The following is a 72,089-nucleotide window of genomic DNA, read 5'->3' on the forward strand; positions in this document are numbered from 1 at the left end:
TTTAGAGATAACTTTAGCATGCAGCCTATAAATATATTATTAAGGAAAATAAATGGAGACATTTGCCAATTTATTTGTTATAGCACAAAGAGTCATGGGAGAAAATCCTACCTGATTTTTGCAGAATACATCTGAAACTTATTCAGTCTTTCCAAATTAAATGTTAAAGTGGACAATGACTAAAATCAAATGACAAAATCTGACATACTGAATTTCTCTATATATTTCTAAATAGTATATATATATATGTGTGTGTGTGTGTGTGTGTGTGTGTCTATATTTAATATTGTTATAATAGCAATAGCAGGGCTCAACGCTAAGGATTTTTTCTACTGGCCCAGTCGGGCCAGTGGTTCAAATTTTTACTTGCCCTGCCAAAATTTTCACTTGCCCCACAACAAAAAAATGAATAAAGTACAAGAAAAGAATATGGGCCTATAAAAAAGCCTAATTATTGTTTTTGTTGTTTTTGATACATGTAACCTTAATAAATAGGATTATGACACTAAAAGCTACTAGATTAACTCACTTAAATTTTACATATTGTAAGACAAATAAACAGTAAGTAATAAAATAGTAACAAATAATCAAATTATGAGTAATAGCAAAAATAAATACAACAGAACAAACTAAATGAAAAAAAGTGCTTTTCAAGTTTTTCATGCAGGTTTAAACAGGAGATTTTCAGGTACAGAAATTGTAATCTAATGTATAACTAACTATATAATTAAACTTTATTAAAGTTAATCAGTCAAGAGCAGTTACAGATGCATAAATAATGTTTTGAAATGTTGAAAATATAAAACGTTAAATGCTGTTATTTGAAATCATTTTAAAAGTGAAAAGACACTTTAAACGTGAAATTAAACCCGCCAGTAGGTGGCAGCAAGTCCCTGTTAATGAACGAGTCATTGAGATTCAACGATTCATTCAAACGGCTGATTCATTCAGGAAGCGTTGCTCAGTTGGCCATCGGGCAGTCCTTATTGTCGAGCCGTGAATAGGCTATGACTTCTTTAAAGGTCTTTAAAGCCTTCTGCCCCAATTCTAAGGTATCTTACCCAAAGGTTCAAAACTTTAACGTTTCACTTCAAAATAAAACAATATTTGTTACTCTGCAAATCTTAATTACATTCTGTCAATTTCCACATATGGACAACAAATTCTAGTCTATATCCAAATGACAAATAAAATAATATAGAAATTTAACATCAAAACAGTTGATGTAGCGGAAATGTAAGCAAAACCATTCAAAAAATCTGTTATGATAATCAGTGACATATGGTTAAAACAAACAAGTTTGGGGGAACATCTTACCTGAAGCTTTGATGGAAAATTCCCAGTCTTTGCTGCCATCTAGATGCAGGATTGCTGTGACTTCAAACTTTTCAACAAACGTCCTGCTATTCACCTAGATGTTGATGTCAGCAGAAAACCTGTGATTTTTATCAGTGAGTTAATTCTATTTGTGCCTTATACAATGCACTTATTTTGTACATAGATGTTTTTACATTGTACTTATAATTAAAAAAATACCTGCATGTAATTACAGCTGTAATTAATTTCTGTAATTATGACTGTTGACCTCCCTTAACCCACCCTTAAAGGGTTAGTTCATTACTCACCTTTATGTCATTCCAAACTTCGTTCATCTTCGGAACACAAATGAAGATCTTTTTAATGAAATCTAAGAGCTTTCTGTCCCTCCATTGACAGTCTACGCAACTACCACTTTCAGGCCCCAGAAAGAAAGACATCATAAAAATCCATGGGACTCCAGTGGTTTAACCTCAGTTTTATGAAGGGACGCGAGTGGTTTATTTGGTTTATATAACAAAACATACTTTACCACTTTATTTACTAAAATATTAATCTCCAACGCAAGTTCATGCAACGTCTTCTCTCACACCAACACGCATGCCTCGTGGTGCTCTCGTGAACACGCGCGAATCTTTTTTCTTTCACATAGGCAAATCCACTCATGCGTCATTATGTCTGTAAAGGCATGATGCGTGATGCTACTTAACTTAATATTGTGTCACATGATACAGAAATGTGAGGCGCCTTCACCTACAACACGGTAGTTTGCAATGCAAACCATCAATACAAATGTCAGATTATGACACTAGAGGGAGCCGTTTCCTTTTTCTTTTTATATGACAGAAGGGATAAATGAAACTAGTGCTGTTTTCTAGTTCCAGTAAAACCATGACATTTAATAATCTCATTTATCTTATAAATGTAAGATAGTACGATAGTTTTACCTTAAGCCTTTACCATCAGTTATCATAATCTTTGGCCTAGACTACTTTACAGATTGATTTCTACAATTATTTTATCTACTATTTACATATCAACATTCAACATTATATAGGCTGATGTATTAAATTTGTATTAATGTCACTGTATATCCAATTAGTTAACATTATTTCCATAATAATAATGAATTTGAGATTGTAAAATAGTCATTTGTTTGCCTTCAAACTTCCTAAACACCAAGAGACAAGAAGACAGTGATAATGAAACAATTTTATTGAATCTTCCAGTAGAGACTTGATATTCATGGAATAAAACTGCTTTCTGAGAGTACAAGTAAGCAAGAACAGCACAAAAAAGGACAGAGACAAAGAAGCCACTTATGAAAGTGCAGATATGAAGGAACGACATTATATATTTTCTTCAAAAAAATACAAAAATGTTAACATTTTAACAGTGGATGGGATTTCACTTTAAATAAAAAAACTAAAAGCAAGTTAATCAAAAAAAGATCTACTTTTTACAAAACAATATCTCTAGTGCCATTTAGAATTTAGTCAACAAAAAAGGTAACTATTTTACTCTAAAAATGCTGGAAATGCACAGGCATTATGTATATTTTTTTCTCTTGCTTTTCTAAAGGTGTTTTATGAAAACAGATTCATGGCATTTCAGGAAAAAACAAACAAACAAAAAAACAGTGAAAAGAGGACGTTCTTCCGTGCAGCACAGTGGTGCAGTGCACAACATATGGACAAAGTAAACAATGCCTGCCTCTGCTCTCGTAGACATAGACTTACAATCCTGGGGATCAAACCACACTTGCAAAAAAACAGACTGCACAGCACTTTCTCTACTAATAAGTACATTTACACACCCATTTTTTAAAATCAGTCGAACACAACTGTGATAAAATTAGCGCAACATACGCATGAGTTTGCTCATGCATCCCTACCCACTACTAACATGCCCTAACTCCCCATACGTTTATCCCATTCAAAAGTTTTGCGTATTCAAATATATGTATTTTTCATTCTACATTAGACATTTTTGTCCATTTTTGCTACATTTTTTCTTCTTTCCAGCTGTGAGAAATTTTGCATTAATAACCTCATTATCTTCTTACAGCTTCATGCCATTAAGTTCATTTAAAGCATTATATTTCTGCATGTTATCTTACTTTTTTGTCTACCAGACGTGTTCACGCTATCCTACTCTGTACAACACTGTACTAGTCTCTAAACTACGATGCAGATCTTTTTTCACCAATGGAATACTGATTTGTAAACTGGAAAAAGGAGAAGAAATGCAAAAGAAAAAGAAAGAAAACCAAAGCCAAAAGTTGGCTTAAAACCCAACTTCTCTCACAAACAAGACCAAAGGAGGATACTTGCCCCAAGTATGATGGCCTCATCATTTAACATGCTTGGTCACACAAAGTTGTCAAGTATCTTCCAGATTCTCACGGGCTGAGAACTGAGGACTCTTCAGCCAAATTTTATGCCCCCAAACAAACTGCCTTCAAGTAGAATACAAACCCCACCCTCCTGCCTTCTCCAACCTCTCTCTTCAATCAGTCAGCTTCTGCATGGGAACCCAGATTGACAGGGTTACATCAGCAGTTGCCTTATGATCAGTTCTGTCTAGGACACAGAGGAAATGGGGTTGTGAGGAGAGCCCATCTGGGTAAGGACTTTATCCAGCCACTGCAGGGGCCCGTGAAGATGAATCTCAATCCAGCATGGGGTGCTTGTCACATCCTGTCGATGGTACTCTGCACCCCAACCCTGAAACACAAGTACAAATATGTCTATAGTTCTTCTTAAAATTGTTTGTTACATGAAGGGAAAGTTCACTCAAAAACAAAAATTCTCATTGAATTCTGGTTTTTACGCACACACATGGTTCCAAACCGGTACGTATTTCTTTCAGTGTCTTCATGTTTTTTGTTTATAAAAGAAAAGTCAGTTGGGCTCAAACATGTATGTGTATATGTATATATACACTCCTGGGCCAAGCCAAACATGGCAAAATATTTAGTGGTCTTTTTTTCAGGGTTTCTGCAGCTTTTATTTAATTTAAGACCTTTTTAAGACAGAAAATTTAAAGAATAAAGGGAACGTACGTCAATATGTTCTCTGAATGTAAATGTATAGGAAGCACACAATGAGTTTGAGCAACACTTCAAAGTTTAAAAATACAATTTCCAACAGATCTCCAGTACTTTTTTTAATTCATTTGACAAAAAAATAGCTTAAAGTTTGAATAGCTCTGCTCCCAAACACTAGAATATGGAAATAACTTTTACTGTACCTTCTGATCTCACAGCAAAAAAGAGATGTTCTTTTTCAGTGGTTTTGTCTTGTTCAAATATCTAAAAGATTCTTAAATCAAGAAACATTTACTTGAGAAGCAAAATGACATAAGAAATTTTGTGATCCTGTGAAAGTGATTTTATGATTAAAACAACAAACATCTGCCAATGGGTTTAGAAAAATCAACTTAATTCAAATGAAAAAGTAATTTTCATGTTTTAAGCATAAAGTCACTTATTTGTTTTCAATTTCTCCGAAAACAAGACTTAATTTCTTCATTTTGCATCTCAAGTAAATGTATCTTGATTTAAGGATGTTTAGATATTTGTATTGTTATTGTATTGTATTGTAAAACCTGAGGAAGATACTTTTTTTTTTTTTTTTTTTTTTTTTGCAGTACATGCAATTTAATTTTGCAATGTAATTTAGGCACCTATGAAATAATAAAAATTTTATTTATTTAGTTTATTCTGTTTTAATTTTTCTGGACTCCGTTTTAATGGTTAAGCTAAATTTTATTAACAAAAAAACATTTAATGTCTAATTAAAGAAAATGATGCATTAAACGAAAATTCAAAATAAATAGAGATGTTCCTTTCGGGTTTGTTCCTGACCGAACCGACGTGATCATTAACCGTTAATCAACAAGATTATTTTAAATTAGAATTAAATTAAATTAGAATGGATAAGTGTCTGTGACCCATTAAAATTATCAAAACATTTTCCAGCGGTTTAGTTTTACATGCATAAATAGCAGCATAAACAACAGAGCATAAGGATTCATGTCACATCATGCACATGAAGGGAAAGTTCACTCAAAAACAAAAATTGTCATTGAATCCTGCTTTTTACGCACACAAATGGTTCCAAACTGGTATGTATTTCTTTCAGTGTCTGTGTTTTTTGTTTAAACAAGAAACAAAGTTTTTTGTTTGAATGGAGAAAAACAAAATAAAGTTTAATAAATAAACATTGCGGCCTGTTAATTATCAAAATAAAATAGTCAACCAAACATATAAAAAGTTACACTGCTCAATTTAAATAGTCCGTAGAATCTGTAGCATTCAACGTGACCACCGCTCCACTGTGGTGTTATGTCAAGCACATTTTTGTGCATGTGAAGGATGACGTTTTACGTCAATATTGGAACGCGAGGGAATAACACAGCTTAGTTTACATAATAAATAATCCATGCCATAATGGTTTCACAAGGATACTTGCCTATATGGGCATTCTGACATAATTTTGCGTGAATTTGTTCGTTCAAGTGCAAGAAGACATGAAAGAGAAGACTCACTGATCAGCTCGTGCCCAGCAGCTATTTAAGCGTAAATATTTTATTTGTTTATCATTCTATTAATTCGATACATTTACTTCATAGACATCCTTCTCTGATACATCCATTCTGCTCTCTGTTTGCTCTGTTTTGGGTATTTCTTTGTCACAAGCACTGTACTGTACATGCTGCGTGGAATCGATAGTTAGTATTGGAGCATTTTAATGAGTATGAGTATGTGTACACAAACACTGTTACCAATACTAGTATCGATGCATCCCTACTTCAAACAGTTCATGAGTAGTTGAAAAATGTCTCCCAGTTAGTTTGAGTTTAATGTGAGACCAGGCCAAAGCATGAGCCTGATGGATTTGTTCTCAAGCCACTTCTTGCTTGTCTTTGCAGTTTGGGCAAGAGCATTGTCTTGTTGAAAAATAACATCTGATCATTCCTCTTTAGATAACAACTTTTCAATTGTGTGAAGCAAGCCATTCTGCAATATTCTCTGTACTCCAAAGCATTAAATGATGTTTCACAGTGAAGTTGCTCACCAATACCGGCAGCTAAAAAGGCTCCCTACACAATGGCAGCTCTTCCTCAAAGCTTCACTGTGGTAGAGATGCATTTATTATTATATTTCTCAGCAGATGTTCAAAGACACTGCTTTGGAGCATCACCATGCAACTCGTGTTTCATTGTGATTCATCACTCCACACACAACTTCCCATATTCTGCCAAAATCTTCATTTTGTCTTTCATGTTTTTCTGAGACAGCAGTGACTTTTGTGGTTAAGACAATTAAAAGCTTAGTGTTTAGCCATTTTGGGCTTGGCACATATTTTTTTGCCTGCACTTTTTAATTTTAAAATGATAAATTTATACTTTTAGTTTTGTAGTTTTGCATTTTAATATATTTTAAAATGTAATTAATACCTGTGATGGTAAAGCTTAATTTTTCAACATCATTACTTCAGTCTTCAATGTCACATGATCCTTCAGAAATCATTCTGATATGCTGATTTGGTGTGTAAAGAAACATTTCTTACTATATCAATGTAAATGTATTATCATTCAAAAAGTTTGGGGTAAGAGATAAAAAAAAAGAAAAAAAAAGGTAATTTTAATAAAAATGTAAAAATAATAATAATACTTTTTTTTTTTTTTAACAAGGACGTATTAAATGGTAAGTGACAGCAGAAACATTTCTACTGTTACAGCTGATTTTTATTTAAAATAAATGCTGTTCTTTTGAACTTTCTATTCATCAAAGAATGCTACAAAAAGTATCACGGTTTCGAAATAGAAAAGCAGCAAAAACTGTTTTCAAATTTGATTGTTAATAATTGATTATTAATAATTGAGCATCAATGATAATTGATAATAATTGAGCACCAAATCAGTATATTAGAATGATTTCTGAAGGATCATGTGACACTGAAGACTGGAGTAATGGCTGATAAAAATTCAGCTTTGCCATCACAGGAATAAATTACATTTTAAAATATATTACAATAGAAAACAGTTATTTTAAATTAATAATAATATTATTAATTTAATATTATTATTAAATTATTAAATTATTATTATTAATTTAATATTATTATTATTATTAAATTTATAATAATATTTCATAGTATTACTGTTTTTACTGTATTTGTCATCAAATAAATGCAGCCTTGGTGAACATAAGAGACTTCTTTCAAAAAATGTATTATTCCTATATTATATACCGGTAGTATATATGGAGAAAAACAGCTAATATGCTGACATTCAGAAACATTCTTCAAAATTTCTCTTCTTTTCCCAGAAGAAGAAAATGCATACAGGTTCGGAACCACATTAGGGTGAGTAAATGATGAAAGAATTGCTGGGTAAGCTATGAATTATCTGTTTATCTAGTTTATAGCTTACCTTTACAAAGCTCATGCGAATGGTGCACATTTTGGTGAGTTCATAGACGGCTTCAAAACCGTGATTGACAGACTGAGCCAAGAGCTCAGCAAACTCCTGGTTGTTGAAGATCTTTAGGCTGCAGCGACTGGGGATCTTGCATACAGTGGTGGGGTGGAAACCATGGTGGTAGTTGCAGTTGCGGCTCTGGACAAAGATACTGCTGTCGCTCAAACATTCGGCGTACACCTCTCCTCCCACATAGTACAAATGGACTCCTGATGTATGAAAAAAAAAAGTGATTCTGAGTTTACATTATCATGAATATTTAGCTTATTAACAGATATTTCTGAGACAGGCCATGTCATCAAGATCATATTACTATCACATTAACTCCAAGTCATATTTTAGTGCTAGATAATTGTGCTAATCAATAATCATCAATTACATATGCAATATATCCTACATTACATACTAGAATTGTTGATTTATACAGAGTCATTTTTTAAGTGCTAAATCAAACCTTTTCCGATGTGGCGTCGTGTGTTCTCGATGGTCGAGTTGCGGTTGACATTTGACAGCAGACCCAGGCAGAAACGGTTGCGGTTGTTTGAGGGGTCGGTAAAGCCGTCCACCAGTACGCTGGTAGAGGAGGCCTGGAAGGCCTCTCCCACACGATTATTCAGCTCATAGTACACAATGGAGCACCAGTGCTTGGGTTCCTCATAGGCCACAGGCTGAACATCTGCACAAAAAGTTATGAACTCAATGAATGCAAGTGCACATGCACTTACCATAGCAAACCATAGTAGTATGGTGTGCAAATTTAAATATTACTAACTCTTATGCTAACTAAGGCTGTATTAATTTGATCAGGGTAAAAACAGTAATATTGTTAATTATTATTACAATTCAAAATGTAATTTATTCCTGTGATGGCAAAGCTGAATTTTAGCTGTCATTACTATTTTTTCAGAATTCTTTGATGAATAGAGAGTTCAAAATAACAGCATTTATTTAAATCAGAAATATTTTGTAACATTGTAAATGTCTTTACTGTCACTTTTGATCAATGTTACGCATCCTTGCTAAATATAAATGTTAATTTCTTTTAAAAATTTAAGAATTTTTGAACAGTAGTGTATATTTTTAATATGAATATTTATATTTAATGATTATATATTTAATGAGACATTTTTAATATGAATATTTATATTTAATGATTATATATTTAATGAGACATTTTTAATATTTATATTTAATGATTATATATTTAATGAGACATTTTTAATATTTATATTTAATGATTATATATTTAATGAGAGGGGCTGGCAATTTCATAGGTCAACATGCTTTATATAATTATTTTTATTTGTTTTTGACTCTATTGACACAACCCCCAAAACATTTTATTTTGCAATATATTAATGCACCTTTAGTGCTGGACTGTGTCTTTGAAAGTGATTTAGCAATATGATTAACAGATTTAGACTTGCATCTCATCTCTTACAGCAGAGGGCATATCGATTTTACTAGGGTATTTATATGAGGTCACTGTTGCTAGGCTATTAATGGTAACACTTTAGTAACAGGCAGCAGTGATTGGTTATAACCCTGCACTATTCAAGGGCCTACAAAATACAACCAAATCAGCATAATACAAGTGGGATAGCTGTCCGTATCAAATCCCACCACAGTGCAAGTTAACTTATAGGTCCCATAAAATACCAATCATTAAAATGTCCTCTTTCTGATGTCCACAGCTCATTTTCTCTGCTTATCCCAAAGAGAGTAAAATGTGTTTATCTTACAGCATGTTTCTTCTTAGCTTCCTCTGGTCTGTGACACTGGGCCACAGGTGTGTTTTGTCTACTCTTTTCCCATTAGCCTATCACAATGGAAGTGTGCACTACAGCACTGCACAGGATGCAGCTTGAGCGCGCATCCCCAAACTGTACAGCAACTTCCACAAACATTTCAACACCTTGCACACACCCCTCACCTCCTGTGAGACTCTGGGTTTCACTGTATGCAAACTGTATATTTTTTGCTCTTTACAAATTGGTGGGTCATTGAGTCTGGTTAAGTGCAGCACTGATTTCTTTAGAGAGATATTTAAAAATGCCATGAACACAGATTTTAAACACTGTGTTGAGGTAAAGTTTCCAAACATGCATAAGAAATTAATATGGAAAAGTAAAAAATTAATTACATAGTATGCCATATTAAAGGTTGTTTTTACAGCATTTTGTAGTTAACTGTGCAAATTTACTTTTGATTTTCTGTGTAACATTTATTTAGCTTTTTTTGTTCATAATCACACTGCAAGATAAACCAAATTTAAAGGGATTGTTCACCCAAAAAAAAGTTGTTCCAAACTATAGAAGTCAATAGCTTCCGTCAACTGTTTGGTTACCAACATTCTTCAATATATCCTCTTTTGTGTTCAACAGAAGAAAGAAATTCATACAAGCTTGGAACAACTTGAGGGTGAGTAAATAATGACATAATTTTCATTTTGGGGTGAACTATCCCTTTAAGTGACAAAAAGTTGGATTGTCTGTGACTTTGTGTGTGTGTGTAAGAGAGTATGTTTGTGTGTGGACTTCCTGCACCTGCAGTGTGGGCAGGCAGCTGCTGATAGCTATAAGCAGCCCATGTCAGGCTATAAGGAATAGGCAATATCTTTGCTGGAATGACTGAAGCTTAGTGTGCTGTCTTATTTTATGGTGGTTTTTATGCTGCAAATGGAGTGTACCTGGTCGGTTGCTGATCTCCAATGGCAGATTGGGAACTAGCAGGTTAGTGTCCATTGGCTGGGGACAGTCCTGTGTCATTGGCTCCTCTGGGGGCATATAAGCAGGTGGAGGGGTTTCTTTTGAAGCAACACCCAAAAACACAGGCAAAACAGATGTAGATAAATAAGCACATAAACATTATCCAACAGAATCCACCTAACACTAACTTATACATACAATATAAATAGACCTACAATTAACCATTTCCAGCTTTTCTTCTTAGAAGTACATGGGAGACAACAAAAAGTCGTATTTTTTAAAATTCATTTTTGTGACAACATCAAAACAAAAAAGAAAAATGTCAATATTGAGTATCCCACGATTTTCCAAATGAGGAAAAAAATTGGGAGAGATGGATCACAGCAGTCAGAAGATGTCAAATTTACTCCCTTAGAAGTAGAAGAAACCCCATTGCAGCAGTGTTGACTAGTTTTGTCCTTTTTAATGTCATTTTAATTAATAAAGTATAGTATTATACATGTACATGAATTAAAAAAGAAATATCTTGCTAGAGTTATGATGTCAGAGTCTGTGAAAAGGGTCCATAACATGTCATGTACCTTTAACTAACAGTCTTCTACCATTAAAATTTATTTTCTCTTCTTACAAATTTACAAGGCAACTCAGTTAGCAAACAATGTGTCTGATGTCCCTTAAAAAATATGGTATTATTTGCAGTACCTTACAGTATCATCTCAATACCATTCTATATGTATATGGTAATCACACAAGTATCAAAATACTATATAATTACTATTTACATTTTACACATTTGACAGGTACTTCTCTGAGTATCAAACCCATGACCTTTTCATTGCTAGTGCTGTGCTCTAAGGTTCTGTCTCAACACAAACACTGAAATCTCATAAGTACGGAGCCCCTAAAGGGACATGGTGAAGGGGGAAAAAATGAGATGGGACAAATTACATGTCAATGCTTTTGCATTCTCTTGCAAATGTTTTGCGTTCCCCTAAAAAACTTTGCATGCTGTTTCTTTTGCTTTTGCCATGTCCCTTTAGGGGCTGCATGCTACCATTAAAATTTTTGGGGTCAGTAAGATTTTTTTAAAGAAATTAATATTTTTATTCAACAAGGATGCATTAAATTTATCAAAAAGTGACAAGGCATTCATAACGTTACTGTTTCAAATAAATGCTGCTCTTTTGGACTTTCTGTTTATCAAGGATTCCTGAAAAAAAATATTTTTTCCACAAAAAAAAATGTGGACGTTTCCACAAAAAAATATTAAGCAGCACAACTTTTTTCAACATAGATATTAATAATAAACGTTTCTTGAGCACCAAATTAGCATATTAGAATGATTTCAGCTGAAAAATTCAGCTTTGCCAACACAGGAAAATTTTAAAATACATTATAACATAAATTAGTTATTTTAAATTGTACTAGTACAGGGCTCAAAGCTAAGGATTTTTTCTACTGGCCCAGTTTGGGCCAGTGGATCAAATTTTTACTTGCCCTGCCAAAATTTTCACTGGCCCCACAATAAAAAAAATAAAGTAAAAGAAAAGAAAATGGGCCAATAAAATAAGCCTAGTTATTGTTTGTGTTGTTTTTGATACATTAATAAATAAGGTTATGACACCAAAAGCTACTAGATTAACTCACTGAAATTTTAAATATTGTTAGACAAGTAAACAGCAAGTAATAAAATAGGAACAGATTATTACAAGTAATAGCACAAATAAATACAACAGAATAAACATACATGAAATAAACAGTGCTTTTCAGGTTTTTATGTAGGCTTAAATAGGAGATTTTCAGTTACAGAAATTGTAATCTAATATATAACTATATAACTATTTATTAAACTTTATTAAAGTTAATCAGTCAAGAGCAGTTACAGATGCATAAATACTGTTTTTGAAATGTTGAAAATATAAAATGTTAAATTCTGTTATTTGAAATTATTTATAAAATGAAAAGATACTTTAAATGTGAAATTAAACCCACCAGGAGGTGGCAGCAAGTCCCTGTTAATGAGCGAGTCATTGAGATTCAACCGATTCATTCAAACGGCTGATTCATTCAGGAAGTGTTGCTCAGAGACGCAAAACACTGCTGTGGACTTTGGAACTATTTTCGTTGGCGAAAACAAGCGAAATGAGCGATTTGGTGTCTAAAATGTAAGTCATTTAATATAAACTGCTTGTTTATTAAACTGTACGTTGTATAAAATTAATATCGCATTTGTAATCATGCTTGTATTTGGATAAAAACGGCACTCTTCGTGTAATATTGGTTAACTATGTTAAATTATATAAATACAAAAGACATACAGGGGCATTTTTGCCCCTTATCTTGAATTCTGGGGGCATTTTAATAGACTAAATCACGCAGTGAAATCGTGCACTCTAAATATGCACGTGCACTACTAAACTATGTCACGTAGAGTATACGTGCACTCAATGGATGTGTTTTTGTTTGTTTTTTGTAAGGCGAGGGACATACTCAATAATGTCAGATCGTCAAATCAACAACTACGATATCATAGATGATATATAACGCACACCCCTACAACACTGGCCCGATCGGGCAAGTGACAATTCCGTCAACTGTCCCGAGCGCATTTACACTGGCCCCGGGCCATCAGGCAGTCCTTATTGTCGAGCCCTGTAGTATTTCACAATATTACCTTTTTACAGCATTTTTGATCAAATAAATGCAACTTTGGCGTGCATAAGACGTTTCTTTAAAAACCTTACCAACCCCAAACCCTTGATCGGTAGCGTACATTTTCTACTACAGTAGAAAGCAAGACATTGAAGAATGAATAGCATAAGTGCAGCTCACCTGGCATCTGAAAAGGGCTGCCTGGGTCCGAGCTGGATGGTGAATGTGGGAAGGTAGCTGTACTGCCTGTGCCGCTGTTGGGCGAGCTGGGGTAGCTGTTGGTTGGGGAGTTCGGGGTGAAGGGTAGGGCGTTCGCTGGCTGCTGGGGAAAGGAGTCAGGGAAGGTGGCGTTCTGAGGCATTGGCGGCTCTGTCTGGTGAAGTGGGTTACGGAAGCGTGGCAGCATAGAGAGTTTCGCATTGAACTCACTGTTTCGTGGCACCAGCACGGGTGGCAGCACTAGGAATAGAGATAGAGAAATATGCCAATCATTAGCAATCAGAGTGGAGAAGGTGATACGAGAATTCATCGAACTTTGATATATGAATGAGATATGAATCCATCTGCCACTAATGGCCTAATTTTCTTTTCTTTGTTTACGGACACGACATAAACACGCAAGAATGAATGAATTCCGGAAAATTCCTGTTATAACAAACCCGACAGCTCTGAATATTAATCATTATTGTAGGCTTACCGTAGCAATTTGGGGAATTTATTTAACAGTAAATCCTCTGTAGTGCACCTATAACGAATTCAATTTGCACACGCAAAACAACAAATAAAATTAAAATGTTAGTTCACCCAAATATGAATATTCTGTGATCATTTACTCACCCTCATGTAGTTCCAAACTTGTGTGACTTACTTTTTCTTTGGAACAGAAAAGAAGATATTTTGAAAAAAGTTAATGGGGTCCAAAACAACTTTCATTGTATGGACAAAAAGCATATACCTTGTGAGTTTCACAAGATTTGGAACAACATGATGGTGAGCAAATTCTAGCAGAATATTTGTTATTTGATATTTGAATTATATTATATGTTTGGGTGAACTATTCATTTAATTATTTATAATTATATTTGGTTTTTTGTTGTCCACAATTTTCTGTATTTCTGTAAAATATACAAATTACCTATCTTATCCAAGAGTCATATTCACAGTTGTCACACACCAACGTGCTCTCTAAAAATAGTGGGGCAATAAAATGTGGTAACTGGTGTTTTTAAGTAGATTTTCAACTATAAACATCTTTCCACCTATGAAGCCCACATGCCTTTTCATTTAGACAGGCTAATAGTTTTAGACTGTCAAGATGTTTCCAGTGAGACTGGGAACTTGTATTTTAGCGATATAGCAATGAGTACTGTTAAACAACGAATGTGGACAGTGTGCTGGCTTTCTGGAGAGGAGGGGAAAGACAGGTGTCCAGATATCCACAGGCCTGCACTACACAAGCGTGTGCAAGGCGGGCAACCACTCTTTCCTGCTATTGTCTGTGTGGGTGACAGGAGTTCCTGTAAAACTCTTCCTCTTTACGGCCACATGTTTGCATGTTTCAGCCGCCACACACACACACACATCTACACACAAAAGTGTACACAGAGCCTGAACAAAGCCCTCATTCTGCCTCCGCCTGGAATTTCCTGCTCCTGCTCTCATAATGTGCACACACATACACACACACACACACACACACACACACACACACACACACACATACTGTGGACAGCTGTTTCTGTGTTGTCAGCTGACCCTCATCTTCTGCTTAGCCAACAAAAAGGGGGCTGTGCATTTGAAGTCCATTCTTTCAACATAAGCAGAGGTAAAGGAAATGTTCTTGTCTCCCATTAAGACACACACACACACACACACACACACACACATACACACAGAACAGAAGGTTTTAGACTCCACAGTTTTCGATGCTACCAGATTCTCTCAAGCGGTATCAGGATCAAACAAATGAGAAAAGCACCTGGCAGAGGCCGGAGAGAGATATGGAAGGGGAAGGACAGAAAAAGAAAGAGACCATCTGCAGGAACCAATGGAAAGGAAAACTCAGGAACATGCATGGAAAAGGTACATATGGGCTATATAAATAATCCATATGGGATTCACTGACAGAGTGGTTTTACTCACTTGTTCTTCTAAAGGTAAATATTAACAACAGGAAAGAGAAAATCTGTGTGGAAATTTCCAGTGATTTGCAATAATACAAACTGCAGTTCAACAGAAAAACTGCACACCAAGATGAACTGATAATAATACTTAAATGAAATCAAAAAAAACATTCCAAAAGGACAAAATCTCTTTGCTTTAAGAACTGACTCACTAACAAAGTCCAGTTTAGCGGTGTTTACAGGATCCCACACCTTTTAGCCATGCAATGAATATCCATGACTTTTCCATGATTTTTCAGTGACATTTCCAGCTGTTCATGATTTCTGATTAAGGATATTTACAAACATTTTATAGAGATTAAAATCACTAGGAGTAACTTAAATGGGAATAATATTACATATATATTACTATTATAGTTGATATTATGCCTTGATATTTACAGGTTTTCCATGACAGTGGGAATCCTGTGTCTAGACTGTGAATGAATGTGTCTTAGAACAAATCTTAGAATCATTTTTGCACTGACTCATAATTTTTTTCACTGTAGTCGCCCTTTTAAAGCACATGACTGCTTACGAGAACAAGCCAACAGCATTTGAGTGAGGATTTGTGAAGGAGCATTTCATCAGTTGGACCTACTGAATGAATATGATCCTTCTCTGAACGAGTCTGTTTTCACAAAATAGTTTTGACAAAATGGAAGAGATTTATGGATAAGAAATTAAAGATCTGCTGTTGTTATTATGATACTTAAAGGATTAGTTCACATTCAAATGAAAATTTCCCCAAACTTTACTCACCCTCAAGCCATCCTAGGTGTATATGACTTTCTTCTTTCTGATGAACACAATCGGAGATATATTAATAAATATCCTGACCCATCCGAGCTTTATAATGGCAGTGAGCGATACCAACGAGTATGAGCTGAAGAAAGTGCCTCCATCCACATCCATCCATCATAAGCATACTAATAAAGGCCTTCTGAAGCGAAGCGATGCGTTTGTGTAAAAAAAAAAAAAAAAATCCATACTTACAAGTTATGAAGTAAAATATCTAGCTTCCACCAGACCTCCTTCCGTATTCAAGTTACGAAGAAAGCGCAATGCCTCTTGCTGTTCAAAAAGCTTACGCTACATCCTACGCCTTCCCTATTCAACTTACGGAAAAAGCTTATCTGACACGACGCCAGTTCAACTTTTTCCTAACTTGAATACGGAAGGCGGTCTGGCGGAAGCTAGATATTTTACTTCATAACTTGTTAAATATGGATATTTGTTTTACACAAACGCATCGCTTTGCTTCAGAAGGCCTTTATTAACCCCCCGGAGCCGTGTGGAATATGTTTGTGATGGATGGATGGATGTAGATGGATGCACTTTCTTCAGCTTCAACTAATCCTTTAAAGGATTAGTTTACTTCAAAATGAAAATTTCCTGATAATATACTCATCCCCATGTCATCCAAGATCTTTATGTCTTTCTTTCTTCAGTCGAAAAGAAATTACGGTTTTTGAGGAAAACATTCCAGGATTTTTCTCCATATAGTGGATTTCAACAGCTACTAACGGTTTGAAGATCCAAATTGCAGCTTCAGTGCAGCTTCAAAGGGCTCTACACGATCCCAGCCGAGGAATAAGTGTCTTATCTAGTGAAATGATTGGTCGTTTTCTAAAAAAAATAGAAATGTATATGCTTTTTATCCACAAATGCTCGGTTGCAGTGCTCTGCAATGCGCCACGCATTACATAATCAAGTTGGAAAGATCATGCGCTACATAGACCCTTATTCCTCGGCGCTACGTAGACCCTTATTCCTCAGCTGGGATCGTGTAGAACCCTTTGAAGATGCACTGAAACTGCAATTTGGACATTCGACCCATTGGTAGCTGTTAAAGTCCACAATATGGAGAAAAATCCTGGAATGTTTTCCTCAAAAACCATAATTTCTTTTCAACTGAAGAAAAAAAGTCATAAACATCATGGATGACACGGGGGTGAGTAAATTATCAGTAAATTTTAATTCTGAAGTGAACTAATCCTTTAATCACTCTTTCTAGAGTCTCTTGGAAGATTTTGTGAAAACACAATTGGTAATAAAGGATAATAAAAGATAACTATAAAGATATCATCCACACAATGGACGGTAACATTCTGTTTATTATAAGAATGTGTTGCAGGTATGTTGTCTGTCAATTTAAATGCTTGAGATCTTTAAATTTGAGCGGATGCTGATTGGTTGTCAATTATTTTGTCATTCATAAGCTGGCAAAAAAATCTGAAAATGATTCCAATGATATTGCTCCTGTAGTTATCGTTATAGTTTTGGTATGGACTTCCCTATTCTTATAGAATTCTAACGATTATTAGAACTTTGTTGTATAATTATCATCCTTGGCGTGAATAGGCCTTAAGACTTGTGTTGGTAGTGGATGCCTGCTTTTAATATACATTAACTGTTTAAAGGACTCATTGACTCAAAAAAGACTTTCCACCAACTATTGTTATAATGATGTAACCTGCAGAAAGGGTCACTGAACGAATCTGAATGATTCTTTTTGGTGAACAGATTCAAAAAAATGTCACTGGGATGAATCTAAATCCCCACCACTAGTCCAAATGTATCAATCAGCTGCTTTTATGTACTGCTCATGATCAAACCAGCTCAGATAAATTTAGTCACTCACCTGGACTGTCCACCCTCTTGTAGTGGTAGGGGTTGATGCACACATCCTTCTGCTTAGATCCAAAGGGGAACTCGCAACACTCCAGGGCCTTGAGCTCATGGTGTGACTGTAGGTCGGGCCAACGCCACACTCGGCAGTAAATGACGTGAGGCAGCCCCTTCCGGTGTGACACCTGGAGCCTCCCATCCAGCGAGCGAGGGATAGTGACACAGTTGCTTGGCTGACCGGGGCAGCTGAGTGCCCTCTCCAGCTCCTCCATAGCACCCTTCTTCTTCTTCAACTTCTTGACCAGTGCATCCACCGCCTTCTCTGCCCACTTCTCTTCTTCGTCACCTTGCTTCCAGCCCAGCAGTCGCTTGACCGCCGGGCTGGTGAAGGAGAAGAGCGAGGTGACGTTCATTGTGGCGCCACGTGCGCCCCAGCCAACGTTGTCACACTTACTCCGTAGGATTGCGCCACACAGGAACAAGGACTCTCTGCTCTACCTCCTCAAAGAGAATCAAAAACTCAACCACAGCGGCACATGAACAAGGGTATTGCTGAAAGTTGTGTTGTTTCACAGTTAGGTCAGTTTGTCAAGTGCACCTGTAAAGAGACAGACAATACAGTCAGACATTACTTTGGGATCCGTTTAAGTGGTTTCAGCACTGACACTAAAGGCTGGAAAACGCTACATGGCTTTGCCCAGATTTTTGCCCTGATTTGCAGTCTGAAAAACTAGTCAATTGCCAGATCCGGTCTGCAGATATTGGGCAGTCAAGAGTTAACAGATTTACAGAAAATCACGTACAGACAGATTATGGCCTCGTCTGAAAGCTGAAAAATGCTGCGAGGTATAAGACGGCAACAAGGAACGTTCAAATCTTATGATCGTGTCACATCCTGTCTAATGATCTAATTTATTCTATTTTTGAATGCAGCATAGATGTATCCTTCTCTGGGAATGAGATCCCACTTTCCTGTACGTTCAACTCTGTGACAGTTGAACTAAAAATAAAATGGCATCTAAAAGTAGCGCATTGTGGTCAGTTTGTGTGTGAATGTATTTTTTTTTTTTTTACTTTTGATTTCATTTCTAGGAAGATATTAGTGTTGTAGTAATTAAATATTCACTTAGTTATCGCAAAAGCTCTACTTTGTTGTAGATCATTTTACTATTATGCTGCCTTAGAAACCTGTCTGAAATCAGTTTCAGAAGTTACTTTCATGCACAAACGTTGCCTGCGAAGTCACTGCCTGATAGGGCTGCGAGGCAATAAGTCAGCTATCTATGATTCCATCCAGTCAGAGGATATCAAACATGTTTGATATTTTGAGCTGATTTATATTGTTTTCACTGGTCATGCGTCTTCTAGCAATGAGGTGCATGTTTCTTTCTACATGAGTTTGTTGTGTTCGGAACAATCAGAAAGTCTGGTAGTGTGTGATCCTCAGTCATTTAGCATATGATGCTAAGTTTTTTGCCAGTTTTTCCACTGTAACAATTTACAAAGTTGGCAAGCATATGATGCCTAGTGTTTTAAAATCGGTTCAGATTTTAAAAGTCATGTAGTGAACTCCAGCCTTAATGCCACAAATCCAGAACAAACGACGCAATACATCTTCTACCCTGAGAACACTGTGATGATGACATCATTCTGTTACGGCTTCTCGGAATGGCTGCCTTCGGAGTCACAGCGCAGAGCTTCCAATTACATCTGCTCTACGGTAAGTTCTCGAAATGGCTTTCGGCATATGGGAAGTGGGATGTGTTCATTCGGCACACTAAACGATACCGCCGTGACACACTGCTGAGTGATGCTGTATAGCTCTGAACAATGTCCTGACTCATATCAGTTTCCTCATATGTTAAGATGCAGCTTATTACAGAATGCTATTCAAGACACCACTGTAGGCTTTGGAACACATTCTAGGTTCTAGATAACTGTTCACTTCATCAACAGGCAATGGAAACGGGAGTCTTTCAACATTAGGAATAGAGAGGAAATGCAAGATAAGGATAAAAGTGTCCATTCAGAAAGATCCCAAGGCAGCCATTCACTAACCAGCATTCATGGTAATGGGAAGGGAAATAAGAGTGCACAATGCGAGATTGCACACTTCTTTTGAAGTCTTGCAATTTAAGTTGCAAAACACTATTCTAGCTCTTTCTAGACAATACCTATTTCTTTTTTCCCCATCACCTTCCACACATATACAGTAAAAAAGACGAGTTGTTTTTTGCCAAGGACTTGCCTGTGATTGATATGAATCCACTTTAGGTTGTATCAGAGTCTGAGTGGCAGGTAAGTGTTATCCACTGACTCTATTCTGGCCCATCAACACAAGATAAGTAAGGTGACATCAGAGAGCAGCTATTTGAACTATGCTGAGTGCTAAGAATAATGTTGTCCTCGGTGAGTGTGACTGCCCTCAGCTACTGTTTCACTTAGAAAGCTTGCCTGATGTAGGTTACAATCAGGGCAATGTATCACAACACAAATGCCTCTATAGAACTGACCAGTTTCGACAATAATATTCTAATTCAATAAATGTTTTACAGAGTTACTGAAAAAGTTTCTTTTTTTAAGTAAAATGCTCTTAACAAAATCACAAAATGTCTTTGGCTTATAAACTAGCATGAACTCTGCACATTGGAGTTGGAGTCATTCAATGAAAATAGGTGCTATTTATTAAGTGGGAAGGGGAGAGTAGTAGCTGTATCATGGACCACAGCGACAGGGAGGCTAAAACGTTACTCCTATATTTAGCATCATCTCACAGCCAAAAGCTCATTTAAAAGCCTGGGACCTTCTGCTGTTGTCAGGGAGGAGATGAGCAAAGGGCAGGAAGCGCATCACCAACTAACCTGCAAGATCTTTTTTTTTTTTCTGGTTGGTCTTTGGGTTCTCTTTGAATAACACAAGGGATCTAATTTCGCCAGTCTTTCCCAATAGAACTTAAAACTTCTAGCAGAAGTTTCAGCAATTCAGAGTTCTTTCATCAGAGCTTCTTAAGACAAGTGAAGGAAGATAACAGATGGGTTAAAGAAGAATATGTGGGGATTTTTCCATCTGTTCTTGTGGAATAAGGACCAGGTGAGCTTGCAAAGTCTTCATGCCATAGAAGATCTGTCAATGAATCAAAGTGTGTGGAATCTTCTATTGCTTAATGCTTTTTTGGATTAACATGATTGATACAGATATTTTCAACAATCCAATTCTCAGCTTCGGCATAATGTTCATAGGACTTAGCCTATAAGTAATTAACCATTAATTTTTACCATTAAAAAAAGAGATATAACCATTAAAAAAGTTCCATTTTGATCCGGGTATCAAGTGTATGATGTTATGCAGACTTTTTTTTTCTATGAGTTAAATTTGTCTCAGAAACACTTTTTATTTAGCCCCTTGCCACATCCCACACACACTTTTGGGACTCAAAAGCATGATGAACAGGAATATGCACACCTATTGATGAACCATAGACCCTTTTCACGCTTCCGGGTTTCTCAGAAGCAGAAGTCGTCATAGTTGGGTAAACTTTTATAGCGGTGAATGAGAGACTTAATTAAATATATTTTTTGTGTTTCCATTTGCACAAATAGCAAAAGAAAAACTCCACAGTAGTATTTACATAACTCTCAAAAAGAGGAAAAAAATAGAGAGCGATAGATAACAGCAGTCAGACGAAAAAGAGATTTACGTAAATTTTACCGTCACTTCCATAGCGGCTATATTAGAAACACCCTCACAGCAGCGTTAACTAGTTTTTTGTAATTTGATACAACGGTAGTATAATACTAAGTATAGTGTTATAAATGTACATACATTTTAAAAAAAATGAAAATATAAAAAAACTTTACAGGATTTAAGATATTGATGACCGTTAAAACGCGTCATCACAGTCTGTGAAAAGGATCTATTGCAGCAACGTTTATGCAAGTAAAATGAATATTTTTCAGTAACATTGATGTTGTTTTGATACAAAATTTCATATTATTATATATTATAAAATACAATTTTATATACAATTTCTCATGAATTTTGAAAAATCTATATTTTTCTTGCATTTTTTGTCTTTTCTGTAGTTAATGTAAAATTTGAAATGTCAAATAAAGGTAGTAATAACATGGTAATAACACTCTCACAGTCTAAAAAAAAATTTTGAAATTGTACATTATAAAACGAATTGTAACAGACAAACATTGTGAGAGAAAAATGAAAAACCTAGTGGTTGAGTGACAATGCCAAATTACAATGCATTATTACAAGGAACATATGACACACTGGATTCTCTCTGATGACTAAGACTTTTCTGGGATGGAGAAACTCTTCAACACCTGTGTGTGACCATGCGGGACAAGTATCTCCCTGACACATTAAGAGCCTCTTTATCTTTACGTATCACAGGCAGCCCAAGCTTCTCATTGTCAAAGGCTGTAGGCCACTTCAAACTCAAACACACATGCAGCTGTTCCCTTAGGGAAGCTGTCACACATTTTGAAAGCACCCTTCCCAAACCCAAACAGCACACAGATCGGGTATTCCCACAGCAGGTGCTGTTTGAACAACCGTAGACACTGTTCTCAGACCAGGACCATTGGGTTTGGTAAGATCTTCTTGTCTGTCTGGTTAGATCCATGCTTTGATGACCAACGACAGGTCTTCGGTTGCTAGCCAGCTGCTATGTTTAATTCAATTCCATGTCATTTTGAGAGGAATTCCACAGACCAAAACATCTAGGCAACGGCATACAAAGGCTGTCGGAGTGATGGGAATTGATATATATTATTGAGGATTCATAAAATCTGACCACTAGTCTGACCACACACTTACATAAAAGGTCAATTTACCATTGTATTGACTCAGACAATGTTAGTTTGGGCTGTCTGGAGCCCAGTCAAAACAACCGATGCTTAAAGCCAAGTTCACTGTGTGGGCCAACTGCCTAGTGCATGGCCATGGGATGCAAAATTTGGTGAAGACTTAATGAGCGTAAGATGAGTAAAGGGGTCATGTCAGTAAACTGTGAGCTTGCTGCTTGAAAAAGTGCACAAATGGACCAAAACGGCAGTTTCGGTCTCTACATTTGCAATGCAGGGCGGCCATTAAAATGCAATCATTGCACGTTTCAGCTAGTGCACTCCAGGCCTGAGTGCATGTAAATATTAGCATTAGCTTGAGGGTTGGTGCAGCAGGCAGAGCTAATGTGGCTCCCATCACGCAACTTTGACAGCCTTGACCCCCCGCATCATATCCATGTATCATTTTGCGCTGGTTCAGTGCCGTTAATCAATTTAGGAGGCAGTAATGATGCTCTCTCGGCCCTCCCAGGGGACTATGCATTATAAAGAACTTACATTATTTATCAAGGGCTGGATCTGGGGCCCTCCATTAAGCGCCAGCTCAATTGCGATGTTCTCTAATAAAAAAAACTAAAAAAAAACAAAGGTTGGGGGTTGGACAAATGGAGAAGGAGGGATAAAGAGAAAAGCAAGAGTGAGTGAGTGAGAGAGACACTCAGACCAAGAGCAAGTGTGCTTCAAACTCCCTGTGATGCCACATTTAAATCAAACTGGCCAAAGGTTCATGCACAACAGCTAATGCTCTGTAAACTGATGGCTAATCATTTCATTTGTTCTCTGTATGTTGTGAATCACTGCAGACTTTCACTAAGCATTAGCAAGAAACCACCAAGATTACACAAATATGGTTAACCTGATACACTTAAGGAAAACAAATGATTGGAAAGGTTTGTAGATCTTCATATTTAGATACATAAATACATCCCTTATTGTATTCCCATATGCAGACCTGAGCATGAGATACATTCACTTTACTTTGCTTTGCAAACAGAAAGCAAGGACACTATAATGGTCTGTGAACAAAACGCCTGTCAAATATCTTATATTTATGTTATAAAATTGTGATGGATTCCAACTATACTGGATAGGTAGGATGATAGTTTGTTTTAGTTTGTTTGTTGGATATCTGTCTCATAATAATAATAATAATAACAGCAAAAACAAAAACAAAATTATTATAATAATAATGAAAACAACTTTTTGGGTCTGTGAAGATGTATTATGGTATACAACTGGGATGTTTTCGAACTAGTGGATAAGTATAATAATAATAATTATTATTATTATTATTTAAAACAACAACAATACTATTAATAATAATAATGAAAACAACTTTTTAAACAAAATATTAAGTATGACTCCATGCACACATGGAGCTACATAAATGTTAAGTAAATACATACAATTTTATTTAGAAAATTCTAAATTTATTTAGAAAATTTGTAGGTCACTGTACAAACCTCAGTCGTTCAAGATTTGGTTTTCAAAATTGGGTAGAGCTCTGTATTTACTGTTTGATCTCAAACTAATTTTTGTGGAAAAAAATGTTCAATGAAAGCTAGGCCTAACACTAAGAAACTACAGTTCAGCTTAATGTTTCATTGTCTGACCTGTTTTAATGTAATGTAGAAGTATAAAGTATGTACTAAGAACTTGGCAGACCCAATTATTATTGTAGTTGTTGTAATGTGTATTAGAATGTAATGTACAAGTATAATGTATCTGTACGTTTAATTATTTTAATGGCTTTTTACAATGTACTGTACACATGTATCCGGCCGGCCTTAAAATGCAACACTCAATTTTATAGAATGTAATAGAGGTTCATTTGCTCATCTCTGTCCTCCAAGCGGTCTATGTCCCAAGACAACTCACCCAAACATTACAGTAAGTTAGATGCTGATATTATACAATCACACACGCTCGTTTTCTATGTCTGTCACACACACACACACACAATGTGTCAGAATAAAACAATCCAAGCAAATCATGGACAAGGACAAATTCTTGTCCTTTGAGTAATCTGATATGTCATCTTCAATGATGTCAGGAAATCTGGCTCAGGTCTCACAGTCTCTGCATGCATCATGTACGGGGGCAAATATTCACTGTAAGTGACGTGTATGATTTATTGCCATTTTTGAGCAATCAAAAAAAAAAAAAAAAATCCCCTCCAACTGCAGAAGTGGGTGGTAAAGCACGAAATGGAGTATAATGAATAAATAATGTATAAAGAAATGACAAAACAGATTTTAACACATTTGTGTGGATTCAATAATCGAGGTCAATGATTGAATTAAAAAGTACATCAATAAATACAAACATAAAAAGGTAATATTTATATTATTAAAACTGCTCCTATACTGGAAAACAAACCATCAACAACAGCACAAACATCATGTGACAGTCAAACAAAAGTGTACTTTATGTATTACAAACAGCATAACTGCGAGAACAACAGGCTGATGTGCAGACACAGCACATGAACCGTAGCAAATACTGAGTGATTTACTCTCTTGAGTTGTTATGAAGAACACCAAGTTGGATGCTTCATTACTGATCTCAATGCGCGAGAAACATTCGGTAAGAAGTTATAAATTGCGCGTTCCTCTAAGGAACATTCACAAACGTGCCGTTTGTATTTTCACAGTTTGTTGACGCGTTTAAATAGAAAAGTAAAGTTTACTGTACCTTGTGCGCCACCTCGACGCGATCCTTCACAGTATTCATACAACCAGACTCGCTGTGCTCTCGCCTGGCGTCAGTGTGTCGCGGACCGCCGCACCCTCCGCACTGAACTCGTATCACGCCGCGGGATGTAGTGAGGGGCGGTGCGCAAGTCCTAACAAGTCCTACTTTTTTACACATTCAACGTTTTCAAAGTACTGAGGAATGAATTATGTAACATTGTAACAATGTAGCCTACTCTTTCTAGGGCCCGAGGAGGCTAGTCTGCGGTCCATCATGGCACTGTCCTGGGTAGGGCCATGGGAAAACCATGTGGTGCATTGAGCGTATCAATGTGATGCTGTTAATTCAAGCACAGCGTACAACTTCTGCATGAACTGATGGAAATGATCACTGTGCACAGTGCAGTAGGGTGAATACAGATAGTGTGACAAGTGGTAAAAATTTCTCCATTACTAAAAATCAGCATTATGTTTAATCCAATGATGACACAGATGTCATTTAAATTTGCATATTTTAAAGACAACATTTACGACTAATAATCAGAACGTGTCCCATCTGTAGGCTGTTTAGCTGCTCTTTATGTTAGACTAAGATATCGTGTTGATTGACTGACATGTTTTTTTTTTTTTTTTTTTTTTTTACATTCTTTATAAGTGCCTTAATTGCCCATTAGAATTAAAAATAAGTCTAAAACTATTTTTTCTTAAAAGTAATTTAGAATGTTTTTAAATTATATTTATGGTTCTTTGATAATACAATTATGAAATTTAGTTTTTTTTTTTTCATTTCAATGCAAATAAATAAATAATAAAAAGTAAAAGCAACATGTTATATTATGAATTATGAACAGATCTTCAGTTACTAATGTGTTAATCCACAAGTCTTGTAATTTCTCCAAAAAATGCACATAATAAACTGTCAATAAGAACTTTTACACTGTAAAAAATCTCAACTCATTATTTTGTTTCTTTTTAGGCTTTGAGTTTTACTTATTTCCAAATAAAATTTTTTTTTTTCACAGATAGCCTAATTTTGCCAAAAAATACATTGGTCAAATAAATTGGACAAACAGTAAATTAAGTTTATTTTGCTAAAAAAAAAAAAAAAAAAAAAAAAAAAAAAAAAAAAAGTAGTAGAGCTAGTCAATCACAAACTGTCTATACCAATCTCTGAATTACAAGACGAAAAACAAAAAATGACAGTCCATCATCCCTGTAGAAAATCAGTTATATCTTCTACAAACGAAATGCACAACTAAATCAATAATGTTATTCAAGACAGTCTTCATGAAACTCCTCAATGTTAGTTTGACGGTTAATGTCAAGAATAAGCCTACAAAAAGTAGCCTAGTCATATATTGATGCAAAACAATTTATTCTTCATTAACAATCCAGCGCCATACATTTATTATGTTTCTGAGTGCGGGAGCTCATGGAACTATAATATCAGTGGCGGCGGCGGCGGAAGGAGACCACAGAGAGTAGGAGTGCTGCTAGCGCAGATTACGTCACGCGGTTGGCGACAGAATGTCTGAGTGAGGCGCGAGTAAGCTGCACGTGAATGTGAAATCTGGGAAAACACTGCGAGCTGAGAGTGCGTTTCAAGAAGTGTGCAGAATAATAAAACATTTCTTATATGTCCAAAATTGGTCACATAATTGTTTTAATTTATTAGCTTTTTATTCTTTTACAAATATTTGTGACTTGCAAGGGTCATATAGAAGCTGCAGCTTGGACATTAGGCCTACTTGTTCTCACTTTGTTTGCATAGCTTCTTACAAGCAGATTTTTTACAGTCACTGCACTGGATTCATTATCATTTTTCTTATAAATAAATAACAATATGGATGTAAAATTCATTGAGACTAACTCAAAAAAAACATCCCTAAAGCTTTCCCATCACGGCATGCTATAAAATGTGCATATTGCATGTGCAGCTGTGCATAGTTATTATTTAAATTGTCATTATGAAAAGGACTAGACACAGGCACCTTTTTATTTTTAAAGACATCATTATGAAAATGTTTTTGCTTAATGACATACACCTAGCTTTTAGGATAAAGTCGCCTCCTAATAAGCGAGCAAACTACAATGCTCATCTTGTCTCCCGCTGGGCTGCTGTCAGGTGCACTTTCAATTTGAGTCCTTTTGTCTTAGCAGTATCACCAACTGCTGAGGAGGGAGGAGAGGTCGTAGGAGGGCCTCTCACCTCTGCCACTGAGCCTTCATTCACCCTCATCACAATGGAGCCGGACGGAATGTGAGGTAGTGCTGAAAAACTATGCCCACATTCTGCTTATCGAAGAACAGTATTGTGAGGCTCGACCTAAAGAAACAGACTCTAAATCAGTGGGTTTTTTTTTTTTTTCATTTCTTTTTGGGGAGCCAAGCTGTGCACTTGCTGTATGCGTCTCATTTGTGCTTTGGTGCCATCAGCGGTCTTTGGCACAGCACTGGTGTTTTCAGTAATGCTAGGCATGATGGCAGAGAATCAGGCAGCTCGCATTTCAAACAGGCGCCTCCATTGACAACATGCTCCTGCACTTCTAGAAATAATGTCTGGAGTGGTAATATTTAAATACTGTCTCCAAGGGCGTTTATTTTATTTATCCTGCGAACCTTCATACACCACAGACTATAAAGTCACTTGCATGAGTACGTTAATTTGTTGCATTCAGTTAGTCAAGTAAAGTCAAATCACAAGTTTATTTATATAGCTCTCTATACAATACAGATTGTTTCAATGCATCTGTCTTAAAAATAAAAAATCCAAAAGGATTTTTTTTTTTTTTTTTTGCAGTGATGCCATAGAAGAACCATTTGTGGTTCCCTTAAGAACCTTTCAGTGTTCTTAACAGTTCTTAAAGAACCATTTTTTCTTAGGGTGAAGAACCTTTTCTATTATAAAGAAACTTTTGTGCAATGGAAAGGTTCCACAGATGTCAAAGATTCTTCAGAGGACCATTAATGCCAATAATTTTTAAGAGTGCAATAAACAAGAAAGCAGGATTAAAGGGTTAGTTCTCCCAAAAATGAAAATTCTTTCATTAATTACTCACCCTCATGTCGTTCCACACCCGTGACACCTTCGTTCGTCTTCGGAACACAAATTAAGATATTTTTGATAAAATCTGATGGCTCAGTGAGGCCTGCATTGCCAGCAAGATAATTAACACTTTCAGATGTTCAGAAAGCTACTAAAGACATATTTAAAACAGTTCATGTGAGTACAGTGGTTCAACCTTAATGTTATGAAGTGACGAGAATTCTTTTTGTGCACCAAAAAACTAAATAACGACTTTATTCCACAATATCTAGTGATGGGAGATTTCAAAACACTGCTTCATGAATCTTCAAAGTTTTACGAATCTTTTGTTTTGAATCAGTGGTTCGGAGCGTGAATCAAACTGCCAAAGTCACGCCCCCCCAGTGGTAAACCATTGAAATTTCGAAACACTTATGACGTAACAAAGCCTCATTTACTGAAATCACGTGACTTTGGCAGTTTGATACACGCTCCGAACCACTGATTTGAAAAAAAAGATTTGTAAAGCTTCATGAAGCAGTGTTTTGAAATCGCCCATCACCCATTAAATAAAGTCATTATTTTGTTTTCTGTTTTTGGCACACAAAAAGTATTCTCATCGCTTCATAACATTAAGGTTGAACCACTGTACTCACATGAACTGTTTTAAATATGTCTTTAGTAGCTTTCTGGGCATCTGAAAGTGTTAATTATCCTGCTGTCAATGCAGGCCTCACTGAGCCATTGGATTTTATCAAAAATATCTTAATTTGTGTTCCGAAGATGAACGAAGGTCTTATGGGTGTGGAACGACATGAGGGTGAGTAATTAATGACAGAATTTTCAATTGTTTCAGTTTAGTTCAATAATAGTACAAACCTAGTTCATCAAATTATGAAGCAATCTTAATTCAGCTATACGCAGCTCTACAGAAGGCAACAACAGTTCAGTTCAATAAAATGTCTTACAAATTATGTAACAGCATTAAAGGAACATTCTGAGTTCAATGCATGTTAAGCAACAAAAAAGTTACAAAAAAAAAAAAGACTCTAAAACAAAGCAAAAATCAAGGTAACGGTGAGGCACTCACAAGTGAATGGTAATAAACTCTTATAGAATTGAATGAGGACATTTCTTGGAGGATTTAAGACCAGAAATGGGAAGCATATGATTTTAAAAGCATGTTCATTCTTTTGTTTAAACTGTAAAGTTGTTCTTGTCATTTTTATGGTCGTTTTAGGCATTATCATGGCACCAAAGCTGTATGACTATCCAGAAAAGTTGAGTTAGTGATTTGGTTCACGCTAAAGTCATATTAACATACTTATTGTTTAAGTCTTGTGACTAAACTATTGAAACAGTGAGTATTCTAATATTTACAGTCTGGCTCCATTCACTTCTATTGTACTGTAAGTGCTTCACCAGATTTAACCCAGATTTAGCTTCTTCTTTTTTTTAAGCAAAAGTAGCGCCAAGTTGAAATTCATTTTTGTGGTTATTGGACTTAACTACTTTTGAACCTGGAATGTTCCTTTAAGTTGTTTTTCCTTGAATGCCTTAACTATCCTATAAAAATATACCTTTTCCACCAGTAGTTCTGAAGGTATGTGGGTTAAGAGATGAGAGAGCACAGTGGCCTTGACAGCTGACTGTGCCTCCTATTTTCCTCCCTGATAGGATAACAACTTTGTTGACTGGCATTTGTTCAAATGGACAATATGTTATTTGTAAATGGGCGGCATGTAAGATGAAGCCCCCCACCCTGGCCTGGCTAGAGTTAACCCCTTTCCCCACCATCAGCAATCCCCATGGCTGCTAGGAGGGTGGTCTGCCTTACCCCAGGGTGGAGAGAGGAATAAGAGGACAATTGTGGGGCTTTGCACAAGGCTCAAGAGGCTGGAACAGCTGCCATGGTCACTTGGTGGAGGGCTTGCATACTGAAGACCAAGCTAGTGTAAAAGCATTTGTCAAGGTCGCCCTTGTCATTTCAGTGATTAAAAAGTCCATTGAGAATGGTTTTGCAAACACATGATTGATTTATTGTTACAATATTCAGATTTGTTATCCAAAGAAATTGGTTGGCACTAAACTTTCGCTTTACACTGCAAAAAAAAAAAAAAAAAAAAAAAAAACTAAAAATGCTATAGTAAGAAATGGTAAACTGCAAGTTACCTTACCATATAAAATTTTAAATGTTCAAACATTGCATTATTAAGTAAAATACCATCAAATTTAGGGGTTTTCCAAGTAAAATCTATATTATTTATAGTGAAAAACATTTAAAGTACATTATCAGAAGTACCTGATTAAATTTTATTTAAATAGTTTTGTTTCTTCTTACTTTTGTTATCAGTAAAATTAATTGGGGTGTTTTGTGTTACATTTTATATAATTTATTATTTAGTTAATGTTTATTGCATTATTTTAGGGTCGTAAGAAGTCCGGAAGAAGCAGAATCGGAAACTGTGGCAAAATAAAAGTTCCGCTGCTCTCCATTACTTGGCCCTGCTCTGCTTCATACTACAGTAACATTAATAATCTCATCCATGAGCATGATTTCTGCACGAGTCCCATCGGATTCTTTTCCACTGGCTGTGAGGTGAAGACGACATCTCCCACTCAATCTCGCCGTCATCAAGCTATGCCTTTGCTTTGAATAGGTGACCAATTTTCTATCCTGTGATACCTGAATGACTGTCACTGGATTTTTTTTTTTTTTTTTCACTGTGAATTTCTGGCAACCACAGCTGCTGGTTTATTAAAGGCATCTTGAGACATACTTTCTGATTCATCGTGTTTATGTAGTAGTTCAAGAAGATCAGTTAATTAGTCCTTGTTTATTACTGCATACCATACTGCAATACCAAATCTCTCTGGTGACGCTGTTTAACACACACACACACACACACACACACACACACACACGGTTTCCATGTTTTATTGGGACATTCCATAGGCGTAATGATTTTTATACTGTACAAACTGTATATTCTATCCCCTAACCCTGAACCTACCCATCACAGAAAACTTTCTGCATTTTTAAATTTTTAAAAAAAAAACATTACTTTTTTCATTGATAATCTGTTTTGATAAGCTTATCTAATATGATTTATAAACTGTTTTCCTCATGGGGACCAAAAAAATGTCTCCACAAGGTATAAGATTTCTGGTATTGCTATCCTTGTGGGGACACACACAAAGTCAACTAAGCAGTTGACACTTAACCTTATTCTGAGCTTTAATGATGGTCTTTTTGAAGGACTAAAGTTATGACGTTTCACAACCAGTTAATTGACTCATCTGGGACCGCAAGACCACAGACATGACAAGTAAATTCTACACATGAGCAATGTCATAATATTGTAGACTAATAAAAAGGCAAAACATGAACTCACAAAATGTATACTTTAAAAACGCTATAGACGTGAATAACATCACCAAAAAAATAAAATAAATACACTAACACTCTCTGTTCATTTGTCAGCTTAGTGGTGCTATTGTTTGCATGATCAGCAAGTATAATTCCTGCATTACATCATGTGACTTTGAAGATGAAATTATATTTTTATTCCCATCTCACAGATGTTCCTTCAATTCAACATTGTAAGGTAATTTCTCAAGAGACGAGAGCTGTGGTGCTGCGTCCATCTGGAGATATTGTAAGCGATAGTCCTCTGACATCATCCTTTCCTGTGGCGTATTCTAAACAGAGTCCTGTGGGGTGAAAATAGCTCTGGCTGTAAACAAAGCTTCCATGTCTGATTTGCTTTTCTTAGAAAGGAATAATAGTATATGCACCTTAATGACAAAGAAAACACAGAAGAGAAGACTACAACAGTTAGCAAGAGAATAACTCAGCATTCACACCATGAAGCTTATATTACAACAAAAACCATATCCACCCTAAACTCATTTCCATCTGCAAAGCATGTTAAACACTGACTTCTACAATGCAAATATGTGCGCTGTAAGCTTGAGCTAAAAACATAAAGAGACAGTGAATCCCACCAACCCATTCAAACCATACAGAATACAGCAGAATATACTATATAATATATATAGAAAACAAATTTAAAACTTTATTTTATTTTGTTACATGTACTTATAGTAACAGTACATTATGCATAATTACATGCAGCTAACCATATAGTAACATGTTACTCAGTACTTAACTGTATAGTTACACCATAACAAGGACACCTTAATATAAAGTGTAACCAAAAAATCAAAGCATAGAAACCACAACTTGACAGTGCATATAAGGCTGTTACAATCTTAGTGACAGGGTTTTCCTTTGAGTCCTCAACTGAGAGCGTGCAAGACATTGTATGCAATGATGTCATCCTCATCGCTTCATTGATCGTAGCTGCCATGGCTACCACAGTGCTGTAACTGAAGCAGTGGTAGGTCAAAGGTCACAAAGATAGCCCAGCAATTGAATTTATGGGAGGGCTTGTAGGTGTCTGGTTTTCCCATTCACCCCCACACCACTTTGTTGATGCTGAAGCTGCCTTTCCCTTCCTATTCTTCTCACTCTCTCCCTCCTTCTTCCAATCAGTGGAAATTAACCACAGGACCCTTAGTACACTGAAACAAAACACACAAGCAAAAGCCCCTGACCAGCTACCTTTCCAATGATAACCTCTGCCCAGTGCAGATCCCCGTTTGCAAACATTTCTGCAGGAATGCTATATGTTTTTGACCACACAATACTGATATTCTAAATATGATAAACATTCTGATGTCATTGAGAACATATCCTAATTACAACAATAGAAAGTTTTCACAAGTAAGAAAGACATCAATGCTGATGTTTTTGCAGAGTACAATGAAAAAGGAAAAATAGCATGCATAACTCACAGAGTCACTGTATTTTGTAAACATGTCCTGTACTGTACAAATCATCAGTGCTAAAACACTCCCTCTTATGCCACATGTGATTAGGATGACCACATTCGTGTGGGTACACTTTTAAAAATAAAGGTTCCAATAGGGAGTTTTCAAGTACTGTTTGGTTCCCCAAACAGTACTTAAAAGAACCATGTGTTTGTTTTTTTCTTAGTGTAAAAAAACATTTAAAAACTTTTTCCACTATAAAGAACCTTTTGTGGAATGAAAAAGTACTGTGGATATTAAAGGTTCTTCATGGAACCATAAATGACAGTAAAGAACCTTTATTTTTAAAGTCACCATAAAATCAAAATGGACAATTGTTATTTTTTATGGAATATTGTAGTATTTATTATAAATGATTTATTGTGCACATTATTATTATTTTAATTTATAAACTTCCCCTCCCTCTTGCAGTGAATTCTCTTCTCTGATGACGTTTCCCGATGGACAATATCAAGTCCAGAACTTCATTTTTTCTTGTTGGAGAAGCTGTTTCACTCGGATACATCATAATAGGGGGAAAAAGACTATCGCAACTTCCATTTTGTGCTGTTTCATAGGTAAAATATTCTCAATTATGTCAATAAAATAATACTAATAAAAATAATATACCTGGCAAAACCTGGCTGCATTGCTCTGATTTATTTCAGCATCCCAAATGGAACCCTTTTGGATTGGGATTAAAGAGTTGATTCCATATATTTTCAGGACACCTGTTTACAAGAAATGTATTTTTGTGCTCCACTACACTGCTTGTATTTTTTTTTTTTTTTTTTTTTACTTCTTTGTCTATGTAAAACATGCTTAAACTTTTTTTTTTTTTTTTTTAAATGCCTCTCAAGACCTTGCCTTCTTTTCCATTCATCAGCGCTCTGGCTCGGAATGGATAGCTATTGCGCGGTGTCTCACATTTTTAAATGCAAAAACGCATTCTGTGAATGGTCCCTTAAAAATTCTGTCAAACATGTAAGTATTATAGACCAGTATTATGATTACATTTTATAAATTGTTTGTACAAAAAATAACTTCCCCAGAATAGAAGGCTGCTTCTATCAGTTAATCCACAAACTGTTTGTGAAAGGACATAAAAACATGAATAAAAACATGCAAAACTGATTAAATATGCCCTTGCATTTATTTTGAATGTATATAGCAACTTTGATTCTTTGGTAAGATCAGTGGAATATTGTTATTTACGTGAACCAATGTAGGGGGAGACCAGGTATGGTTACAGTTAACACTTTTTGCTTTAGCATCAGTAACTCACTGAATTTGGAGCTAGAGTGCTCAAAATTTTATACAAAGTACCCACATTTGTTCACTACAAAATGCACCAATTCAAACCTCTTCAAGAATATCACAGCCCTTATGAGTTGGTGTCAAAATACATAGTGTGCCTTTGTTACAATCTACCCCACTACCAGGGTAGGTTGTAACACATGCTGAGGTAAGTTGTGACAATTCGACAAAAGAAGCAAAAAAAGCGGCCATACCATGCAATATGCTTCCTGCCGAAGAGAGCCAGCTTCGTCCACTGCTTCCAGTCGCTCCAAAACGGCCCAGCTGACTCAGCAGCGACCCAGGCCAGCCTCAGCGCCTGTCCAGCCTCAGCCAAAAGCTGAACCCGAAGCCAAGCTACGCCTCCTCCTGGCCAAACACTACCCGTTTACAAGACAGCAGGGGTCTCGCCCCAAGCTAGAGCTTGACCCCGTGCAGCCAAATCAGTCCAGATGCCTCAGGATGGAGGAGGAAAGGGTTAAGTCCCGCCGAGGCCGGACCACCCTTAAAACATGCTCGTTTTACAGTCCCCAGTTCTGTCCCCTCAGGGCGCTGGAGACAATGTGTTTGCTGCCGGTTCTGATTCACACTTCTGTCTCAGATGACAGTTCTCACTCACATCCTCAGAGAAGTTCAGAGAGTTCCACAGAATGCAGTGAGTCAGTCTTTTACAGCCACTACTTCCTCTTTCCCAAGAAAGATGTTGGCCTCAGGCCCATTCTCGATCTGAGATGTCTGAATCGTGCCCACATGAGATGGCCGTTCAGAATGTTAACTATGAAACAAATCCTTGTGCAGATTCGCCCTGGGGATTGGTTTATGTCACTGAATCTGAAAGGCATTTACTTTCATATCTAGATAGCCCCCCATCACAGATCGTTCTTGAGATTCGCGTTCGAGGGGGTGGCAAACCAATACACAGTCCTTCCATTTGGACTCTCTCTAGCTCCACATACTTTTTCGAAATGCATAGATGTGGCTCTTTCCCCTCTGAGACAGACAGGAATCTATATACTCAACTACCTTGACAATTGGCTGCTTTTAGCCCAGTCAAGACAGGAGCTATGCACCCACAGATCCCTGCCCCTCAGCCATCTGGAGAGCCTGGGATTCAGAGTCAACTTTGGCAAGAGCTCGCTGCTCCCCAGCCAATGAATTTCATTCCTGGGGACGGGCTTCGACTTAGCTCTAATGCAGGCTTGGCTCTCACAAGAGTGAGCCCTGAAAATCAGGAGCATGGCAGCCTCGTTTAAGGTAAGGTCTCTTCTCCCCCTCAAGAGGTTTCAAAAGCTACTGGGCCTAATGGCGGCAGCTTCCTCAGTAGTTCCGCTGGGCCTGCTCCACATGTGACCACTCCAGCTTTGGTTAAAAGGCCATGTCCCACGTCATGCGTGGTGCACTGGTCAACACACTCTCAGATAATGCTGGGCTCTATATCCAGAAGGTAAGTGGTCATGACAGACGCCTCCAAGATGGACTGGGGAGCCCTGTGCGACAGCAGAATAGCCTTCGGCTCATGGACGACTCCTTTGATGAAGTAGCACATCAACCATCTAGAAATGATGGTGGTAATTCTGGCATTCAAGGAGTTCCAGATGGAACTCAGAGGTCAACACCTCCTGGTCCGCTCGGACAACAGGACAGTGGTTGCCTTCATAAACCACCAAGGAGGTATCAGGTCTTGCCCTCTGCACAGACTCTCCTATGGGCACAGAAGAACCTCTGCTCATTGAGGGCGGTTCACGTGCCAGGCTCCTTGAACATAGGAGCAGACATTCTTTCACATGCCGGACAGCCCCCGGGGGGAATGGAAACTTTACCCCCATGCGGTCAATGCGATATGGTGCACCTTCAGTTGGATCAGGGAGGAGAGATGTTCAGAACCAGCCTTGGTTTCCAGAATTGATTCAACTGCTGTCAGCATCTCGATGGCCCATACTGCTGAGAAGAGTCCTAATCTCCCAAGTGGGGACAACAGTTTGGCACCCCCGGCCGGAGTTATGGGACCTGCATGTTTGGCCCCTAGATGGGAGCCGAGGGGTCATGAGAACAATTTCAGAGGCGAGGGCCCATTCCATGAGGGGCATTTATGCCCAAAAATGGTCTATTTTCTCAAGCTGGTGCTTAGCTCGGAAATTAGAGCCTACTACATGCAAGATTGTGTCAGTTCTCACGCTTCTGCAGGAACTGCTGGATGGCGGGCACACCCCCTCCACACTCAAAGTGTATGTGGCAGCTATCACGGTAAATCATGCCCCGATGTCTGGACAATCGATTGGGAAACACGACCTGGTCATTAAGTTTCTAAGAGGGGCTAGAAGGTTGAATCCTCCCCGCCCTTTCTCGGTCCCATCGTGGGACCTCTCCACAGTCCTTAGAGAACTTCGGGGCCCTCCCTTTGAACTGCTTGAGTCAGCTGACCTTCGGTCCCTTTCACTTAAGACTGCCCTCTTGCTGGCTTTAGCGTCAGTCAAGCGAGTTGGAGAATTGCAGGCTCTATCTGTGGAACCTTCCTGCCTTGATTTAGGTCCTAATGACAGTAAAGTGGTCCTTAGGCCCAGAAAAGGTTACGTGCCGAAAGTGCTTTCTACCCCATTCAGAAAGCAGGTGATAGCGCTGTTAGCTCTTCCGCTCTCAGAAAACGAGCTGGCACCTCATCCACTCTGTCCCGTAAGGGCCCTTATAGTGTATATTGAGCAGCTTTGGAGGCCGCACTAAAGGGCTGCTGGTTTCGAAGCAAAGACTTTCCAGATGGACTATGAATGCAATAGCACAGGCTTACAAGTCTGTGGACTTGTTGTGCCCCTTAGGAGTGAGGGCCCACTCCACCAGAGGTATGGCCTCCTCTTGGGCGTGGTCCAGCGGAGTCTCTATAGCAGATATCTGTGCGGCGGCCAGCTGGTCCTCACCGTCCACTTTCATCAGATTTTATAACCTGGACATCCCTGCTCTTCAAGCACGGGTGTTGTCAGTCTGAAATACTTGTGTACTATGTAGCAGGCTCTGACTGCGGTCTGAGCCTCTCTTTATGCAGCTGATCTAGGGACCCTCAATCGAGCACCCCCAAGCTGTCGGCTTGCTGAGCGGCTTCTGTTGCATTCTTCATGCATGTAGCATGGAGCTACTGGATGGTTCTCGATAAGCGTCATCAAAACCGACGCAATGCGAGTGAACCGTATCGAAAGTGAATGTTTATGGTTACTCACGTAACCCAGTTCCCTGAGATAATGGGAACGAGCACTGAGTAGCTTGCTGTGCTACTACGCTGCCCAGCGTGTAAAGCTAGCCACTCCTCAGTCAAAAGATTCTGACTATATGGCATTTCTACATGACATATATAGGCAGTCAACCCTGCCCTTTCTGGCAGCTAAAATGCCATTTGTCTGTGCAGTTACACAGACATGAACCAATTAGGCTTCAGGATTCTGAGAAAACAGGAGTTTTCCCCATAAGCGTCAGCAAAACTGACACAATGCTCGTTCCCGTTGTCTTTGGGAACCAGGGTTACGTGAGTAACCATAAATGTTTTCATTGTCTGAGGTCTCAGAATCTTCACCACTGGCTTTCAACATTTTCTTTGCAACTGATCTGACTGACCTGCCCTTCTTTGAAACCTCATCAGTTCCTTTTTCCACTGGCTGGCACACATATATCTGTCCTTCTTTTCCACTGTGTAGGCATTCTGTAAGATTATTAAAAATAAACTGTTCTTAGTTGTATGTTAGGAGATGGTTGTAACACTTTTTAACAATGTGTTACAACCCACCCCTGTGAGACAGTGTTTAACAAGCTGTATTAGAATATTGGTTTGAAATTAGCAGGTTAAAAATCAAATTTGGCCAGAGAAACTACAATGTAATGTAATATAAGTTATATGATTTTATCTGCAAAAGTTTAAGTACTAAACAAAATTAAGTTTTAGTAAAAAATGTTTAAAAAAATCAATTTTAACCTATTTTTTTTTTTCTTTATAAAATCTGCATGTACCTATTTACAGCCTTGACAACCATTTATATGGGATCTAGGAGGAAGTGGGTAAAAAATGAAATAATCATAGATGATGATTAAATGATTATTGGTGGAATTGGTGGTGTTCTCCCTAACTCCAACTCTCCCCATGTTACAACCATACCCAGTCTCCCCTATATTTTAAGCAGTAAAGATATGTGTCGTATGTACATAAAGAACCTACATAGATTTATTAACTGTAAACCAAATGTATCGCATATGTATTATAATAACTTAGCCTACATTCAACACATTACACATTTGCAGCATCACATAAAAGTTCTAAAGACCTACAAACTGTGTGAACAGCTCCCTCTAGTGTTAAGTGATAATCAGTTCATACATTTTAAATATATATTTTTCAATATTCAACAAGTTAAATCTGCAATTAGCATTGAAAAGTTTGTAAACTAATTTCTTGCAGCAATAACTGAATGCTCTATACATTGATGTACCATGTGTGTAATGTATGTACTGTATATCTAATTAAATAGTAATTTCTACTTTAAACAACCTCAGCAGAGTCTTATTTTCTAGACACAAATGCTTTCTTCTCCTATGAAAAGAGAACCAACTTGTACAATACTTACTAAATTGTATGATATCATGTAGGAATAGTGCAATGCAACTAGTTTCTCTATATGTTGGAATTGTGGGTGTGTCGAAAGATTATTCCAGATGGTCTGTAGGAAAACTGAAGCATTATGTTACTTATCTACAATTTATGAGCAGGAATGACGAATCATATTACATTAGACAGATGTTTAAGTATAACTTTGCTTTTTGCTTTTTTTATTGTGTCATTTAATACCTACATTTTTATTGTTGTTTTTGCACCTGCAGTAAGAAGATCCATACAATCCCCCAAAATTGTCTGAATGTGATAAGATGAGATAGTATAGCTAAGACAGCACAGTTTTTGTAAGTGGGGAAGTTTCATTAACTTGAGATCATCTGCTGGTTACTGATCTAGTTATACAAATACCCATGTCTGTAACCAGATTTTCTTTCAAGCACTTTCTCAAATTTTGGTAAAATAAATAAATAAATAAATACATCATTAATGTACCGTTTTTGCTCCTATATATAATGTTTATTATTATTAATTTATATTTTGAGATGACAGGTGACATCTTGACAGGGAGATCTGTATGGAATTAGATTTGTGCCAAAACATATTGAACGCAACTTTTCAAGAAACTAATGAAAATATAAAGTGAAACTGAATAGAATATCTTTGAAAACGAAAAAAATAAACTGCAGGCAAAACGTTCTACTTCGTTTTAATACACTGAATGTTTTGCTAACTGTTTTCTCCTCTTTCTTTCACTGATCTGCACTTACAAATGCGCTTCCAGAGTTGTAATTTAAGCTTCTGAAATTTCCATTTACGCTCCCTGAGTTTTCGTTTGCCATTCTAGCACAAATCTCTTGTGGGGGCGGGGCTAACAGCGCTGTGTTCTCATTGGCTACTGAGTTTTTGATTGACAGCTTCTTGACCTGGAAGTGAAGACATCAGTGTGTTGTGTTTACATCATAGACTGTATAAAACATGGACTAAAGCCTTGTCCAAATACCCACACTTGCGGTCTTTGCACTTGACCGCTTGTCTACTTGCATGACATATTTCCTGTATTTGGCCCAAGTGTTCAAGTAGGCGTTAAGACGGCAAGTGTGTGTAGAACTTCTGATTACCCGATGGGACACACTTACAGCGTTGTAAAAAATGCTAGCGTTTACATAACTTTTTTTTTCAGTACTTTGCATTTTAAAATACACTTCTAAATGTCTGTTCAGTGGTCGCTATACTAACAGAAGACACAATTTTAAAATTGTGGTGCTTCTTTGAGTGATAAAAAGCAATGTTGCAAATGATGTACAAAATACACATAACCTACTCATCTTTGCATCAGTAAAATGTGCAACACTTTATATTTTACTACCAAATTATATGTAATATATAATTAATTTAACTTATCGCCTTTTTTTTTTCTTAACATCTCGCGATTTCGGGGCATGTGAGATCCTGAACATAATGCATGATGGGATACGCTTAGCCTCGAATACCGTTCAGAAGCGGATTCAAAGTAGTGTGGGTTTAGTGTGCATTAAGGGCACTGCACTTGGGCATTTTTAAGACATGGGACAGTCTTGCGCACTTACTTCCTGTCGCGTGCGCAAGCTCTCAAGTGGCCAAGACTGCAAGTGTGGGTATTTGGACAAGGCAATAGTGTCTGTGACATCACCCGTAGGTTTCTGAAGAGCATTTTTGAAGCCCAAAGTGGGCGGAGCCGAGCACTGCCATCTTGTCAGCGCATCACCGTGCGTCAAAGAGGCGGAATGTGGGTGGAGCTTAGGTGCCTGGTTGCTAAAACCATGCCCACCTAGCTCGACGTGCTCAAGTTAGCTCAGGCTAAGGATCTATCTTAGATATATCTAAAATATTAATAAACATAAATTATATATCATTTGAAAGTTCTATGGGTTTACTGTCAATCTACAGTGTCTGTTTTATGATATAGATGCTCCAAAATGCAAAATCTAAATGGGACTTCATACCTTTGTAATGAAATGGCGATCATGAGATGAATTCAATCTATCGCACTTGGGATAAACGTCCATTGAAAAACATCCAACAGCACTTTTTGTCCACAAAAGCGTTAAATCCATGAAATATTGATATATTTTATTGATATATTAAACTTTTAGCCAATGCTAAGACGATCCAACAACAATGCCAAGTTTGGCAGCTGGAATTAGCTGAGGTGACATGACTGCTAACAGACAGCAGACAGACGGCTAATAGTGACAGCAGCGGCAATCCTCCTGTGTGTGGCCACGCCCTTAATTATGCAGAACTTTAAGGCTTAATATAATTTAAATGGATAAGTTATAAAAAATTCACCCCCTTCACAGTTGTCATGAAGAGCAAAATTAGCTATATAGACCAAAACCACTTTTTGTTCCAGGTTGTAAACATTTATTTTTTTTTTTGCTGTAAAGTTGAGAAGCATCTTGCTGCAGCCTGCGGTGGACATCCAACCTGGCCCACATCAAAGTATGACGTCAGAAGCCAATTCTTAAGATTTTATTGGTCATGCCAATCACAGTACTGATTGCCTACACCCAACACTGATTCCTAAACCTACCCATCACTGTAACCAATGAAATTACCTGCAGGGCAGGATTTCTGGTGAGGTGGTTTAATGGGGAGTCACGAGGGCACGGGCGTGGCTTCTGACGTCACACTTGGATGTGGGCAGGGTTGGATGTCCACCGCAGGCTGCAACGAGCCCTACTTGGTAAAGTTGGGCATTTTAACATGGGAGGTCTCCCTTTTGGTGCCTGTCTCTTAGGATTTGTAACATTACAGATAAGAATTTAACAGTAAAATGTGACCCAAAATTAGCACAGGTATATTTGTAGCAATAGCCAACAATACATTGTATGGGTCAAAATTATCGATTTTTCTTTTATGCCAAAAATCATTAGGATATTAAGATCATGTTCCATGAAGATATTTAGTAAATTTCCTACTGTAAATATATATAAAAAAATATTTTTGTGAGTGGATATGCATCGCTAAGGACTTCATTCAATATTTTTATAAATCAATATTTTGATTTTTTTGCACCTTCAGATTCCAGATTTTCAAATATTTGTATCTCGGCCAAATATTGTCCTATCCTAACAAACCATACATCAATGCAAATCTTATTTAGCTTTCAGATGATGTATAAATCTCAATTTAAAAAAATTGACCCTTATGACTGGTTTTGTGGTCTAGCGTCACAAATGTAAGTTGTCATTTGTTGCATCCGAAAACCTAGGTAGCTGAAACAAAAACGTCCATATATGAATTTACGATAATGGAGTGGAGGATGATGTTCCTCTACAAATCAAGTATAGGTAAGTAGACCTAAGATGAGGTTCTCCATGTACATTTGTGATCATAAGCAATATTCGGACAGGATTAGTTTCTTAATATATGTTTAAGTTATGAACAGATTAAGTTATTATTTATGTTAATAACAGTTTAACTCAACTGTGATTTCATGTGCCGACTGGGATAATAAAAATAATAATAATTCCTTACATTTATATAGCGCTTTTCTGGGTACTCAAAGCACTTTACATATGGAAGGGGGAATCTCCTCAACCACCACCAATGTGCAGCATCCACCTGGATGACCTGGATGGAAGTTAGTTGAGTATAGGGCAGTTACGAAATGTCATGTGATCTCAATAGGCTACCTAAGTTAGTGCATCACGTAATAAATGTAGGCTATGGTAATAAAATCGAATCAATATAATTAAAATAGGCGATGAGCTTTTAATGAATAATTAATCAACTGAAATAATATGTGATTAGCCTTATTAACACTGTGTATATAATTAATTAGGGTACCATTTGTGAAATTTATTAGGCTATAGCCTATCATAACTTGTTAAATTAGCCTATAAACATTTTACGTTTGTTATTAAAAGATTTTATTTGGGGACACACAAACACATTTCCCAGTGGCATGTTGTTGATGTTCTTTTATTAAATTGTTATATATATATATATATATATATATATATATATATATTGCAAATAATCCCTTCAATTAAAAATACAGGCGTGTAATTCAGATGTACTTTTTGTTATTTGATATATCTGCCATTTAATTTGGTGTATGGTTCAATAATGTTGTTTGTCAGATACAGTAGCGGCTCCTGGTCATAAATTTAGGTAGGCAGATTCAGGGTCTTAGCGCTAGTTTATGATAACCGTTTTAGTAAGATTTATATTCTAACCGCTGAACACATCAGACACTTTTGGCAGAATGCTAATGTCCTTGCGTTATTTAGCCTGAGGGTGGCGCTCTAATGATGATTGACAGACTTCAGTATACACGACTAACGCATAGAATGCCATCTAGAATTGCCTTAATGTAGTATTTATTTATTGCTTCCGAATGTTGTTATTGTAGGATTTTGCAATTTATGTAGGAATTCCAGTGAGGAAAAAAGTAATGTCTATTCACAAGGAAGCATAAAACAAACACAACAGAACAACTGTAACTTAGCCTATATAAAATCTATTCACATGAGCACGTTTAAATTAAAAGGTTTATACTCTCATTAATTTGATATGCTACTCCACAAAGGAAGAACAGACATGCCAACTAGTTACTGACCTGATGCAGACACACATCTGAAGCGGACTGATATCGTCTTGTCTTAGCGAGGTTTGCATAAGGTGTGTTTACCTAACGTAAAAAATAAGCGGGAGAGTGCGCTGCAGTTCCATTTTTCACCACAGATTTACATTGGAAATATGTGGGACGCTGTAGAGCTAGGGAGGGCTCCGAGACCAGCTGCCCCACTTCATAGTATCATGAATACATGCCTGCCGAATCCTTGCGCTAATTTTTAATATATCCTGTTCACTTTACGTCTTAAAATAGTCTAGAAAATCCGAAAAAATATTTGTTGCAGAATGCTGAACACATTTATAATTTATTATTAATTCAGTGTATACACAGGTCTAGGCTTGGATGAATATTTGGTGGGGCTCTGCCCCAATTGCCCATACAGATGAGCCGCGGGTGGTCAGATATAATTAAATCTAATCCTAATTAATTTTACACAATGTTAATTAATCACATAATATTTAATTTGAATAATTATTAATTAAAGCTCATATTATCGCCTACTTTAATTTAATATATAAAAAACATAATTTTACGTCAAAACTGTTTATCTGTAGGCCTACTCACGTACCCGACGTCAGGTGTGCGTATGCATAATTCGAAATTTAGTTGCTATAGCGACGCGTGTAATGAATTTTGACTAAATATATACACTCGAACCTGTCGATATCTGTTGGTTGAGAGACAAGGCAACTTCAGAGGCTTTTGGAGAGTATTTTCAGTGCGAAGATTGTGATTATTGAAGGAGTTTGGAGGATATTTTCTTTGAGTTTTATAATTTTATTTTTGAAGGAGTTCTTCTCTTTGAAAGAGACACCATTATTTTATTTGAGTTTTATTTTTGTTTTTTTCTTGTTGGAGTTTGGAGGACATTTTCAGTGGCTCACATGGGTGAAAGACGAGGTGAGTGTTTTAATTTTTCTTTTGTTTATATTGGTATGTCATAGTTTGATGTTTTACATTATTTGACTTAATTAATATTAAGTAATTTGTGCAAGTTAAGCCATTTAAACCCAATTTTTTCAAAGCTATATGATCACATGTATTTTATTCCTTGCAAATGAAACACACTGCATGCCTTTTCTAAAATTGATTATCAATATAACATTACTAATAGAGCCTTTAAGTATTTAATGTGTGAAATATTTCAGCTTCAGGCCGCTCCAGATCCAGGAGTGCAGCATTCACCCAGACGGCCAGTCAGGTTGGGACACATGGCTTTGGTGACAATGATCAGGAACCGCTGCCAAACCCAGCCCAGCCACTGAGTCGAGAGCTACCTGGCTATTTAGCACCTCTGCCTTCCGAGTTGGCTTCTTCTGTGTCAAAAGATCAGACTCACAGGAAGAGGAAGAGGCAGAGCAGCAGTCAGCAAGCTCCAGATGATGGACAACCATCCACCTCATATAAGAGACCTGCCAAACGGACTTGCACAGGTCAGAATAGGCTTATATTAAAGAAGTAAGCCTATATTCTTACATTACTAATAAAGGCTTTAAGTATTTGATGTGTGAAATATTGCAGCCTCAGGCCGCTCCAGATCCAGGAGTGGAGCGTTTACCCAGACGGCCAGTCAGGAGGTTGGGACACATGGCTCTGGTGACAACCATGATCAGGAACCACTGCCAAACCCAGCCCAGCCACTGAGTCAAGAGCTACATGGATATTTAGCTTCTCTGCCTTCTGAGTTGGCTTCTTCTGTGTCAAAAGATCAGACTCACAGGAAGAGGAAGAGGCAGAGCAGCAGTCAGCAAGCCCCAGATGATGGACAACCATCCACCTCATATAAGAGACCTGCCAAACGGACTCGCACAGGTCAGAATAGGCTTATATTAAAGAAATTATGGCTCAACTATTAATTTATTTGTCATTGTAAAATATTCTCAAGATCATTGATGTAAAAACTGCATTAAAGTAAAATTATTCTACAGATTCATATACTGCAACATGTCTTAAAGACATTTCTTGTGATCTTATATTTTGCAGAAGCATATGCGAAGGGTCCATTGCTGGGGCAAGGTGGATTTGGCTCTGTGTATGCTGGGACACGCAGGTCTGATGGACTGCCAGTAAGACATTTTCTTCCCTTCTTCATTCAAACAGCCTTTAGAAATGTTCTCAGAATTGATGTTAGTAAATGTCATATGTCACAATGAGGCAGGTGTGATTTACTGTGGTTTCTGTCTATAGGTTGCCATCAAGTATGTCACTAAAGGCAGGATGAACAAGAGGCTGAAAGTTGTAAGTACCAGCGTGAATCTGTTGTTCTGTTTCACATTTTATTGGTTTGCACACACGCACACATCTGCATTCAGCCCTGGATGTAATGCAGCATTTGTCATTGCAGGAAGGCCAGGGTCTGCTGCCGCTGGAGGTCGCACTGATGACCCTGGTCAATTCAGCTCCTGTCTGCCCCAATGTCCTGCAGCTCGTGGAGTGGTTTGACCGTCCCACTGATTACATCATGATCCTGGAAAGACCAGTTCCTTGCCAAGATCTCCAGAGTTTCTATGAGAAGAACGGCTGTCTAGATGAGAGCCTGGCCAAGAAAGTGCTGGTCCAGCTCATCACTGCGCTGAAACATTGCGAGAGCCGTGGAGTCTTGCACCGGGACGTCAAGCCACAGAACCTGCTGATTTCCACAACTTCACATGACATCAAGCTGCTGGACTTTGGTTGTGGAGACCTCCTAAAGGACTCGGCCTACACATCGTTTGCAGGTTGGATTGCATTACAGAAAGAAAGCTCCTACTACTTCGCTCTGGGTGATGTTCTTATACATGGATATTTTGTGAACGTTTGATTATCAACCAAAAGGAAACTGTACATTGACTCAAAGATAATTTCAGGCCTACATTTAGTTTGGACTGGAACCTTTTCAGTGGATGTTTTGATCTTTTTGGGTCTGTCAGGCACTCTTCAGTACGCCCCTCCTGAGTGGTTTCATCAGCAACGCTATCATGCAGGACCGGCTACTGTTTGGTCAGTGGGGGTGACACTCTACAAGATCTTGTGTGGTTTTTTACCCTTCAGAGCCGCACAGAGGGTCACCTCTAACAGCAGACTGCACTTCCCTAGAGAGCTGTCTACAGGCAAGAGATAGCATACATTCAGAGATAGAGCCAGACAGAGAAGTTTGTTCTATTGTGTTACTGAAGGCAAGTACTGTGTTGTGTGTAACAGAGTGCCGTCAGTTGATTAGCTGGTGTCTCAGTGCAGCGGTGGCAGACCGGCCCAGCTTAGATGACATTGAGCGCCATCCCTGGTTACACTGAACAGGTGGCCAGTGACATTACACTTATCTGAAGCACAGCAGTCATAGGTTGGATTGGATTGGATTGGATTGTTAGGATCAGTCTAGATAAAAGGTTTTAATTATTTGTATAGGGTGATCAGGAGTGACACAGGACCTGCAGAGACGGCTTCCTGTGCAACTACAGAAAAGAGGAGTGGACCATGAACTAATGGATGCTCCACAAACATGTTATTTTATCCTCTGCTCCACTGGTAGGGTCCCTGTGTGGATGAACATGCAGCTGAAACCGGAGCCCTGATGGGTCAGAGATCAGCTAGTTGGGCAGAGTCTAAGGTAGCAAAATGATGTGTATTTTTCCCCCAATTAGAGTAGAAAACTAGTGTAAAGTGTAGAGTGTAAACTAGCATAATGTGTTTTTGAAAATTAGGACAAGGAAATAAGAAAAATCAGAATAACAAATCTTACAGGTCAAGTAAGTCCAGTAGGTGGTGATACACACAGATTGCAAATCACCAAAAAACTAAAGATTTTTTTTTATGCTCAGAACAATAATCAACATTTGATGCGGTGGTTTGCCATATGGAACCGGGGGCACTGAGCACCTGGGTTATTATCGTTAAGTAAAACTAAATCCATTAAAAAAAATACATTTTTGTTACTTGAAACAATTAAGATAAACAGTATTTGAAAAAAAGATTATAAAATACTTAAACTTATTTTATTTCTGCTTGTTGCTTGGAAGTTTATATGGACAGACCCTCAACCCCTCAATTTTGACTTTGGGAGCGAGTCTCCTCGTATGTACACTTCATGCAGCTTCATATATCACAATGCAACATGATTGTGACTGCACACAACTCTAGAGTATGATATAGAAATTATTTAGAGATTTAACATTAACATTGATCTAACCTCTGTCATAGTAAATTTTCATTTGTGTAATTTTTAATTTAAAAAGTTTTTCCCAGCAGCCTAAGTCTACCTATAGACCTAAAGAACAGTATATAAAACAATTTATAGGGAAAACTGCAAATACAGGGCTTGACGCTTACTTTTTTCCCCAAGGAGCACATGTGCTCATAAGTTGAAAACTTTAGGAGCGCATTAAAAACTTTAGGGGCGCAATGCAAATTTTTCAAACGTGTTTTAGCTTAATAAGGGGATATAAAGAGACATTATAAGGAGAAAACAAAATGTACACAAGGTTCTTAAATATTTCTGCTTCATTTTAATAATTATGTAATTATTTATAGTTCTACTTTATAGTCCTAATGTCAGATTTTCATTTAATGATAATTGCTGAAGCTTTTATTATGGTAGCCTATATAGTATCACGTATTGAATTAATAGCTTTTTTCTTAAAATAAAAAGCACTCTGAACATTTAAATATACAATAAAACAATACACAAAAAATGTATAAAGCAAACAAATGTTTCAAACAGATTAAAATGCAATAGAATACAGAACAATAGGTAACACTTTACAATATGGTCCCATTAGTTAACGTTAGTTAATGCATTAAGTAGGCTAACATTAACTAACAATGAGCGATAGCTTGATTCAATAGTTACTATTCTTTGTTAACGTTAATTAATAAGAATACAACTGTTGATTGTTAGTTCATGTTAGCTCAAGTCCATTAATAATAGCAGATTCAACTTTTGATTTTAATAATGTACACTGTAAAAAAAATATGGCCTTGGTTTTACTTCAAAAAATTATTTCAAAAGGCAATTATTTGCATCAGACTTCTAAGTATTTTGAACTCATCTAATTTGTGTTTGACCAATTAGACTTTACATGTCTTCAACAGGGATCCCTGCGACTGAGGTGGCACAGAGTACCAGCTCTGACTGATACCATGACAGGAACATCTGGGGCGACCAAGACATGGAGCTCTAGGACCTCGTCAACCATGATGGGTGGCTTGGAGTCCAGGTTGTCCAAGATAGGAACTTTTGTGGAAGAAATATCTGGGGCAGCATCTCTTACTGGGGCCACAACAGGAACATAAGAGCCGTAGATGACAGAAATTTCTGCTTTGACAGGGAGTTTTGAAATTAGGGTGGCCTTGAAAAAGACAGGAACCACTGGATAGAAACCACTGTGGTGCCTGTGACAGGGATCTCTGAGACCACAGCTTGCATAACAGGACCCTCGGGGGACTCTGGGACTGGAACAGCTAAGATGGAAATGGCCGAGACAGGAAGCCCTAGTAGTGGTGAGGCCTTATGCAGCAGCTCTGAGACTGGGGTGTCCATGATAGGGAGCATCAATAAAAAAGAGGGGCAAAGAAATTAACTATGGACAAAAAACTATGTACACATCCCCAGGCAGCAATACCACAAGACGCAAATATTGATGCCTCAACCCTGGTGCCAGATGCTACCAGAGATGGCCATGACACTAAGAACTGGAGGGATGGAGAGGCCACTTGTGTAAACCTGCCAGATGCTAAGCTGACTAAAGAACACTTCCTTGGTGGCCGGGACAGGGTGCTTTTGTCTCCACAACTTATGGGATGACCTAAAACAAAAAGGTTTATTGTCTAAAATCAGGTTTATTGTCTAAATACAATACAGAACAGATTTGACATGGCATTTAAAAACTGTTCATAACTTGTCATCTCTGAACACTTTTTGTTGATCTTAGGTACCTTAAACCAGTTGTGGAGAAGGAGCCTGTCAAGAAGAATCCTCCTCTCTTCAGGATCGGGATGCAGACAGACATGGCTGCATTCTGTGCAGAAAGATAAGAGAGATGTTTGACTATTACCTTAAACTTCCTTTACACCTGCTCACATATTATTCTAAGCTGCACAATTTGGAAAAATTCCAGCATTATGGCCATCTTTTATATAGCCACATGACTCAGATGTTATTTTGTCTTGTTTTGTATGATGTAGAATTACTGTTGGCCTTTTTTGTGAAGATCTCACCTCTAGGCAGACACCACAGCCAGTCCTTGATCTTGTCCAGATCGGTGTGGTCTAGAAAATAGCCTCACAAGATAGCCGGTGTGGTCCGGAAAATAGCCAGCAGCAGTACTTTGTAAGTTTGAATTGCTAGAGCATGTTTTCTCTGTATACATTAGTATGTGAAACACGACACTAGTGTTAAAGTCCCAAACTACAGCTATATACATACTACTAAAGGTTTTGTACAGTGTTTCATTCAGCAGGTCCCCACAGCCAAAATCAATTAGTGTCATGTCCAGGGTGTCTGTGTTCACTTACAAGTTCTCCAGTTTGAGTCTCTATGGAGAACTCTGCGGCTACAGCATTTGTCAGCAGCCAAAATGTCCTGCAGCAAATGCCTCCACAGCTCTCCGAAAAGTCTAAGAGATTCTTGCAGGGTGAGGGCCGCTGCAAGACCATAATATATAATATATATTTCCTCAAATTGTTGTCAGGCAGCTTGTCTATTAAAAAAATAGTTAGCAGTCTTTGATTAACATTAATATAAAATTGAAAACAGAGAATGAGAGGAGAGATAGAGAGCAGTCTAATTACAATGTTAATGTATTTCATGTTTTTTCACTTTCCTGGTAAATTTCAGTGCCACCTAATCAACAAAACAAAAAAATGTAATTAATATCATATCATTCAAGTTATTAATCCTCAACAGACAAGTAAGTTTTTGTGAATATACATAGACATTAATATGTAGCTGGTCCCCCTTTGCTGCAAAAGCAGCTTTCCTGAAGATTTCGTAGTGTTTCTGTGGGAATTTTTGCCCATTCATCCAGTAGAGCATTTGTTAGCAGAGCGTTGGTGACTTTTACGCATTATATTCAAGTAGTTTCAGTGGCCTTGTTTTAATTGACAGACTATATGGAATATTTGTTCTAAATAAAAAATAAAAAAACTCAAATAAATGTTACCATTAAATCACCTAAAACATAAAATTTCCTTTATACTGTACATAAACATTTAACCCTAAAAAAAGTTTATGTCTGTGGGACTCTTATTTTGATTCTTCCTGTTGTATCTGTGTTCAAGCTCCTTCTTTTTAGTTCCTGTTTCCTAGGTTTTTGTAGCTACTGATTGAGTTCACTACTTATATTGTTTTTAAACAAAATTTTAAGACACTGTACAAATTATTTGAAAAGAGAAACCTACATTTGTTTTCATCAAAAATAGTAAATGCTTTAGAGAATGAAGCTTATGATATTTCCCTGAATTCCTGAAAGGAATGTTAAATAATCTTACATAGGCTACAACAACACTGCTTTGGTTTTCAAAATAACATACAAAACCACTGCTTAAGGAAACAAAAATAAATTAAAGCATTTTTGTCTTAAAACTATTTAATTAGTGAGATGTAGTCAGTTTGAATCCATAATATTTTGTCTTGTACTATACTGTGTTTCTCAGTTTTTTAATGCATATTATGTTTCTAACAGTCCTCAAAATACATACATTACATAGTCAAGTTACAATTTTGAATATCTATTTTCCCTCATCCTCGCTCTCTCTTTTTGGCTCATTGAAAAGGCTCACTGGCCATTAGATGATTATTGGTTGCGTTTTTCTCTCACCTCCACATGAGGGCGGCAGATATCTTATGGATAGGGTACAGTATAGGATCACAGTAGGATTGCCTGACTTAGAAACTATAAAAAGATAATGTTGTCCTATGTGTTGGTTTGTGACAAATGACCATACATTATTATTTATTTTAATATTATTTCATAGTATGCTCATTCTTAAAAATAAATGGCATTAAATCATAGGATTTGAAGGTTATGTAGGATTTGTTTTTCAGTAAAATGGGTGAGTTGGCTATGAAAACATGGGAAACTATTCCCAAGAGTTAGGCATATTTAAGAATTAATTAGGAGTCATGTGTTCTAATGCTAAATAAATATAGCATATAAAACATCAGTATAGCCCTACCTGCCATTCCATCACTGCAGAGATAAAGATGCCTGTTAATTGTCATTTATGGGCTACTGCTTATTTACCACTTTAGATATAAGACTTTTTTCCACACAAGAAAAATCCAACTGCTACCAGGTACCAGAGAATCAATGACAAGTTTCAGAAATAAGCTGAGTTCCTTGTTGAATATACCACAGCAAATGCAAAATGTTTGTTAATCGTTTTGTTTAATCACAGCTGACTACAGCTTTTCTGACATTGGGCTGCTGTCACAAATTATTCAAAGACAACATAATCATCATCTATTATGTTTATTTAAAGAAGATGGGAATATTATTAGGTTCAATTTATACCTACGCGAATAGGGACTTTTACTTTGAAGAGGGAAACTTTTATTTTAAAGAACATTGACGTCCCTCACTTACACGACCTCAGCAGTGTCGGTGATAGTGTCAACATGATTTTGGGAATTCATGAAATGCATGACTAAAGATTAACCTTATTAAGCAATCTGTCTAAATGACGATAAACAGACGGTTCCAGAAAACTCGGTGAGGTTTGATCGATGCTGTTTTCTATTCCAGATTGTCAGTTAGTTGTCTGATTTCTGTGGTCGGTCTGAAATGAATTATGAACTGATGTGGACTAACGTAATTGTTTAGTAACAGAAATCAGCTGAATATATCATGATGCCATTTCTACTTTCAGAATCTATAATATTGTTTAATCTCTGTAATTCTGTAGTGGCTAATATCAAATTACCACAATGTTATAGCAGGCTTACTATAGTAACTATTAAAATGTTAGTCAAATAAAATGACCAAAACTTGAAGTGACCAAACATTTCTCTTTAACCCATGCTGTATAAATTTATCAGTAGCTACAAACATTTGGTCCCAAACTAGCCTAATGAGTGACCGCTTAATTTAAGCTAAATTTGCAACTCTGTTGTTTGACATAATTGCATATTGTATTGTTTGTTTATTGATAGAGAATATTAATAATAAAATAGTCATACAAATAAGTGTTTTAAACTCTTTCCCATATTTTGGTTACAATGTTGTAGAAAAGAAGCTCAATATAGTTACTTAATTAAACACCTTAGTTAAACACCTCCTTTCAATGACCATTTATTGAAAAAGAAATAAAATACATTTTTTAAGAGTTTCAAGCTCTATTTTGTACATTCTTCATGGAAATTATATTTTGCATAGACTATGGTTAGTATCATGGTCAATTTTAATAAGGCTGTAATGTTCACCAATTGTAAGAAGGTTTACTTTTGAAAGCTAGTCACATATATATTCTTTGCTGTTTTTACAGAATAAGTTCTACTCAACAGAAAAAGGAAGATGGGTCAGACTAGAGTTTTTCCTATTCTTCATCATGTTGCTGCTCTTTTTCCTATACACAGTACAATGGCTTTAAGACATTCCCTTTGCAAGCGTACTGTAAAACTGCGCTATGCTTCCCTCTGCACCCTCCAACAGACGAGATCTGTTTCAGCAGAGACTGCCATAAGCCAACACATTTCAGACTTGACTGACAGGGAGAAAAGACTACTGACCAAGCTTTATGATGGACTCATCGGGGGTCAAAGGGCAGCTCTTGCTGAATCTATAACCCTTGTAGAAACCCAGCATCCAAGGAAGAAAGAGTTATCCCAGGTTCTGCTTCAAAGAGTGCTGGCATTCCGTCCGGAGCAGGAGAGACGCAATGGTGGAAAGCCAGTGGCCTTCAGAGTTGGTCAGTAAGGTGATGTGAACTATGGGAGTGAAACTGAACTGTGTTGCTGTTTGCATGAATGCCCTCAATCCTCAAACACCTCTCTGTATGTGTGACTTCAGGACTATCTGGTCCCCCTGGTGCTGGAAAGTCTTCATTCATTGAGGTCATTGGGAAGATGCTGACAGGAAGAGGACATAAAGTGTCCGTTCTGGCTGTGGATCCTTCCTCGTGCACAACTGGAGGTGAACAGACGCTCAAATGTCCGAAAGACATTTACCTGAAGATGATAGTGCCAATTTTATCTTGCTGCTACAGTACATATATTAGCTTGTTTAATCTGGCAATTTTTTTTTTTTTTTTTTTTTGTGAAAAGTCTCTTATGGTCACCAAGGTGGTATTTATTTGATCAAAAATACTTCAGAACAGTTAAAAAAAAAAAAAAAAGGGGATATTGTGAAACGTTATTGCAATTTAAAATGTAAAAAACATTTTTCTGTTTTAATGTATTTTAAAATATAAATCTAATCTATCAGCAGCCATTAATGCCAGTCTTCAATGTCCCATGATTCTTCAGAAATCATTCTTATAGGCTAATTTGGTGCTCAAGAAACATTTCTTAATATTGTTAATGTTGAAAACAATTGTTATTTAATTAATCAATGCATTAAAATAATTAAAAGTAGAAGTATTAAAATAAAGGAAAGTATATCTTTTCAAACAAAAGTACATAAAAAAAAGGTATATATAATCAAAAGTTTAGTTATATATATATATATATATATATATATATATATATATATATATAGCCTAAACTTTTAATCGGTAGGTGAATAATGCTTATAAACACATTTTGATACTGAACAGTTAATCTTATGATAAGTTGTTAACCTTTTATGCAGGTTCACTGATGGGAGACAAAACACGAATGACAGAGCTCTCCAGAGACATGAACGCTTACATCCGACCATCTCCCACATCAGGAACTCTCGGTGGTGTGACCAGAACCACCAACGAAGCCATAGTCCTCTGTGAGGGTGCAGGCTATGACATTGTATTAGTGGAAACCGTAGGTAAGCCTTTGTTCCAGGTTTACATATAGTATTTTCAATTTTGAGAAATGCTCATCTTAAAAACTTCGGTGTATGTAAACACCGTAAACAAAGTAACCTAAGTTTAAATCTTTACACAGGTGTTGGTCAGTCTGAGTTTGCTTTGGCTGACATGGTGGATATGTTTGTGCTGCTGATCCCACCAGCAGGGGGCGATGAACTACAGGTATACACACTCCCTTTACTTGATCCCTGTTGCCTGGTTCTTAACCAGGGAGCCGGGGGCCCACTGGGGGTACTCAGCAAACTTCAAGGGGGCCTCACGATGACTTAAAATAATTTCAATTTAATTTTTAATTTTAATAAGTGTTATTTATAGACCTGGAAAGTATTCTAAAATGTATTTTCTTGTAAATTAATAAAATCTTAATACTCCATTGGCAGTTTTTAATTAGAATTGCAGTCAAAAAGGTGGAGAACCACAGCCATTGAACATGATTTGAATTATCTGAACTGATTATGTTTTATATTATAGGCAATTCTTATATTTTTAAGATTTTTATTTGTAGACAGTCTTGCTGAAAGTGGATTAAATTGTATTTTTTCTAAAAGGGAATCAAAAGAGGAATTATTGAGGTGGCTGACTTGGTGGTGGTTACAAAATCAGATGGAGAATTGCTTGTTCCAGCTCGGAAGATACAGGCAGAATACACAAGTGCCCTGAAGTTACTTCGAAAGAAGTCCAAAGTCTGGAAACCAAAGGTTTGTGACTTTATAATCATGCTTTACATTCCCATCTTGCACATATACTACAATGCAAATCAATTGTAATTAATTTATTGTAATTAATAACAAGATGACCATCATATCTGCAAGTCTTGGTTTTGTTTTCGGTGTCTACTAAAATAGATGTTCATGCTTGAACATTCAAAAAACACATTATTTTTCACATATTTTACATTGTTGCAGCACCTCTCTTCCCAGCCTGTCAGCAACTATCTGTTTAGTTCCGGTCTCATTGAAGACCCTCCTTCCGAAAAGTGCAATATGCTTTGATTGGTTGGCTGGACCAGTGTCTTGTGATTGTCTTGTGAACTGCTTAGAGCGTATTTTGGAAATGTCACACCCTTTACCATAACCGTGAGTTTCAACACACTACTAATTATTTAAATGAGGAATATGGTGAAGTGTATGTTCCCGGAAGAAAACTCAAGACTTCATATTCATTATTTATTTATATTCACAGGGTTAGTTCACCCAAAAATGAAAATTCTGCCATTAATTACTCACCCTCATGTTGTTTCAAACCTGTAAGACCTTTGTTTATCTTCAAAACACAAATTAATATATTTTTGATAAAATCAGATCTGCAATAAAATCAACACTTTCAAGATCCAGAAAGGTACTAAAGACATAAATAAAATAGTCGACATGACTGCAGTGGTTCAACCTTAATTTTATGAAGTGACGAGAATACTTTTCCTCTCTCCTATCTCAGTCTTTTACGCTGTTTACTTTCAGCACTTCCAGGTTCTACATCTGAACGCTGGCTCTTTCAGCTTTGACATAAATAAAGAAAAAATAAAACTTTAAAATATATTAAAATATAATACAATTTATTTTAAAATGTGATAATATTTCACAATTTTACTCTTTTTACTGTATTTAAATCTAATAAATGCAGACTTGGGTGAGTATAAGAGGCTTCTTTTAAAAACATTAAAAATCTTACCTACCCCAAACTAGAGACCTGCACTCCCGCGGGACCCAACGCAACAGAGTGCGGCGCGGGACAAGATTTGATGGGCGCGGGCGGTGAGACACTACTTGTGTGCGGGTTGCGGGAGAATCAAATGATTCGCGCGACTCCCGCAAAATAGAAATATCTAAACATAAAATATCTAAAAACTAATAAATTGTTATTCATATATTGCAAAAAAAGCAACAAGAATAATTTAAAATAAAAACGATTTACAGTTGCAAGCATATGCAAGATTCTATTTATAACTTGTGTTTGCAGTGTTGAGCAATGTAGCCAATCACAGACATATCAGTTGATTTCTGAGACGCAATGGAGATGCAACACAATCAGGTGTTTATTATGTTAGAATCCTCTCACCACTCAAAACGCCAGAGTTTTTATGCAGTGCTGAATTTTGCACGCTCACGAATCCTATTATTTTAACACACGAAGTGTAAACATTATGAAAGATTCATTGTTCATATATTCATTGTGTTATAACAGAGCTTTGTGGGATCGCGATGAACTGAGATGTCAGCTTTTGTCATTATAAAGGGAGCGCTTTTTGTGCGCATTCTGCCATACCAATCCATGCATGCAGCAGCTTACTTTTCTGTTAAAACTAACTGTAGTTTGTGAATGTTGATGCTTTAATAGCAAATATTTTATCAGAAGCGTTTATGCTCGGATGTTGTGGCGACACATAACTCATTTCATGGATGTATGGACAAAAATCTATATAAGCTACTTTTATGTGGGATTTTGCGGGCGGGAGCTGGACAAAACCTGAATGTCGCGGGCGGGAACGGGACAATATAACATTTTTTTTGTGGGAGTGGGACAGAATCCTGCGGGAGCGGGCAGGCCTCTACCCCAAACTATTAAATAGTAGTGTACATAGCCATGTCTTTAGTTGATCACTTTTTTTTCTTCACCTCCCTCCCATATAACAATTACTTGCATGTTAAATGCATTTTATTTATATATATCTTCATTCTCTGTTCAAAAGAGCCATCCTGGCCAGTGGAGTAGTCAGTGGTGTCATTTCCCATCATGCTCTGCTCTGAGTTGTCAAGTCTTTCCTCTTTGTCCCCTCAGCCCCAGTATTACTTCTACCCACAGGGCACAGAGCCAACATAGGCAGCCCTTTGAATGGCTAAATGCTGCCTCATGCATTTCACTGATTAGAGGCCACCCACATGGATGAGAACCGCTAAAGCCTTTGTCTCCTCTCAGCAGCATGATTTCTGAGCTCCATCCCTGTACTGGAGGATGCGACAGTCATATTGATTATTATTTTGCCCTCCTAAAGACTTTCTATAGGTCTTTTACTGAACCCAAGATGGAGTGACGTGTGGGCGAACACCCTTTACATTTCTGCATTCTGGCTGCTTATATGTAAAGCAAATGTCTGCTTCCATTTTCTTTTAATTTCTTCTTCTGCTTGTTGTTTTTATCTTTCTTTTTAGTCTATAATTATCCACATCTACACAAGCACATTTTATACGCTTTTTCTCTTTCTTGCCCCCCTCCCTCTCTTTCCCATATGTGGTCAGGTGGTCCGCATATCTTCTCAGACAGGGCAGGGTGTGCCTGAGCTGTGGGATACCATGCTACAGTTCCGGGATGCAATGCTGAGCAGCGGGGAGCTCCGAGCCCGACGGCAAACTCAGCAGAAGGTGTGGTTGTGGAATCTGATCCAGGAGAATGCTCTACGCCACTTCCAGCAGCATCCAGCGGTGCGTGCCGAGCTCCCGGAGCTGGAACGAAGGGTCACGTGTGGAGATATCTCACCCGGTCTTGCTGCTGACCTCCTTCTGAAAGTCTTCTCCACCATACCGTGATGGAAGGCCCTTCCATGGGAAACTATAAGCCAAGGCGTATTAGAAAGGGAATAATAGGAAGATTGAATCTTACAACCTTCAGTTTCTTACTATTGTGTTTCACCTGGTTTTAAAGGATTTTAATAACTGATGACATTTGATAATTATTATAGGTGAGATAACCGTTGTTCATTGTCTCTGTATTATCTTGCAAAGTTGGTGAAATTGTATTTAAAGAAGAGGAAATTAAATGATTAATAATTGTTACACCCCATGACCTAAAATCTGTTACTTTTACAGCACTGAACAATAAAAGATTATTTTCTTTTGGCCAATTGGGGACACTGATGAATTTGAAAGTGAATTTTTATTTGATTTTTACTTGATCACATAAAATAAATACATTAGATAAATATTTTATCTAATATTTTATCTAAATATTTAATATTTTTTATCTAATATTTTATCTAAATATTTTTCTTAATACTGTAATATGTTATAAAAAAAATATGACTTTTTAGCATTACAATATTTTTGCCTTTTTTTTTTTTTTAGATTTTTTTTTGAACATTTATTAACGAAAACAAGTGTATTTTTTTTTTTTTTTAATTCTGAAAAGTTATAATATAAACACTTTTGTTGGAAAACAATGGCATTGGTTGAATACATTACTGTTTGGTTAATATTTTTAATATAATTCTCACCATTAAAAATCTATTAAAGCCATCAAGGTAATGTTATCCGGATCACATATTTAAATGAGACTTTGCAACAGTCATGTTCAATATATCTCAGAAAACTAAATGTTTAAAGTGACCATGAAATCAAAATAGACAATTATTATTTCTATGGAATATTGCAGTATTTATTATAAATGATTAATCAGTGCATATCATTATTATTATTTTAATTCATGTGCCCTCGTAATATTTAAACAAAAGATTTTTACTGGTGGGAGGACGGGACAACCTGTCACTCGCATGAGATCACAGCAATAGAAAACCACAATGATCCAATCAATTCCTGATGGACAAAATCAAGTCCCAGCAACATTTTTTTTTTCTTGTTTGAGAAGCTGATTCACTCAGAGAAGAAGACTTATCACAACTTCCGTATCAAGCCAACTTTATGTTTGACAATAAGATATATGATGGAGAGATCTGTTCTGTTATCTGTTCATGATAAAAAAGCATGCCCTCGAAAAGACCTTTGACCTTCCCTGCACTATATTTTTATATTCATGTATAAAATTTAAATAGAAGCCCTATGTACTGTACAGAGTTGCTATGTAAACTACCAACATTATTTTGATTGTCAAATGTTTCCATGTAAAAAAATTCCCCTGTTGTTAAAAAAAGTCTGTTTGATGTTCAGCTATTAGTCATGGGGCGTTTGTTCCGAATCATCCAGAAGCAGGCCAGAGTTATTTTTACAATTACATTCTCTGCAGGTCAGCTAGTGATATTGCTGATCTTACATCAGAGCTCCAATACATGAATTTAAATGAGCTCATACAGTAAAATGTTTTCCAGTAGCTGATGTTCTCTCTGGCTGACACTAGATGGACCTGTAGACCTGGAGAGATCTTTGTCCATTATGTAAATAAGCTCCTCTGCATGCCACTGCTGTTTGTCTCAGCCTACAATAGCATGTTGTTGGCCTGCCCTTACGGACTCAAAATATGCTGACTGCGATTCCAGTCTTGTGGATTCCTGTCCTGATGTTGTACCACAACTGAGATTTACAAACTCTTGAGAGAATATGCCATGTAGTAGTTGAACACTGCCATGTTGTAACCCAGCATTGTTCTGTTCAATAAATCCCAAGTTCATGTGACCTCATCTCATCGCTATTGTCCTGCAAGCTGTGCGTGTTTGCGTACAGACACGTTCTGCCTCCTGTGCACATGCTTTCTAGTCATTATGCCTTGTGCTTCTGTCTTATGACTCAGACTGGAATGCTTTGTGAATACTGATGAACTCCAAAGACCTGAGGGCCGCCCTCTCCATCAATCACAAATAAAAGCTCTTGGCCTTTCTCTGTAAGCGGAGATACGTTAGATCTGAGTCTGCATTATACCCGCAGAGTCCAGAACTGTGGTTTGTCTGGAGGAAACCTTCAGTCTATGATATCATGTTGCAGCCTAAACAGTGCGTACATACACATTTAACATTTACACAGATTGGTTTTGTGTGAGCACATGCAGGACCCAAAGTCTTTTATATGTGATTGGAGAGTCTGCTTGGAAAAGTTCTCCCTTCTGCACATCTGACTTTATATATATATATATATATATATATATATATATATACACACACACATACACAGAGCTGGGTAGATTACTTATGAATTGTAATCAGTTACTGATTACAAATTACATGACAAAATTTGTAATCATTAATATAATCTCTCAGATTACACATTTTTGGTAATGTAATCTGACTACTTTTGGATTACATTTAGATTACTTTTGTGCTAACCCTTATTTGATGTCACATATATTGTAGGATAATCTTGTACTATTTTGACCGATACAAAGAAAAAATATAGTCCAAAAAAATATTCTATTCACCAACAAGAGCCTCAAAAGATTCTTTTTAAAGTGCAATGTATGGACAGTTAATACTTCAAAATACTAACACTAATGTACCTGTTAGTGTTTGCTGATAGTAACGCTGAGTAAAACAAAATCACATCTTATGATTTTAAAACATATTTACTTAAAATTAAGTAAATTTAGAAAAATGTTAAAAAAAATGAATGAATCAATGAATTGTGAACAACTTACTGCCATTGTGTAAATAATATGTAATCATGTAATCCATAAAAAAGTAACTGCAGTCTGATTACGAGTATTTTAAAAAGTAGTTTACTCTAATTACAAGTACTTGATTTTTGGAATCTGATTGCGTAATCCAGATTACATGTAATCCGTTACTACCCAGCTCTGTACTATATAACACTATATTGCCAAAAGTATTGGGACATCCCTCCAAATCATTGAATTCAGGTGTTCCAATCACTTCCATGGCCACAGGTGTATAAAATCAAGCACCTAGGCATGCAGACTGTTTCTACAAACATTTGTGAAAGAATGGGTTGCTCTCAGGAGCTCAGTGAATTCAAGCGTGGTACCGTGATAGGTTGCCACCTGTGCAATAAGTCCATTCGTGAAATTTCCTCACTACTAAATATTCCACGGTCAACTGTTAGTGATATTATAACAAAGTGGAAGCAATTGGGAATAACAGCATCTCAGCCACGAAGTAGTAGGCCACATAAAATCACAGAGCAGGGTCAGCGCATGCTGAGGCGCACCGTGCGCAGAAGTCGCCAACTTTCTGCAGAGTCTTTAGCTACAGACCTCCAAACTTTGTGTGGCCTTCAGATTAGCTCAAGAACAGTGTGTAGAGAGCTTCATGGAATGGGTTTCCATGGCCGAGCAGCTGCATCCAAGCCTTACATCATCAAGTGCAATGCAAATCATCAGATGCAGTGGTGTAAAGCACGCCGCCACTGGACTCTACTAAAGTTTTCTGTGTTCTCTGGAGTGACGAATCACGCTTCTCTGTCTGGCAATCCGATGGACGAGTCTGGGTTTGGCAGTTGCCAGGAGAATGGTACTTGCCTGACTGCATTGTGCCAAGTGTAAAGTTTGGTGGAGGGGGGATTATGGTGTGGGGTTGTTTTTCAGGGGTTGGCTTGGCCCCTTAGTTCCAGTGAAAGGAACTCTTAATGCTTCAGCATACCAGGACATTTTAGGCAAATTCATGCTCCCAACTTTGTGGGAACAGTTTGGGGATGGCCCCTTCCAGTTCCAACATGACTGTGCACCAGTGCACAAAGCAAGGTCCATAAAGACATGGATGAGCGAGTTTGGTGTGGAGGAAATTGACTGGCCTGCACAGAGTCCTGACCTCAACCTGATAGAACACCTTTGGGATGAATTAGAGCGGAGACTGCGAGCCAGGCCTTCTCGCCAACGTCAGTGCCTGACCTCACAAATGCGCTTCATATATATATATATATATATATATATATATATATATATATATATATGTGTGTGTGTGTGTTAATTGGATCACGTCTTAACTGGTCACACTTTATGACTTCATGAAGTTTATCAAAAAGCACAAAGCAATTTTTTTTCTAAAAAATTATAAAAGATTATAATAAACTAATTAAAAAGGTTTTCTTTTCAAGAATCTCATTCTTTTGAAGAGTGTGTTCTTCATTATATCAGAATAGTTGTAAAACAATGACAATTTGGACTTTATGCCACCTAAAATATCAAAATTTTAAAAATGCTCGTGATAATAGAGATGAAAAAACCCTGGATTGCAGTTTTAATGTATTTTTGAATAATAGGGAAAAAATAAATGAGCGTCATGTCATAAAGCCACATTTTGCTTGCAATCAGAGTTGTGAAAGCATTCATAGCCAGGCATGCTGAGATAATGTTTGCATTCAAATAAAAAAAAGAATAACAAACTCAACAATGGCATGCGCTGCTATATCTGGGCCCCATAAAAGAAATATAACCTTGGCCCACCTATAAAGCAACAGTTCTTTGTAGTTTTGCTGGTCGCAGTCTCTGTCTGATGTATTTGTGCTATTAGCCTCCCTTACATCCACACGCATGTGCTCAGCTGGCTGCCTCGCCGTCTCTCTAGTGACTGATGAGAGCGCAAGGCATTTCCTTCAGGGTTGTGAGCTCGGTTTCTGCAAAACGATCCTATGAGTGACAAACTAATGGGACAAGACTGGAAGTGTGGGAGGGGGTAATGCAAACTCCTTTGGCACACTTAGACTAGACCGGCAGTTCTTTCAACTGCAACTGAAGTGATTTCAGCCCTGTTGTGATAAGCCTTTTGTAATCCCTGTGGCCGCATCTGCAAATTACAGTATCATTCTGCAGGGTGTTCTGTACTGTTGCAGAGTAAGTATTATATTTACAGTATACCTCAAAGTTATAGTTTACCCATAAAAATGTGAATTCCAACCCTGTCATTCTAAGCCTGACTTTTTTTTTTTTTTTCTGTGGAACACAAAAGAAAATGTTGAAGAATGTTTAAACTTACAATGAAAGTCAATGGGGTCTAGAACAACACTGGACCCCACCAACTTTCATGTTATGGACAAAAAACACTGAGGGATTGTTGTGTTCTACAGACGAAAGAAATGCATACATGTTTGGAATGACGTGAGCGTGAATAAATGATGACAGAAGTTTCATTTTTGGGTGAACTATCCCTTTAAGACTGTAAGGAGTCAGCTTTATTTTTTAAGCTTTATGGAATGGCAAATGAACAATTTAATACTACAGATATTGTTTTGTGTGTGCAAATGGACAGCCCCCTAGGCTACCACTCAGAACTGCTTTTGAAAAGAAAATTTCTGCTTCAGAAATGAGAGGAACTCAATTGACCTGTGGTAATATATTTCAGTGAATAATTATTCTTAGCAACTATTGAATGATGGTATCAAATAGAGATGAATTCTTTTGAATAACTTGGTGAAAGCCAGGCTGCCGCCAGTGTTCGCTTAATGAATTCCACCTGGTCTCTGTCCCAAAATCAAGGTTTGATCAGGCCACGGTCCCACTGGTTATACTGTAGCCTACTATTGCCTCCACAATGTTGATGTCAAAATCAAGCTCTTTACATACAAATGTATTTTCTGGCAGTGCCGAGTGGCTTTTTTTTCTGCCTACCCTCAAGCAGTAACTCAGCATGGCTTGTGTTCTTGATGGTAATGGAGTGTCTCGAGATGGCAGACAAACTCTCCTCAGGCCTCTAAACTCAATCCTTTTTAATCCCAGGTCTAATTGCTCGCTTTGCCAGCCAAAGTGAATTCAGCTGCTGGCTGTCTGTGAGACCAACAGTCCCTCTAGAGCACAATGTAATAACATCATAGATTTACAGGAATTTAAAATTTAAACAAAAGACAGGAACGTGGCAGCTTGCCTGTCAAAGAGGCCAGCGGCCTTCATACTCATGTTCAGAAAAAGAAAGAAAGACATCAAGAGCCACGTGCCATCCATATCCCTTCACTTAAAGTTATATTTAAGAAATAGTGGGTATAGATATAAAAGGAACAAACTGTACTCTCCTTACACCTTTCTTATATATTGTATATATTAATTTAACAATTGTCACCAGCAGAGGAGGCAATCTTTAGTAGGCCTATATTTGCCTAGTCAGGCTGGCACAACACCCTGCTGTCGTGCGGTTGAGTTCACTGAAATTTGCGTCCACTGAAAACAAAACTTTTCATTTTACATGCTATTCTCCATACAGAATTTCGTTCTTGAGTTTTGAAGTTTGTTTTACAATAGATTACATACAGTACAGTCCCTCAAACGTAAATTATGAGCCGCTTTCAGTGAGTTTTTAACTTATTATTTGAAAAGATTGGATCGGCTCAAACGAACGGTTGGTTCACGAATCGTTACAAAGCAGACCAATCAATCAGCCACACCTGGAGATGAATTAATTAAAACACTCGCACTACCAGCCGGTGACGTAGCCAAAGTCTTTCCCAATTTCACAAGCTTTACATACTTTTGTTAAGAGCAGATTGCCTCTTTCTCATACTGACTTTGTCCCTTTCATCTTCTCAAAAGACATTCAGAAAAAAAATGTTGTCAAATCTTGCCGTGTCACAGACGTTGAACCCCACAAGAGATAGAGTAATTGCGTTATACTGACAATTAACTGTGCACAGAATAATCTGGTATTTTGTGCGCGGACAGCTCTTATGTTTCCTTCCACAGCTCTCTTCGATGAAACAGATTGTCCCTTCCTTCGATGGGGGCGATGCAAGCGACCTTATTGTGTGTACAATCACGGCAAAGACGATACGTCTGGCGTCATGACTACAACAGGTATGATTCATGTTTTAAATTAATGTCTGGATGCGTTTAAGTCATAGCGATAACACTAGCGATGTTGTTTTAATCGGATCTTTAAATGTGTGCGACTGGATCACAAACAAGTTAGATTCAAAATGAATCGGTGCGACTCGAGAACCGTTCGGACTGATTGAAAGTGAATCTCCGATTCGCACAGTTTTGACTAATGTGGCGAAAAGTTACTTCAGTAGTGGAATAGCTGAAATGTTACTTGATGACGGTCAACATGAGCGGGAATCAAAGCTGATTTTTAAATAATTGTTAGATTTGTAACTGCGTCATCACGCCCGAGAATTGCTGAATCATTTTAACCGGTTCTTAAACTTCAAAAGAACCGATACACAGAAATGAATGGGATTAACTAGGCCTATTATGCTGATCTACTAAGGTATATCCTGCATATTCATAGTTGATTCTCACTTGTTTATTTTATTAAGATGACATTTTGATAAAATTAGTTTTTTCTCCTTTGTTTTTCCCACTCATTAAAATGGGTTTTGTAGGCTACCTTAATTTCCTAAGTAATTTCCCAACACGTGTGCTCCTTGCTCAGTTCTGCATTTACCGCAGAGCTGAAAAACATCTGTATAACAGTTGTGCTTTTGTGTTTTTATCCTCTGCTTCACATTTATATCTCGCAGATCCTGAAGTGATTCCTGCCAATGGAGCTTCTCACACCACTGAGGACAATTGTCTTGAGGAACTGGAGAGGATCAACAAAGAAATAGAGGCAGTAAGGAGTGAGGTGGAAAAAGAACAAAAAAGACTCTCACAGTATCAGACATCGCAGTCCCTCACGCAAACAGATAATGCAGGTCTTTGCTCTGAGAAATATTTGAGAACCACCAACAGTCAGGCTAAAGACCAGAATGGAAACAATTTAAAATACAAAAAGCCTGTTTCTTCAAACAGTGGTTGTAAGTATGTGGTTGATCGTGCCAGACCCAAGACTGATTTGGAATATGACCCTTGTTCCAATTTCTCTGCAGACTTGCTATCCAGCAGCTCCGTAGAATGCAAGTTAAAGTCAACTGATAAAGTGGATATTGAACATAGCCTGAAGAATGACCGAACTGGAAAAAATATTCAGCTTCTGTCTTCTCATTTTGATGACTCTGACGATGAAGGTACCTTGGTCATTGACATTCCACCTTCAGCAAGTGATCAGGGAAAACGTAGGGCCAAACAGAAAGGCAAGAGTACAATGATTAAACCACAGCATTCACCTGAGGGGAACTGTGCAGTTAATAATGATCTTCTTGCAAATGACCAAACAAAACCCAGGCAGCACAAAGAAAAAGTTTCTTCCAACGGACCTCCAAGTCATAAAATTGAACATATTGTGAGTGACCAGGAGAAAGAAAGGATCTCAGCAAAACCTGTGATAACACAGGAACAAGAGTCTTCTGAAGGGGAACTTGTCATTGATGTTTCATCTTTCGAAGATGAACATAAACTTTCAAAGCAGCGTGAAACTATAACCAAGGAACTACTTGACTCACCCAAATTATGCCCTATTAGTGATGCCCCAGCTGATGATGGTAAAGAGGCTAATGAAGGGCCCTTAAATAAACAGGTATCACTTGCAAAGCACTCCGTAAAAGAAACCAAACCTTTTCTGGAGGATCTAAAAGAAGAACCTGTGACTGAACCAATTAACTCTACAAATTTCAAAATGGAAGTGTTTGTTACACAAAAAGAGGAGAATGTCCTAGATGACATTTCCACATGTCTAGACAATCTGAGAAGTGAGAGTGAGAGGATCAAATGCTTTCAAGATGTTAAGATGCTTCCTGTTTGTTCAGTTTATGGAGATGAAGATATTTACTCACAATCTCCTGCGAGTGTAGTACAAAATGCAACTTTTAGAGCAGAACCACAAATTGACTGCATCTCAAGTTATACTCAAAAGTCAAAAATTGTATCTTCTAAAACCATCTCCCAAGAGCAAGCGCATCAGCGGTACTTCCCCATGGTCTCATCTCGGTCCTTTCCTTCGTCCTTTCATAAGGTAGAAGAGCATGGATGTGGTCCACACTCTCAAAGCCTGGCTGAAACATCTTGGGCAACTATTCAAAAAAGTCCCGACCAACCATTTGCTCAGAACATACCTGCATATGTTTCAGAGATTGACACCAGAACTCTTTCAGCACCATCGACTAGTCAACTCAACCTAAAAACAACTGTGGGCTTTGAAAAATTACCTACATCAGATGCATCATTCCCTGTTCCCTGTGACATACCTGTTCTTCCACAGACCTTTGCATCTGCAGCGATGACAGGAAGTAATAATGAAGCTGTTGTAGTTGACTCTAGTTCTGATGAGGAGCTCAGGTATTCAGACCTAGATCTTTCAGAAACTGACCCAATGGAAGAGTGCTACAGAATCTTCATGGAAGCCAACCAAAATGAAGCTCCTGTCGTTCAATGTGATGCATCTGTAAGTAAATTCATCCAGTATGTAATATTGTATTTAGATCTGCTGGTAAGTGACCATATACATTACTGTTTAAAAGTCTGGGATCAGAACGAAGTCTCTTATGCTTACCAAGGTTGCATGTGTTTGATCAAAATGTGTTTGATAAAATAACAGGTATCTATTTTAATATTTCAGAATGTAATTTATTCTTTGAATGGCAAAGCAGAATTTTCAGCAGCCATTACTCCAGTCTTCAGTGTCACATGATCCTTCAGAAATCATTTTAATATGCTGATTTGGTGCTCAAGAAACATTTCTTATCTTATTGAACGAAGTTGCGCTGCTTGATATTTTTCTGTTTTTTTTGTTTTTTAATATAAAGTTCAAAAGAACAGCATTTATTTCAAATAGAAATCTTATGTAATGTTGTAAATATCACTTTTGATATATTTAATGCATCCTTACTGAATAAAAGTGTTAATTTCTTTCAAAAAAGAAAGAAATAAAAAAATCTTACTCACCCCAAACTTTTTAGCGGTATTGTACACACCATGTTTTTTTTTTGTTTTGTTTTTTGTTTTTTAGGAAGAAGTATTAGAGAGCCAAGAAATTGAGATAAAGTCCAATCCAACAGCTGTGCTGAAGAAAAGGGTGGCACATGTGGCGAAGTTTGAGGTATGAGATGATTCATCCATATGTACATATGTGACCCTGGACCACAAAACCAGTCATAAGGGTCAATTTTTTGAAATTGAGATTTATACATCACATGAAAGCTGAATAAATAAGCCTTCCATTGATGTATGGTTTGTTGATAGGACAATATTTGGCCGAGATACAACTATTTGAAAATGTGGAATCTGAGGGTGCAAAAAAAAAATCGCCTTTAAAGTTGTCCAAATGAAGTCCTTAGCAATGCATATCCACTCACAAAAATACATTTTTGATATATTTACGGTAGGAAGTTTACAAAATATCTTCATGGAACATGATCTTTACTTAATATCCTAATAATTTTTGGCATAAAAGAAAAATCAATAATTTTGACCCATACAATGCTGTTGGCTATTGCTACAAATATACCCGTGCGACTTATGACTGGTTTTGTGGTCCAGGGTCACATTGTATTCCTTTTGAAAGCATTTACTTTAATTTTTGATGAATATTATATCAGTATTTATTTGCTCTCCAAAGTAGTTCCAAACCAGTGTTATTTATCTTTTTTGTTGTTGAACAAGTAATGACAATTTGAATTTAGAGGTGTTTTTGACTTTAGCAATCCTCTTATTCAACAGCCAGCAAGTAAAAGCAAAGCACAGATTATTGTTCCTCTTCGAGAGGGAGGCTCCCAGTTGACCATTCCCTCCAAAACTCAATTATGCCAAAGAAGAGCAGCCATTTTGACTACTGCTGTAAAAGGGTGTCAGTCAAGTAGTGCTCCAAAAAAAGTTTATATACCCAATGTCATTCATTCAAGTACAGTGCAAAACCGTAAGCATCATGCACAGTTTGTTTTTTAAGATTGGTTACTTATATCTTAGGGCATTGTCATTTACTTCCGTTTTTTTTTTTTTTTTTTTTTTTTTTTAAATAGCCTGTCTTGGTATCATTCCGGTTGGTGCTACTGTACAGCTGGGGACAAATCTGCACCTTATCGTACCTGAAGGAAATTGTGCTTTACCTCTGACACTTATTCCAACTACAGTGTCCATCCAACGGCCACCTCAGCCTTCTCCATGTGTTCAGATTTCACAAACTCCACATCCTCCACAACCAGCCAACTATACCCCAGCTAAGGTTTACTTTGCACTTTACTAGTCTGATGTTATTGAACTTATTAATCTACAATCAAAATATCATAATACAGAGGAAAAGATCTGTTTTATTGCATCTTTAAGATGAAGTGATGGGTAATTTCATGAATTGTGTAGGCAATGGGCGTCAAAAGAAAGGCAAAAGTACATCATGAGGTTGGGACAAAGGTACCACATGATGTTCGTCAACGTTATGTGAACCTTTTTGTGGAGGAATTCCTGAAATCATCTGTGACGGTACAAGATGCTTTTGAGAAGGTCTGTGTTTGAGAGATCCAAAAATGGACACTTATTCATTTAATTCTCTGATTGTTTTGTAATGTGTGTCTTTCCCAACTCATCTGTTTGAATGCTCTAGGCTCTGACAGAAGAAAAAAATGTTTATGACCGCAGTATAAATAAGCTCAAGTATCTAAGCATAGCTGTCAATGCGCTTAAGAGACTTAAAAACCAAAACGTCTTGCCTGCCAAAGGTAGGTTTGGTATATTTATGCATGATGTGCTTTTGTTCAAAATCCTGCAGCCACTTTTGTTTACTGCACTGTACACTCCTATCAGGTCACCCTCCTTATATGTACTTACAGCTCCCAGTGAGAGAGATCAGCATGTGTCTAGAGGCAATGTACCACTAAATACTCAAGCACTTCAGGGACCCGGTAAGAGCTGGCTCTCATTTCAGGGTCAAACTAGAGTTTTCACCTCTGTCGCCATAATTATTTTATTTATGTATTTATTTATTTATTTATTTATTTATTTTTTTAGTGGAGTTGTTGTGTGTGTTTTTTTTTTTTTTTTTTTTTTTTTTTTTTTTAAATGCACAGTAGGCAGTACTCTATCTTCATATTGTAACATTTATACAGTATGTAATAGTAATTAACTAGATTTTTACATTTTCTAAATATATGCAAAACACTGAGTAGTAGTAGTAGTAGTAGTAGTAGTAGTAGTAGTAGTAGTAGTAGTAGTAGTAGTAGTAGTAGTAGTAGTAGTAGTAGTAGTAGTAGTAGTAGTAGTAGTAGTAGTAGTAGTAGAAGACTGGGCCTATATATTTATATTTCATATATAACGGTAAGATGTCGGTAGGGTAAAATTTTTTAAATTGTTTTAAATAGAAGTCCCTTATCTATTTTTGTTCAAAAATACCATAAAAAAAGAGAAATATTGAGAAATATTACAATTTAAAATAACATTTCTATTTTAATATATTTTAAACACTGTAAAAAATCAAAAGTTGAGAACTTAAGTTTAAGGCAACAAACTTGAGCAGATTTTTTTTTAGTTTTCTCAACTTATTTTTGTAGGAGATTTGAGTTTTCTCAACTTTTTGTTGTTTAAACTGAATACAAGTTAAGAGAACTCAAAAATCTGCTAAGGTTTGTTGCCTTAAACTTTTATATTTTTTACAGTGATGTAATTATTTCCTGTGAAACTAAGCAGCCATTACTCCAGTATTCAGTTTTACATTTTTTTTTTTTTTTTTTTTATATGCTGATTTGGTTGTCAAGTGACCCTTTTCTTACTATTATCAGTGTTAGATGCTTTTTATGCAATATTTATTTATTTATTTTTTTATTTTTTGTTCTCTCCAGGATTCTTTGATGAATAGAATGTTCAAAAGAACAACATGTAAACATTATTTATCTTATCTTAATATGTCATTGCCATTGTTTTGTTTCAAGATGCACATCACTAATGTTTTTTTTTTTTTTTTTTTTTTTTTTTTTTGAGGGTACGTTTACAAAAGCTATTAAATGTCCTAATTGAACTAAGGCCTAATCCTGGCTTAGTCTAAGCCCTGTCTGTGAAACTGGGCCATTTTGTATGTGCCCAACATATAGGTGTCATCATTGCAGATGTAGTTATTTTGATTATACATAAATATAAGCATTTTGTTTTACTGATGCAGGTGATTTGACACTTTATGAGCAACTGAAGGAACACGTTCTGTCTGAGGACATGTTGCGAGTAAACAACTTTCCTCGTAAACATCAGGGTAAAGCTGACTTTGCCATTCAGTATGGAGATACCAAGAAGGGCATAAGCGACCGTGAGTCCGTTCATGTTTAATTGCAACCCGTTGCAAATGATACTTACTATATAGATGAAGCTGTTAGGATTTGAAGCCTTTTAAATAATTAGGAATACAATGGTAACAGCTTTAAAGAGAATCTGCTGTCGATGTGGAGCGACGTTCTCTGTTGATAAAAGTGGAAAGCACACCCGCAGAGAGGAGTGTAACTACCATTATGGAAAAGTCATAGAGAATCGAGGTAAGAATGGCTTAGAATGTCTCTAATTTTTTTTAAATAAAATAAAAATAAATATAAATAAATAAAAAATAAAAATAAATAAATATATTTATTTATTTTTATTTATTTCTACTCTGTATGTCTTCTCTCATAGTGCCTGGAGGTGTTGAGACGCGCTACAGTTGTTGTGAGAATGCAGTTGGATCACCTGGATGCCAAGTGTTCAATGTATTATTATTCATGTTGAAATTATATTTGTATACTTTTGTTGGAGGGGCTGACTTTTCACCTGATTTTTCAATGG

General features: G+C 37.0%; 4 protein-coding genes across 9 annotated transcripts in view; 3 read left to right on the forward strand and 1 right to left on the reverse strand.

Annotated features, from left to right (window-relative positions):
- Positions 1 to 2,517: 2,517 nt before the first annotated feature.
- smad1 (SMAD family member 1) lies at positions 2,518 to 35,271 on the reverse strand. 3 transcript variants are annotated; one of them, XM_051897258.1, is made up of 7 exons: positions 34,920 to 35,271; positions 17,973 to 18,557; positions 13,347 to 13,625; positions 10,496 to 10,612; positions 8,261 to 8,482; positions 7,759 to 8,015; positions 2,518 to 4,043 (listed from the first exon to the last, which is right to left on the reverse strand). In XM_051897258.1, the coding sequence occupies exons 2-7, from the start codon at positions 18,370 to 18,372 to the stop codon at positions 3,900 to 3,902; spliced, it is 1,419 nt and encodes a 472-aa protein (XP_051753218.1). In that variant the 5' UTR covers positions 18,373 to 18,557; positions 34,920 to 35,271; the 3' UTR covers positions 2,518 to 3,899. The 3 variants fall into 3 exon arrangements, with proteins under 3 accessions (XP_051753218.1, XP_051753228.1, XP_051753210.1); XM_051897268.1 differs by lacking the exon at positions 34,920 to 35,271 and adding an exon at positions 25,510 to 25,669 and having other exon boundaries at positions 10,496 to 10,582; XM_051897250.1 differs by lacking the exon at positions 34,920 to 35,271 and adding an exon at positions 25,510 to 25,669.
- A 9,526-nt stretch (positions 35,272 to 44,797) lies between these two features.
- Positions 44,798 to 47,185, forward strand: LOC127512015 (serine/threonine-protein kinase pim-3-like). The gene is made up of 7 exons (XM_051892510.1): positions 44,798 to 44,813; positions 45,062 to 45,346; positions 45,897 to 45,979; positions 46,101 to 46,151; positions 46,258 to 46,630; positions 46,823 to 47,002; positions 47,094 to 47,185. Exons 1-7 carry the CDS (start codon positions 44,798 to 44,800, stop codon positions 47,183 to 47,185), a joined length of 1,080 nt encoding a protein of 359 aa, XP_051748470.1.
- A 3,008-nt stretch (positions 47,186 to 50,193) lies between these two features.
- mmaa (metabolism of cobalamin associated A) lies at positions 50,194 to 58,725 on the forward strand. 3 transcript variants are annotated; one of them, XM_051906518.1, is made up of 7 exons: positions 50,194 to 50,217; positions 53,373 to 53,795; positions 53,897 to 54,019; positions 54,677 to 54,847; positions 54,967 to 55,052; positions 55,439 to 55,588; positions 58,124 to 58,725. In XM_051906518.1, the coding sequence occupies exons 2-7, from the start codon at positions 53,402 to 53,404 to the stop codon at positions 58,409 to 58,411; spliced, it is 1,212 nt and encodes a 403-aa protein (XP_051762478.1). In that variant the 5' UTR covers positions 50,194 to 50,217; positions 53,373 to 53,401; the 3' UTR covers positions 58,412 to 58,725. The 3 variants fall into 3 exon arrangements, with proteins under 3 accessions (XP_051762478.1, XP_051762461.1, XP_051762470.1); XM_051906501.1 differs by lacking the exon at positions 50,194 to 50,217 and adding an exon at positions 52,439 to 52,600; XM_051906510.1 differs by lacking the exon at positions 50,194 to 50,217 and adding an exon at positions 52,453 to 52,605.
- Positions 58,726 to 64,895: 6,170 nt separating this feature from the next.
- The window catches only part of zgc:152968 (uncharacterized protein LOC564848 homolog), an 11,478-nt gene continuing 4,284 nt past the window's right edge, over positions 64,896 to 72,089 (forward strand). For both annotated transcript variants that reach the window (XM_051908325.1, XM_051908334.1), the window contains exons 1-11: positions 64,896 to 65,276; positions 65,945 to 67,743; positions 68,308 to 68,397; positions 69,018 to 69,213; positions 69,317 to 69,519; positions 69,654 to 69,794; positions 69,895 to 70,009; positions 70,121 to 70,192; positions 71,443 to 71,583; positions 71,693 to 71,806; positions 71,940 to 72,013. In XM_051908325.1, coding sequence (XP_051764285.1) covers positions 65,150 to 65,276; positions 65,945 to 67,743; positions 68,308 to 68,397; positions 69,018 to 69,213; positions 69,317 to 69,519; positions 69,654 to 69,794; positions 69,895 to 70,009; positions 70,121 to 70,192; positions 71,443 to 71,583; positions 71,693 to 71,806; positions 71,940 to 72,013 — 3,072 coding nt within the window. In that variant the 5' untranslated portion in view covers positions 64,896 to 65,149. The remainder of the gene's footprint in view (positions 65,277 to 65,944; positions 67,744 to 68,307; positions 68,398 to 69,017; positions 69,214 to 69,316; positions 69,520 to 69,653; positions 69,795 to 69,894; positions 70,010 to 70,120; positions 70,193 to 71,442; positions 71,584 to 71,692; positions 71,807 to 71,939; positions 72,014 to 72,089) is intronic.

Source organism: Ctenopharyngodon idella, chromosome 1 (assembly GCF_019924925.1).
Source record: "Ctenopharyngodon idella isolate HZGC_01 chromosome 1, HZGC01, whole genome shotgun sequence".
NCBI lineage: Eukaryota > Metazoa > Chordata > Actinopteri > Cypriniformes > Xenocyprididae > Ctenopharyngodon > Ctenopharyngodon idella.

What these genes read in the sequence shown, in the direction of transcription:
- smad1 (XM_051897258.1), bottom strand. Translation starts at nt 18,372, where the DNA reads ATGAACGTCACCTCGCTCTTCTCCTTCACCAGCCCGGCGGTCAAGCGA. An exon ending in CAAGAGGGTGGACAGTCCAG is followed by an intron (nt 13,626 to 17,972) that starts GTGAGTGACTAA and finishes CTCTATTCCTAG; the next exon opens with TGCTGCCACCCGTGCTGGTG. An exon ending in ACGACGCCACATCGGAAAAG is followed by an intron (nt 8,016 to 8,260) that starts GTTTGATTTAGC and finishes TTCATACATCAG; the next exon opens with GAGTCCATTTGTACTATGTG.
- LOC127512015 (XM_051892510.1), top strand. An exon ending in TGAACAAGAGGCTGAAAGTT is followed by an intron (nt 46,152 to 46,257) that starts GTAAGTACCAGC and finishes TTGTCATTGCAG; the next exon opens with GAAGGCCAGGGTCTGCTGCC. An exon ending in CCCTAGAGAGCTGTCTACAG is followed by an intron (nt 47,003 to 47,093) that starts GCAAGAGATAGC and finishes TGTGTGTAACAG; the next exon opens with AGTGCCGTCAGTTGATTAGC.
- mmaa (XM_051906518.1), top strand. Translation starts at nt 53,402, where the DNA reads ATGGGTCAGACTAGAGTTTTTCCTATTCTTCATCATGTTGCTGCTCTT. An exon ending in GCCAGTGGCCTTCAGAGTTG is followed by an intron (nt 53,796 to 53,896) that starts GTCAGTAAGGTG and finishes GTGTGACTTCAG; the next exon opens with GACTATCTGGTCCCCCTGGT. An exon ending in TGTATTAGTGGAAACCGTAG is followed by an intron (nt 54,848 to 54,966) that starts GTAAGCCTTTGT and finishes ATCTTTACACAG; the next exon opens with GTGTTGGTCAGTCTGAGTTT.